The sequence below is a fragment of the Trachypithecus francoisi genome, unplaced genomic scaffold (assembly GCF_009764315.1).
Source record: "Trachypithecus francoisi isolate TF-2019V2 unplaced genomic scaffold, Tfra_2.0 Lachesis_group6, whole genome shotgun sequence".
Taxonomy (NCBI): Eukaryota; Metazoa; Chordata; class Mammalia; order Primates; family Cercopithecidae; genus Trachypithecus; species Trachypithecus francoisi.
Genome location: NW_022681471.1, coordinates 86,940,607 through 87,012,695, shown reverse-complemented (window position 1 = coordinate 87,012,695; position 72,089 = coordinate 86,940,607). Strand labels below are relative to the sequence as shown.

The window sequence follows — 72,089 nt, the reverse complement described above, 5'->3', positions numbered from 1 at the left end:
AACTTTTGAGGAAAGGGAATAGCCCATTATTAAGCTTTTTTATATTCTTTGTCAAATTGCTGCTACACTGTTGTACGCTGCTATAAGCAGTGCCCATTAGCCCACACTCTGACCAACCCTAGATGTTATTATGTTTTACATTTCTTAATTTGATCCGTGATAGATAGTATCCCATTTTTATTTAATTTCCATTACTTTAAAAATGAAATATACCTTTAAAGCTTTTAAACTGTTCATTTTTTTAAATTTATTTTCCTTTCCCTTGATGATCTGTTTTTTTATTGATTGACTTTGCTTATCTTTTTTTTGTTTTGTTTTGTTGTGTGTTTTTTTGTTTTTTGTTTTGAGACGGAGTCTCACTCTGTCACCAGGCCTTGAGTGCAGTGGCGCTAACTTGGCTCACTGCAACCTCCACCACCCAGGTTCAAGCGATTCTCCTGCCTCAGCCTCCCGAGTAGCTGGGACTACAGGTGCGTGCCACCACACCGAGCTAATTTTTTGTATTTTTAGTAGAGACGGGTTTCACCATGTTGGCCAGGATGGTCTCTATCTCTTGACCTCATGATCTGCCTGCCTCGGCCTCCGAAAGTGCTGGAATTACAGGCTTGAGCCACCATGCCCGGCCAGTTTAACTATTTTTAAAGAGCTTTGTATATATTAAGGATAACAACCTTACTAAGATTGATAATAGTTTCTCTTATATATAAATTTCTGACTATTTCTTGCTTCTTTATCATTTGGATTTTTTTTTTTTTTTTTAGTCTCACTCTGTTACCCAGGCTGGAATGCAGTGGCATGATCTGGGCTCTCTGCAACCTCTGCCTCCCAGGTTCAAGCAATTCTCCTGCCTCAGCCTCCTGAGTAGCTGGGATTACAGGCACACACCACCATGCCTGGCTAATTTTTTGTGTCTTTAGTAGAGACAGGGTTTCACCATATTGGCCAGGCTGGTCTTGAACTCCTAACCTCAAGTGATCCACCCACCTCGGCCTCCCAAAGTGGTGAAATTACAGAAGTGAGCCACCATGCCCAGCCATCATTTGCATTTTAATTAAGGTAGATTTTTGAGAAAATTCTAGACTTATCAAAATTATATGTGCATATCATAAAAATAATCAAGTACTTTTACAAGAATTGTTACAAAAAATAGTTGTCTCCTGCTCTGCCCCACCTCTCATCCCATTCCCTTATCGCAGAGGCAACCACCTTTTACCCTTTTCATGGATTCTATTGGTATTTACCTTCATAACTGTCAGAAACATAATTAGATTGCTCCTTCTTGACTTTTCAATATTAAGTATTCTTTACTGACTGAATTCCTACTGGAAGAAGATGTAGTTCTCTATCTCATCCCTTATGCACATCACTTGCATACATAATTCTACTGCCTCCATCCTCCTAATAGAGATGCATCATAATTGTGGTCAGACTTAGGGTCAGTGATAATTATCATTATGGCTTTGTAAACAGTAGTCACAATTGAGTTTAATAATATAGATACTGTGATTACTATTCCTTTACTGTTTCTCTCTTTGTCTTCCCTGGAGTTGACAACTGTCTGGCTTAGTTGTCTATTTAATTTTCTATACGTTTATTATTAGTCCATCTCCAAATTTCCCCTCTGATAGGTTGAAATATATGGCTGCATTATGTTGCAATTCCTTCCATCAAGAGATGGAATCAATTTCCCATCCCTTGTATCTGGGCTTCCTTGTGACTTATTTTGACTAGTAGAATACAGTGGAAATACTGTGTCAGTTCCAGAGCCTGAGCTTCAAGTGGCCTTGCAGCTTTTGTTCTCATCTTTTTGCTGCCTTGAGACTACTATGAAAGGAAACCTGGGCAAGACTGTTGAATGAGGCAAGATCAAGTGGAGAGAAGTACCAGCCTTCCAGGTATCCCCACCAAGACCCCAGACCTGTGAGTGAGCCCATCTTAACATTTAATCCCAATCAAGCTGCCAGATGACTGCAGCCCCACTAATGACATTAGACAAGACTAGCAGAACCACTCTGCCCTCCAAACGAGCCAAGTTAAAGCTGCTATCCTGTAATATCATGAACAAATAAAATGATTGTCGTTTTTAGCCACTAAGTTTTGGGGTAATTTATTTTGAAGCAACAAATAACTGAGATACTTTCCAAGTGTGTAAACCTCGTCTCTATAATCTCAAATGTATTCGGTAATACCGTCAGCAATTATACTTGCAAATGTTCATATAATATTCATGTTCCAGGCATGTCTAAGTGCTCTACATGGATTAACTCATTTCATCCTCATTGAGGAACATAGAACAACTAACCAGTCTAATGTCATATAGCTAATAAATTCTGGGGATGCGATTAAAATTTGAGTTGCCATATTAATATAATTCACTATTTTTAATGAGCCTAAAGAGAAAACTTGTATGATTATTTACATAGATACCGAAAAGATCTTTATAAAATTCAACATCCATTCATGATAGATGACATACTATATGATCTCATTTATATAACATTGTGGAAATGACAAAACTATAGGGATGAGGACAGATCAGTCATTATCAGGAACTAGTGGGGAGGAAGAATTTGGCTACAAAGAGGTAGTATGAGGGATCTTTTAGAGGTTATGAAACTGTCCTGTATCCTTACTGTGATGCAGACCCAAAAAAGGTCAATTTTACTGTATGAACATTTAAAACCCTTCAAGAAAAGTGGAAATTATGGATACTTTCTTAACATTTAAAAATTTATATATCTCAATCCAAAAGCCAGGATGTGTGTGTGGTGTGTGTGTGTGTGTGTGTGTGTATGATACTTTTTCTTTCTTCCATTATTTTATTTTGTAGTATCTTTATGGGTCGGGAACAATTATTATTATCATCATAATTATTATTAATCTTTAAATGAAGAGATTTCTTCCTAGGCAAATTGATGGCAGAAAATGTAAAGCTGTGTTCCAGATTAATATTGCAGCTTCCTCATTCAAAGCGAAAGCCCTGATGACATAATATTGTGTATGTGTGTGTGTAATTTAAATGTGTGAGTGTGTCAAAGGGAGAAAAGTGGAATTATATATCTGTACTAGTGATGCCTAGTGTGGCCACCAGAGAAGTCTGCTTCCAGTGGTTACCTGAAGTCCCAGAACTATCATACAGAACAGCTGCACAGTAATCAAACATATTATATGTATTACAGTGGCTTATCAGAGTTGAATCATTGTTAGATGCACATGACAATATGACATAATTTGTAATAGTACCGATATGGCTTGAATATTTGTGTCCTCCAAATCTCATGTTGAAATGTGACCTCCAATATTGGAGGTGGGACCTGGTGGGAGGAGTTTGGGTCACAGAGGTGGATTCCTCATAAACAGTTTGGTGCTCTCCTCATTGGTAGAGTGAGTTCTCACTCTGAGTTCACGCGAGACCTGGTTGTAAAAGAGTATAGCATTTCCATCCTCCCCCTTTCCTGCTCCTGCTCTCATCATGTGATGCGCTTGCTTCCCCTTTGCCTTCTGCTATAATTGGAAGCTTCCTGAGGCCCTCACCAGGAGCAAATGCTGACGCCATGCTTCCTGTACAGCCTGCAGAACTGTGAGCCAATTAAATCTCTTTCCTTTATAAATTACCCAGCCTGAGGTATCCTTTATAACAATGCAAATGGACTAACACAAGTATACACGCACTTGTTAGTTGATAAAAACCTAGCCAGGGCTTTAAGAAATGTTCTCCTCCAGTGAAACTTCTGCTTGGGACACTTAGGGAAATTAATTTATGGACACTTGGGGAAATAAATAAATAATTTATTAATTAATTAATTTAGGGAAATTAATTTGAAGATAAGAGCAGCTCTTCATGGAGATCCTCACTCAGTATCACTGGAATTCTGATCCTCGTCAATGTTTTTCCATAATTTTCTGTTGAATAAACCACATATTACAGAACATTTTCAAATTATGTTAATGTCTTGCAACACTTTGATGCAGAATTTCCAATTGATCTTGCAGCATGGCTTGCTACATGGAAGAGATGGGATGACCGGGGTAAGGGTAAAGCTTTCTGGGATTGCCTGAAAGGGAAAGAATGTGCCCCCTAACCAGGGGCCTTATTGGTACAGTACAGGAAGTCCATATGATGGGACAGAGATTTATTAACAGTGTTCCCAGGGCAGTTAGTTAAATGGATATACTGGGAAGAAGAAGTGGAGGTGGAGAGTCTAAAGTTCTACTCACAGTGTCTTACATAGTATTTACCCTCTTAGGTACTTTCTGGAGTCAAGTCCAGGAGAGAGAATTAATAAAATGTCAGGGATGTGGGCTATTTCAGGACAAGTTAAGGAGTGAGTTCGGATTGATGAAGAGAAAGTGGATGCTATAGAGGAAAGAATGGTTGCTCACCTGCAGTCCCTTTTCCAGTGAAGGGAATAGCAGATTAGTTTGCAAATGACTCAGCCTCAGAGAGTAATCTACCTTACCTGTCTTTGTTGTTCATAGTGTTCCTAAGGATAAGAGGGAGGTACACATTGCCGAGTACTAAGCCCATTTCCCCCTCATATCTACCTCTTGACAGAGACCAATTAATTCTGAAGTAATTCACAACAGTCTCCCCTCCCGCAGGCTCAATACAACTCTGAGAATCTTCCCATCTTATAGGCACAACCAGCTGTTTCTCACTGGTTCAACCTATTGTTTCTCATCCATGTAGTCTGACTTTCCAAGTTTCTTGAGGGGAATATGCCAGACTACCTACTTTGCTTCTTGCAATATGATTAAATCCCAGATGAGAAAACCAATGGAAAATTCAGGAAAAGCAAGAATTTTTAACCAAAGAGTTACAAGATATCAATGCCCTCCAGTCAAAGATCACCAAGAACACAGCTTTACTTGAGTAAGTTGGTTATTACTCATTGTGGCAGGGGAGGGTGCACATCATGGGGAACCATGGAGCATCTCAACAAGAGGATATTAAAAGGACATATTATAGGACTTGAGCTTTGGTTGGGCAATTTTCTGGAGGGTTCAAGGAGGTGGAGACCAGCTCTAATTGGGAGTTTACAGAAAGTAGAACAATTCTATGACTGAGTAGCTCAACAAATCTTATCTATAGAGAAGGCGAACTAGATAGAGTGAAGATAAGGCTGAAATTGATAAAGAAGCAGGAGTCATTCATTTTAGCCAAGAAAAGGGGGATATTTAGTATTTTGGGGGTTGTGCACTGACTTTGTCTTTACTTTGTCTTTGTACTTAAAGAGATAGCTTCTTTAAAAAAAAAATCCCAGTCCAGTCCTCAGCAGGGATATTTCACTGTCACTCTACTCTGTGGAGATGTGGATTTTGGTAGCAGAAGCCATCATCTAATCAGGAGTCTAACTATGACTGAATGAGTACATAACCCTATGGTAGAAGAGACAATGCAAGCCCTGTATGGGGTCTGGTGGTATTTTAAATGGCACCACCAAACCCCAGTGTCAGGCAGCCAAACCAAAACTGAACACATGTTATGCAGTGAAGTAGTTCCATTCCTGTGACAAATTAGAAAAGAGTCCTTGTTGGGCTCTGGCCTGTAATCCCAGCACTTTGAGAGGCCTGGCAGGAGGATCACTTGAGCCCGGGAGTTCAAGACCAACCTGGGCAACATAGTGAGACCTCGTCTCTACAAAAAATAAAAATAAAAATATTAACTTGGCATGATGTTGCATACCTGTAGTCCCAGATACTTGAGAGACTGAGGTGGGAGGATCGCTGGTGCCCAGTAGATTGAGGCTGCAGTGAGCTGTGATTGTGCCACTGCACTCCAGCCTGGGTGACAGAGTGAGACCTGTCTAAAAAAAAGAAAAAAGAAAAAAATGTCCTGGCCCTGATGTTGCCATTGCCGGCAAGAGCAGCTATTTGGGTTGAGGCCTTAATGAGATCATAACATAGTCAGAAAAATTCAAACGAGTCCAAAGGCAAAGGAGTAAAGACAGGTGAGAGAACAAACCTAAACAGAAAACAGATTTATGTGGTTACTATACAAGGAGTGAAAAAGGAAAAACAGAAAAACTTTTTTGGCAGTACCCATCCTATTCCAGCCAAACACCAATAGAAAAACCTGACCCCACCCATTTCAGCGAGATGAGTGGAGACCTGATCCCCACCCCACCACCTTGCAGAAAGCACAGGGCAGTGCTCTCATCCCCTGCTGGGGTAGTGTCAGTGGGACAGAGCAGGGAGTTAGTATTTCATCCTGTGCCCAATGGAAGCATGTGGCACTCTGACTCTCCTGCCAGGTTAGTGTCACCAAGGTGGGGTGCACATCTGATCTTACATACATTCCCCTGCCTGGAAAAAGCAGGCGGTCCTCCAATTCTTCCACAATGGTAGTATCAGGGAGGTCCAGTGTGAGCTGGGCCTCCACTCTACCTGGTGTCAAAAAGACTGAACAATGCAGCAAAAGTCAGGGCCAGTCAGAACTCCACTTGCCTCCCACACCTTGGGTCAGTGGGGCCCAGTGGGGCCCATCTAGAAGGAATGAGACTGAACAAGGCCACCACTTGGGTGTCAGTGGATCCCAGTTAGAACCTGAGAATCAAGCCACACATGGCATCAGTGAGGCAGAATGAAGTGTTGGGAAACAGCTAGAGGACACCCTGTTTTCCTCCACCCTTGCCATCAGCAGGGCCCAATAGGGAGCTGAGCTTCTGCTCCCACCCTGCAGCAACAGGCAGTGTGTCAGACCCTGCTTTTCCTTTCCCTCGCATCAGCAAGGCTCAGTGGAGATGACCTTATACGTTGACATATACTCAATGAGGCGGTGCAGATGTCCCCAGAGTCAAGGTGAAGTTGTATTTCTGTGCATTGGCACATCTCTTTGCTAGGGTGGTGAAAGCAGGAGCCAGCGGGAGGCTAAGAGTACATACCCAACTTATCCTTGTGCTACATCTCAACAAGGTGTTACTCATACGAGTGGGTTTGACTGCTTAGCAGTGACAGTCCAATGACCACAACCAAGGAGGATTTAACAAGAGGATTTTATTACTTGCAACAAGGAGGACACTGGGGATAATTCCTCAAAGCAGCACCTCCTGAAACGAAGATGAAAACAAGGGCTTTGGCGGGGCTGGTTAGCTGAGTCATTGTATGTAGAGGTGGAGTTAAGGGCAGCACAGGTGCAGTCATGAACATGCTTCCACATAGAAGGTGGCAAATAAGCTCCTCCCTGAGCAGTGTTTTAAGTATGCCAATGAGGAGAGTTGCCAAAGTCATCTCTAACTCAGACATCTCCGGATCCATCTGTTTTTGTTTGTTTGTTTGTTTTGCTGGGGCTGATCTTCCTGGAACTTTCTGAAATAAGAACCCAAGGTGCAACAGTTAAAAATGGATACTTTTTCACAGTTCTGACTCCATGTTAGACAAAAGTTTATTTGTTTGAATATAATTATTACTTTGCTTGAGTTTGTAGATTACTCAGGAAAAACAGCCTCAGGAAACATGGCCTTCAACAGAGATAAAAGTAAAGATGCTGACTAACAACTCTGGGACAGGCTGACCAGCCTGATAAGAATATACGCTCATAGCACCTGCAGAAGGCCACAAAACATTGACCGAGAAAGCAATGATTAACTGCCCACCTGAGACTGCACATGTGCAAATGTTTTCATCATCATTTCCCCTAATTTCCCTTAAATCTCCCTGATCCAGAGACACAACCTAGTGAGGTGGTCTTTGAATGCTAGTTCACTGCCTCCCCTAGGTTGCTGGCTCTCTCAAGTAAAGCTAACTTTCCTTTTACCAAAGCTTGTCTTTTGAGCATTTAGCTTTCAAATAACTAGTGGCCTAGGCCTGAGTTCAGTTACATACTCCAAAACCCAGGGACCCTCGGTTACAAAGAGAGTGCCTGCTGACAAAGAAGATTAAAACTCAAAGTGGAACAGCTGTGACTGAGCTGTGGCCTAGTTAAGTCATTGGACACTGTGATTCAGGCTATTTGGATGTCAGAAGACTCTGATCAGGGTCAGGTAGAGTAGAAAATGCTGTTCTAGGGGATGCTGATGGAGTCGGAAGACGTTGCCCTGGGTGTTGTTGCTGATTCACAGATACTGTGCTGGGGTCCAGTAGGGAGTCACAGAATAATAGTGTGATGGAGGCTAATGATGATAGTGACGAGGCAGCCAAACGCCTAGGAAGATGGGGTGGGTCCCTGGTGAAACCCCACCTGCAAGCTGAGGACAGTCCCAGGTAAAACCTCAGACCAGAGTGAAAACTTCTGTTCCTGTTTGCCTGCCCCTCCCCTATTCTGAGCCCAGGAATGCCCCAGACTCAGATACATTGTAGCAGAGGATGGGGGGTTGGGGACTTTCCTGCCTTCAGGTAGGGGGACCACCCACGCGTCCCCTCTCCACAGAAATCTGTTTCATCACTCATCCCTCAGTAAAACCCTCCGCCTTGCTCACTCTTTGATAGCACATCCTCATTCTTCTTGGATGCTGAACAAGAGCTCAGGACCCACCTAGTGCAGGTACCCATAAAGGTTGTTGCACTAGCCCTTTGCCCTCGCCAGCAGAGGGCAGCCACCCCACACGACGGGGCCAGGAGCCACCTGAGCTGCTAACACGCCGCTGTTCATCCGGCTGTGGACAGCAGAACTAAAACAGCTTATCCCACACTCACTTGCTCATGTGCTCCCTCCCACAAGGGGTTGAGTGGCACGGGCTGAGAGGGTGCCCTTGCTGTGAGTCTGGCTAAGGGGCTGAGAGAAAATTCCTGTGTCAATGAGTTCATCATTAGCCCCCATCACACTATTGTTCTGTAACCACAAGGCTAGTAACAATAAGGCTAAAAGTATTGGGTACATCTGCTGAGCGCAATTGACAATCTAGAAAATAATAATAAAAGGCAGAGAGTTGTTAACGGGCAATGAAACCAAAGTGCTTCAGGGGTTATGTTGGGGGAAAATTGAAAGGGCGCAGAGGGTTTTGGGAGATCGTATAGTGTCCTCAGATCCCTATTGTCCCCTGAACAGCACCTATTGTTTCCCCATTTTCTCCCAGCAGTCTGCTCTCCCGCCATTTCCTTCAGCACACTATTTGCTGAACTTCCTATTTTCCTTCATCACGGTGTTTGTGGAAAACCTCATGAGGTCCTTTAACTGGGTCTCACTGTTATTAGAAAAGAGGGTCCCGATCCAGATTTCAATAGCAGGTTCTTGGATCTTGCACGGGAAAGAATTAGAGACAATTCACAGAGAACAGTGAAAAAAGCAAGTTTAGTAGGAACTATTCTGTTACAGAGTAGGGTGTCCTCAGAGAGCAAGAGGAGGAAAGCACTGTCCTTTGATAGTGTCCCTACTTATAAGAAACTATAAGGAGCTAGAATTAAACTTGGAAAGTGCAGATGTGTTCACTACAGGTAGGAGCAATTGGTGTTATTAATGACCATTAATCCTTCAACCTAAGCTTGCTCATTAATGTTATCTTTAAGAAAAGTGGGCTGCATGCTTAGGACATCTGGACATTCTGCAGGCTTGGTGGGAGATGCTCTGTAAATATTCTGTATTTATAATTGATGGTCAACTTAGAAAGTGGCTATTTTCAGATCATAAGTATTAACCCTACAGGTGCCTTGTGAGTGCCTAGTTACTCCAAAATGGACTCACTCTGGTCATATTTCATTAAACCAGAGGCCCAGTAAGCAGGGATTCCTGTAACATCAAGATACCCCATTTGCTTTCAGCCCAATGTCTGTTGAACAACTCCCATGGTCACTGTGACATACCACCAGATCTCCAAGGAAAGATGGTTTCCCAGTTATCAGCTGACAGTATTCAGGACTGTAAATCCCTTCAGGAATTGCCTGAGATGCATGGAGCTACCATGCCCAAGATCATGCCCTTTCCTGGGGCAGTCCCCATCCAATGTCTGATCAAGTCTAGGGAATAAAAGATCAGCACAGCAAACAGCCATTCTAGCTCCAAAGCTCCCTGCGGGATTGGCTAAGGCTGTCATTTAGTCTGCAGCACAGCTCAGCTTCTGTTCACTCCAGCTTCCTTCCACTCTTTCCCACAGGTGTTTCTCCCAAGGGCCCTCCCTGATAAACATCCTGTACTCTAAACTCTTTCTCAGAGTCTGCTTCCTAGGGAACTCAATACATAACAATTAGTATCAGAAGTGCTCTGAGAAAGCAAGCTGTGGATGAAATGGAGTTTTGGAACTACATCACCCACTGCCCATCTAAGAAAGAAGTCATCATTATTAGTAGCAGGTGGAGTCCAAACAGCTCCTGGAATAAACAATTCAATTGTTAAAACTCTCACAGGTGGTGAACTGGGCTGGCTACTGGTGGAGGGAGATGCACATGGGGGAAATAGTAACAATCAGGCTATACGTTTTTGGTGCCTTTGCTAAGTTCAATTGACAATGTAGAAAACAACAATAAAAGGCAGAGAGCAGTTCACAGGCAATGAAACAAAGTGTAAAAGCCTCAAGGGGCTTCCTTGGCAGCAGCATATGAAGAAGCTTTCATGTCCTGAAGTGGAAGGGCAAAGGACACTAAGGACAAGGCTCAGGACTGGGTCAGAGCAGTAGAGTACAAAGAAAGCTAAACTCCCAACTAAGGCAAATCTATGCCGAGGTCAGGGCTCTGACTGGGAAAGAAAGCAACCTTGACACAGCGTACATCTGGGTGGATGATCTCCAAAATCCTGAATATCCAGATTCCTTTTATTCCAGTTATTATGGCTACGTTGCAGATTTCTCCAAAACTTAGTTATGTAAAACAACCATTTATTATGCCTACAGATTCTGTGGGTCAGAAATCCAAGGACTTGCCTCGGCAGTTCTTGCTTAGGGTTTCTCTTGTGGTTGCATTAGATATTGGCTGAGGCTAAAGTCATCTGTAAGGCCATCTGGTCCTGGAGTGTCCACTTCCAAGTTAGCTCACTCACATGGCTAGCAATTTCATACTGGCTGTTTCTTGGCCAGGAGCCTCAGTTCTTCCCCACAAGGCTCTGTCCACAGGGCTGTTCTCCCAGCGTGGCAGCTGGCTTACCCCAGAGTGAGTGATCGGAGAGGTCAAGGAAACAGCTGCAGTGGTTTCTATGACGTAGACTCAAGTCACATGCATCGCTTCCAATGTACTGAATTGGTCATACAGGACCAAGTCCTTAACCAGTGTGAGAATGGACTATACTAGGGCATGAATACCAGAAGGCAAGGGTTTTTAGGGTCCATCTTGGATGCTGGCTACCATATCTCTGAACACTGTAAGCTGCAGAAGTGGCTCATCCCTCCCTGTTAAGGACTATCACACACCCCTATGCTGAACTACAGTGCAGCCCCTCCACTGTGCCCCCATCAGGATCTACCCTCAAAACTTCCCCTATTTTCCACTGTACCTATAAATAAGATTAAGTTACAACATAACCCAGCCAGATATGTGCTGGGCATGAAAAGGTAGGAAAGAGACTATACTGCAAAGGCGATGCAAGGCCTGGGCTGCATGTACCAACAAAAGCTGGAGGAGTACATATGGGGCAAAATTTTGAGGGTGCTGGACCAAGAGGGATTCTGAGGGCATTGGATCAAGAGGTGGTGGATGGGAAGAGCACAAGAATGGGTAAAAGAGAAACACGGGATTTAACATCTCGGCAAGGACTTCAGGAAATGATGTAATTCACCACTGAGATGGTTCCTAGCAATATGGGGAAAGCAATAGTCTGTGCTAAGTGATGTTGAAATGCCAGATTTGCCATGGCAGTTAGTGGAAGAAGGGATGCAAAGTCTCAGGGAAGTGGATCTGCTGGATACACTACCAGAAACTGGATAGTTACTCTCCATGAGAAGTCCTATTTACAAAGGCCATTAAGAATTTTCAGGTGAGAGGGACACCGACATCACTAAGTTCAGTGGTGTCTCTCCTTTCTAGGCCAGGGCTAGCAATAGGAAAAGCTGTTACAGACTTTTGCTAACTGATTGCTTTGAGGATGATAGGACTGCAATGCAATAGAGGTGAGTTTCCAGACCTGAGCCACTTTGAGACCCAGAGCGCATTAATTGAAGAGGAGGTTGGTCCAGAGGAGAAAGGACGCTATAGTACCACAGCAAGTATACATGATCCCTAGGGCAACACATGATTATATCAATGGATATACAGTAGACATTGGGCACAAACTGGCAGTTATTCTCAATCAAAATTCGAACCAAAGCAGGAATATTAAAACCTTAAATACAATAGAGATCATGTACTAAAAGTCATCAAGAAACATAACACTGAATTGAAAAATACTGAAGACATCCCACCGAAGAAACCAACAAGATAGGCTCCACAATCACCATGACTTAGTATTGTTTGGACAGCTTTCACTACTGCAATAGAAATGAAAAGGTGTCTGCAGTGCTGTGGGGAAGGGAATATGGCTGTGGCCACTTGGCCCTTCACTGTGGGCATCATTATCTGGGAAAGGTGTCCATTCCATACAGAAGACAAAGGCCCCTCCTGCCTCACAGAGCAGAGTTGTGAACTTATACCAGAGCAGCAGCAGCAAGGGTAGGGTCCTCCTCTGGACAGTTTTCTGGAGGGAAGTGTCTTTGGAGCTGGTGCCTAGAGCTTGCTGCAATATTTAGAGAAGCTGAGGTGCCCCTCAGTGCATAGCATGGTGTCAAAGGACCATTTGCTAAGAAGAGGATGGGAAAGAGTCAGGAATGAGAGCCTAGGCGATAACACTGGGGGAATTGTCAGGATGCTACATGCTGTTCTGGGATGAGAATACTGGGGAAAAGGAGGAGAAGATATTATGACAGCACAGCCCACTCCAACTGTATTGGTGGCAAGTGGAGGCAGGGTTCTAAAAGCCCCTCTTAATAGCCATCAGAACGCACCCCAACCTCCACAGGAAAATAGAAGCAATTATCATTAATATCTAATACGGACAACTGATGTTTTCTTAGTCTTTATTTTTCTTTGGATTCTGCTCTTGCAGATACTGGAAATGAATCAGCACGCAAAAATGACAACACAAGACAACAAAAATAAACAAAACAGGCAAGGCATGGTGGCTCACACCTGTAATTCCCACGCTTTATGAGGCCAATGCAGGAGGATCACTTGAGCCCAGGAGTTCGAGATCAGCCTGGGCAACATAGTGAGCCCCCATCTCTACAAAAAATAAAAATAAAAATAAATTAGCTGGATGTGCCAGTACGCACCTGTGGTCCCAGCTCCTCAGGAGACTGAGGCAAGAAGATTGCTTGAGCCCTGGAGGTCAAGATCACAGTAAATCATGATCATGTCACTGGACTCCAGCCTGGGTGACAGAGCAAGACCCTGTCTCAAAAAACAAACAAACAGGCCGGGCGCGGTGGCTCAAGCCTGTAATCCCAGCACTTTGGGAGGCCGAGACGGGCGGATCACGAGGTCAGGAGATCGAGACCATCCTGGCTAACACGGTGAAACCCCGTCTCTACTAAAAAAATACAAAAAATTAGCCGGGCGAGATGGCGGGCGCCTGTAGTCCCAGCTACTCGGGAGGCTGAGGCGAGAGAATGGCGTAAACCCGGGAGGCGGAGCTTGCAGTGAGCTGAGATCCGGCCACTGCACTCCAGCCTGGGCGACAGAGCGAGACTCCGTCTCAAAAAAAAAACAAACAAACAAACAAACAAACAAAACAAAAATTCTGGCATGAGGGATCAGGTGTACTATTCATGGAGCACTTACTAACTCCACTTCCAAGTACTTTATGTGTACTAATTCAGCTTTTTTCTCACATCGAATCTATGAGGTATCTGGACTTGGGTCATTTAGAAGGCCTTTCTGCACAGCTGTTAGAAAGGAATTCACGTATATTATCTTCTAGTACCTGTATGATTTCATTATTTTTACATTTAGATCTCTCATCCATTTACAGCTTATTCTAGCTAAAAACTTTCAAATCTGAGACTGAGCTGAAAAGTGTAAGAAATGCTTTATTCAGACTGCTCCACAGCAGGGAGCCCCTGATCTAAATCAGTGACTTGCTGAGCAAAAGGTAACATTGTGCCAGATACTTCCTAAGTTGTAGAGAAACGAGAGACTTGGAGTTAGCACATCTGGAGTTCTTTTTTTGTTTTGTCTGTGGTCCACCATGCTGACAGGGTGGTCCTGTTTTTATCTCTTGTACTGGGAAATTGTTTATGTTCAACAGCAGAACATCAAAGCCTAGCTGTCAGGAGAAGGCCAGTTCCCAGCTGAAAGAAATCAGAGGCTGTTTTATCTTCTAAGTCCCACTCCTTCCCCGACCACACACTTTTCAGTTTTAGTTTAAGACAAAGGTTAGGATCTACCTGGGGTCTATTATTGGGCTCTTACAATTCTCATGTATGGTGTGAGGTATAGATCCAATTTAATCCTTTTTTCTAAATGGCTATCTAGTTATTTAAAATTACATCTTTGCCCCAGTGTCTTTTTCTAAATTAAATTTAAAAAAATAGAGAAGGGGTTTTGCTATGTCGGCCAGGCTGGTCTCAAACTCCTGGCCTCAAGTGATCCGCCCTCCTCAGTCTCCCAAAGTGCTGGGATTACAGGTGTGAGCCACTGTGCCCGACCTGCCCCAGTGTCTTGAACTCTTTTCTCATATACAGTACTATAATTTCTAGATATACTTAAGTCTATGCCTGGAATTTTTATTTCTATTCTACTGGTCTGTCTGTCCATTCCTGTGTCTGTATCCCACTACTTTAATTATAGGGGGGTTATAGTAGAATCTAAAGTTGGGCAGGGCTAGCCTCTCTCATTTCTCCTCCTTTACTAGCATGTGTGTTTTTACCATATGGATTTTAGAAAGTCTGTCTCCTGAGCTGATACACCTACTTATGTTCTACTCCCTCTCTCTATGATATTTATTGAAAACATTCTTCTGGGTGGAAAATAAAAAAGTAGAGAAATTGTTAAAAAAAAAAAAAACACGTTGTTTTGTGATAGATGAAGTCATTGACCCCAACCTTTCAGCCCTTCCTGCATCTACATCCTTGTCTTGCCCTCACATGAGCAGAGTATACTTCCCTGCCTCTTCAGCTTGGACTTGCACATGTGACTTACTTTGGTCAAGGGCATGTGAGAGTGAGTGTGTCAGCTCTATTCTAGGTCTAGGCTTTAAGAGGTACAGAATCCCACTACATAGATTCTCAATTATTAACTCCACAGATTTCCTCATCACTGACCACACAGAATCCCTCCATAACCCGTACCACAGACCCTCATTAGTCACCCCATAGTTTTCCCATGTCCCCTTATGTTTCTGCCATAGCTGTGAGAAGAATATTCCCATGGGGAACCTCTTCCCATAAAGCTTGAGCCCCAGACTGAGAAAGTTGAAGAGTAGAGATGCCACAGCTACCACAACCTTAAATAGAGCCACCCAACCAAGCCTAGCTTGGATGAACAGAACCCCAGCTGAATTGTAAATCTGTGAGAATGAACACTTACAAATACATGCCTATGAGCTCTTGTGTTGATTACCCAGTAACTAACTGACACATGAGTAATGGTGGGGAAAATTCAATACCATTGAAGAGGTGTGAAGCAAAAAACGAAGATGCAGGGATGTGGGAATAACAATGCTACTTTTCTAAAACAGAGAAGAATGAATTCCTATACAAGTATAAGTATGTAGAGATAATTATGTGTGTGTATAATTATAAGCACAGGGACAAAAATAAAACAGATCACACTAGATGGATATCTCTAGGGGTTGCTGATGTGGGTGAAGATGCAATGAAATGGGAAAGAGGGGGTAGAAAAGTAACAAGGAGGATAAAAGACATATTACATAAGCCAGTATCCATGATTAGATCATGTTCATGCATTTACTAAAAACTATACATACACTATTGTGTGCGTGAATACACACACACACAGAGTGATATCTCTATAGATGAATAAATTAGTGTCATGATTTTTACTTTAGAATATGTTGTTAGAGAATGTGAAATGCACAGTTACTTTAGATTTTAAAAATAGCAATACATTTATACTTCCTGTTACTCCTTTTACTTTGCAACATAATCTTTATGGGTTTAAGAGCATGTTTCCCTCAGAGCTATATTGTGATTCTATCATTCATTTTTTTCACACTTTAAAATGCATAACTTTCCACGGTATATAGCATTATTATTTACATAATTTCCCACAAACTTTTCTACTAAAAATCTGTTTTGAAAAATTTTACAGGAAAGCTTTCCTAAAGCATTAAATTGTCAACATGAAGATTGTGATAATCAATAAGGCTGGTGCAAATAAGAAATTTCCTGGCCAGGCATGGTGGCTCATACCTATAATCCCAGTGCTTGGGAGGCCGAGGCAGAAGGATTGCTTGAGCCCGGGAGTTCAAGACCAGCCTGGGCAATGTAGGGAGACCCCTTCTCTACCAAAAAATAAATAAAAAATATTTTTAAAAGGAAATTCCCCCCTTTCTGCCATGCATTCGTAAATGTTCCCTTGGGAATTATTTCCCACATGTACAGTAAGGAACAACTTCTCACTTAAGGCTTTTCCACATAAATCAATCAGATCTGATTCCTGAGAAAGCTTTATCGTTTTTCAAAAACAAACAGGTTTTCTCCAAAGTATAAATAGTTCCACACATAATGAGAACAGATTTCTCAATGGAGCCTTAGCACACTCACTACACTTGTAGGGTTTATCTTAAATGCAAGTTTTGTAGCATTTCTCCATTGTGGAACTGTTGGTGAAGGCTTCCCACATTCAGAACATATATAGGGTTTCTCTCCTGTATGAATTTGCTGACGCAGTTGGAGGCATGATTTCCTAGCAAAAGATTTCCTACAGACGCTACATTAATAAGGCTTTTCTGCAGAATGAATTTTCTGATATATAATCAACTCTGGCCTCTGTCTAAAGGTCCTCACAATCAATACAGAGTTTCTCTCCAGTATGAGTTTTCTGGTGTGTGAGAAAGCTTAATTTTTTTGGTGAAAGCACTTCTACATTCGGTTCATAAATATAGTTTGGCTTCATTGTAAACTTGCTGACTGCCGTAAGAGTTGTGGCTTGGAAGTTAAGAATTTCCCACAAGATTGCATCCTAAGGTTCTCTCCAGCATGAATCATCTGATGGGTAAAATGAAGTTTGACTTCCAGTTGAAGGCCTTGCCACATTCATTACATACATAAAGTTTCTCTCCTTGTGAGTTTTTTGATACATTTTAGTATTGATTTCTGATTGAATGTTGTACCACATTCACAATATTCTTTTTTTAGGATACGGGGTCTCACTATGTGGCCCAGGCTGGAGTGCAGTGGCTGTTCACAGGCATGATCATATCATGGCACACTGTAGTCTTGAACTCCTGACTCAAGCGATCCTCCTGCCTCAGCTTCCCAAGTGGGTAGGATTATAGGTGCACACCACTGCACTTGACTATCGTATTCACATTGTCTCTCTCAGAATAAATCGTCTGGTGTTTCCTGAAATGTGAAATCCCAGTGAAGGCTTTTCTACAGCCACTGCACTTGTCAGGTTTCTGTCCAGTGTGAATTCTCTGTTGGACCTTGAGTGTTGCCTTCTGGATGGAGCCTTTGTGTATTCACCACACTCATAGAGTGCTTTGTAGCACCGTAGAGCACTCTATGAGTTTTGTGAATACACACTCTACATGGATTTCCTTTCCATGGATCGCATTTTAAAATTTCTCTCCTGCACAAATATTTTCATGTTTATTACAGAATGAACTATGCATGAGAACAGTCAGTAGTTAATCTTGTCAAGGTTCTTTGTGGTACTGCTTCTATTATCAGTATGTGAGTCTACATTTTGTTTCCAATTCTTTACAAGTGAATCAAATTAATAGGGTCTCCTTTGTCAGAGGACGATGTTTGGAACCACTTGAAGTACTTTTACAACATTGTAATAATCATAATCTCTCTTGTTTTAATGTTTTCTTTTTGATGAAAGAAATATGACTTCAAGGTTTGTTTGGATGTTCCTGATATTTCTCCATCTGGTCATCATAATTTTTTCTAACAGGAAGCATCTCACTGTGAAGTCAAGTTTTTTTCAGAATTTACTGCTGTGCGACTTCAAGCCCAAATTCCCCTTCTGAAATGTAAAAGAGAGAGTAATTATAACTGAAAGAATAGTTAGACGATGGAAGAAAAAGCATATATTGTTCACCCAATTGAACACAGGGAAATATGAGTCATATGACAATGATGGTGATCATGGTGATCATTTTTATTATCAATATTTATGTGGCAATTACTATTTGCCATGTATTTATCCAGGACTTATAATCTACCAGGTACTGTTATTTAATGCTCTCTGGGCATGGTGGCTCATGCCTGTAATCCCAGCATTTTGGTAAGCTGACGCAGGAGGATCACTCTAGCCCAGGAGTTCAAGGTTGCCCTCAGCAGCAGTTAATCCACTGCACACCAGCCTGGGTAACAGAGAAAAATCCTGTCTCTAATTTTGTAAAGACTTTTTAAAGAAAGACTTAGTGCTTGCTTTGCTGGGTTTTGAACTGACATGGAGCCTGTTACCCATTTCTCCCTTTTGGAATGGGAATGTTTACCCAATGCCTGTACCAGCATTGTACATTGGAAGTAAATAACTTGTTTTTTATTTTTATTTTATTATTATTTTTTTTGAGATGGAGCCTTGCTCTGTTACTCAGGCTGGAGTACAGTGGCCCAATCTTGGCTCACTGCAACCTCTGCCTCGTAGGTTCAAGCGATTCTCCTGCCTCAGCCTCTCAAGTAGCTGGGATTACAGGTGTGCACCACCAGGCCTGGCTAATTTTTGTATTTTTAGTAGAGATGGGGTTTCACCATGTTGGCCAGGCTGGTCTCGAACTCCTGACCTCAAGTGATCCTCCTGCCTCGGCCTCCCAAAGTGCTGGGATTACAGGCGTGAGCCACCATGCCTGGCCTTTCATTTTACAGGCTCACTGTAATTAACTTGCCTTAAGTCTCAGATGAGATTTTGGACTTTGAGTTTTTGAGTTGATGGTAGAACGAGTTAAGATTCTTGGGAACTGTTGGGAAGGGATGATCACATTTTGCAACATGAGAAGAACGTGAGGTTTGTGGGGCGAGGGGCAGAATGCTATAGTTTGGATATTTGACCCATCCAAATCTCATGTTGAAGTTTGATCCCTAGTGTTAAAGGTGGGGCCTAGTGGGAGGTGTTTGGGTCATGAGGATGGATCTCTCATGAATGGCTTGGTGCTGTCCTGGCAGCAATAAGTGAGTTCTCACTCTGTTAGTTGCCACCAGAGCTGGTCGTTTAAAAGAGTCTGACACTTCCTCCCCTCTCTCTCACTTTCTCTCCCACTATGTGATCTCTGCACAGACTTGCTTTCATTCACTTTCTGCCATGAGTGGAACAGTGAGGGAGGTCCTCACCAGAAGCAGATGCTGGCACCATGCTTCCAGTACAGCCTGCAGAAAACATGGGCAAAATTAAATCTCTTTTCTGTATAAATTAAAAACTAAAATTTTAAATGCCTAGCATTAAACTAGAAAAACTAAGCTATCCATCAGCTGACGAATGGACAAACAAAATGTGGTATATTCATAAAATGGAGTATTATTCAGCCACAAAAAAGAACCTTGAAAACATTATGTTAAGTGAAAGAATCCAGACACAAAAGGCCACATAGTGCACGATTCCGTGTTTATGAAATGTCCGGAGGCAAATCCATAGAGACAGAAAGTAGATTACTGGTTGTCAAGGGTGGAGGCAGGGAAAATTGAGACTTCTTTTTCTTTGTCAACAAACAATTTATTAAATTTTCAGATTTCCTGTAATTTTCCATTACTATCCATCATGCATTTCTCTACATGGTCACACTAAAGATATAAATTCATCACATCCATTCAACAAATCAAGAAACTCAAAACTCACAAGTACAATCTTCAACTCTGTAGAATGCTACCAAGAAGTAAAATAAGATGAAGGTAGAAAGATTCACTTTTGAAATGCTGCATGCAATGATATAGCAACACATTGGAAAATCTAGAGAAAATGGATAATTTTCTGGAAAAACATAAATGACCAAAACTATCCCAAGAAGAAATTTAGAATGTTAATAGACCAGTTACAAAGAAGAGAGTGTAAAGTGATTTTTTAAATCCATAATTTAAAAAGTACTAGGGTTGCAAGAAGGATAATTCCAAAGTTATGCAAAGTATCCCAAATTAAAAAAACAAAAAACTCACCAATTCATTTCATATAGCCAGTGCAGCATTAATATGAAAACCTGATAAACACAAGACAAAACAAAACTATAGGCCAGGCACAGTAGCTCACACCTGTAATCCCAGCACTTTGGGAGGCCAAGGCGAGTAGATCACTTGAGGTCAGAAGTTCGAGACCAGCCTGGACAACATGGCGAAATCCCATCTCTACTAAAAATACAAAAATTAACCCAGGCCAGGTGCGGTGGCTCACACCTGTAATCCCAGTACTTTGGGAGGCCGAGGCAGGCGGATCACAAGGTCAGGAGATCAAGACCATCCTGGCTAACACGGTGAAACCCCGTCTCTACTAAAAATACAAAAAACTAGCTGGGCATGGTGGCAGGCGCCTGTAGTTCCAGCTACTCGGGAGGCTGAGGCAGGAGAATGGCATGAACCCGGGAGGCGGAGCTTGCAGTAAGCTGAGATCGCGCCACTGCACTCCAGCCTGGGTGACAGAGTGAGACTCCGTCTCAAAAAAAAAAAAAAAATTTACCCAGCGTGGTGGTGCATGCCTGTAATCCCAGCTTGAACCCAGGAGGCGGAGTTGCAGTGAGCCAAGATCACACCACTGCACTCCAGCCTGGGCGACAGAGCAAGGCTCCGTCTCAAAACAAAAAAACAGGCCGGGAGCGGTGGCTCAAGCCTGTAATCCCAGCACTTTGGGAGGCCGAGACGGGCGGATCACGAGGTCAGGAGATCGAGACCATCCTGGCTAACACAGTGAAACCCCGTCTCTACTAAAAAATACAAAAAACTAGCCGGGCGAGGTGGCGGGCGCCTGTAGTCCCAGCTACTCGGGAGGCTGAGGCAGGAGAATGGCGTAAACCCGGGAGGCGGAGCTTGCAGTGAGCTGATATCCGGCCACTGCACTCCAGCCTGGGCGACAGAGCAAGACTCCGTCTCAAAAAAAAAAAAAAAAAAAAAACCATAGGCCAATCTTACTTATACATATGAATGAATATTCTAAATAAAAACCCAGCACTGTTATTAATAATTGCAACAACAAAAAAGGGTAATACACTATGGCAAAGAGCATTGTATTTCAGGAATCAAGGGTATTTCAATATCAGTTAAATATACATATTTTTTAAAATTTTTTTATTTCTTTTTTTTTTTAATTTTTTTTTTTTTTGAGATGGAGTCTTGCTATGTCGCCCAGGCTGGAGTGCAGTGGCGCCATCTTGGCTCACTACAAGCTCCGCCTCCCGGGTTTACACCATTCTCCTGCCTCAGCCTCCCGAGTAGCTGGGACTACAGGCGCCCGCCACCACACCCGGCTAATTTTTTGTATTTTTTTTTCAGTAGAGACGGGGTTTCACTGTGTTAGCCAGGATGGTCTCGATCTCCTGACCTCCTGATCCGCCCGCCTCAGCCTCCCAAAGTGCTGGGATTACAGGCGTGAGCCACCACGCCCGGCCTAATTTTTATTTCTTTAATATTTCTTTTTTTTTATTATACTTTAAGTTCTGGGATACATGTGCAGAACGTGCAGGTTTGTTACATAGGTATACACGTGCCATGTTGGTTTGCTGCACCCGTCAATCTGTCATCTACATTAGGTATTTGTCCTAATGCTATCCCTCCCCTAGCACCCCAACCCCCAATAGGCCCCAGTATGTGATATTCCCCTCCCTGTGTCCATGTGTTCTCATTGTTCAATTCTCACTTATAAGTGAGAACATGCGATGTTTGGTTTTCTGTTCCTGTGTTAGTTTGCTGAGAATGATGGTTTCCAGCTTTATCCATGTCCCTGCAAAGGACATGAACTCATCCTTTTTTATGGCTGCATAGCATTCCATGGTGTATATGTGCCACATTTTCTTTATCCAGTCTATCATTGATGGGCATCTAGGTTGGTTCCAAGTCTTTGCTATTGTGAACAGTGCTGCAATAAACATACGTGTACATGTGAGACTAACTTCTAATAGGTTTGGGGTTTCCCTTTGAGATGATGGATATTTTCTGGAATTAGATAGTGGTGATAGTTGCACACATAGTGAAGTGTATACTTGAAAATGGTGAATTTATGCGATAAGTAAAAACATGCTATAAAGGGAAAAAAGAATGGAGGGCTGATATCTTGGAAGAAATTTGGGTCCCTGAAAGAACACAAGAAGCAAGTTTTATTAAAAGAAGTACATAAAAGAGCAACACAATTCTACATTATTTAAGTGTTTATCTTGGAGTCTCTGGTATAGCAGCTTAGAATTGCCATAATTAATATATCATCCTTGCCCAAAATGGGAAACAGTGACGTTCTGATAGAATATGTGACATAGTAAGTTTCAACAAAATATTTATAGAATGAGTAAATTATGGCATTTTCATATTCCATCATGAATTTTAGATATTGAGCATAATCTAATTAAATGCAGTTTATTTTCCCTTTTTTGGTGAGCCTAATATACTAGATGTTAGCTCTGTCCTGTGTAAAAGCCTCTCTTCTTTCACCTTCATATTTTTCCTCCTACATGTTATGATTTTTAATTATTCTAGAGAACATAAGCATTGGATTCCTAAAAATTGATTTGGTATTTTTTCCACTTTCAATTTTCCATTTAACCTGTGTTGCACCTTTCATCATTGAGATTATTGCCACAATGTCCATTGCAAAGAATTTACTCTTAGGTTGAAAAACTCATCTGTAAGTCCCTTGTCCTACAGACTCAGTAACATACATAAATGAAGAGATCAAGAGTCATCAGTCTTTAAAATGACTGTGTAGGTGATTTTGCATTCCACAAATTACTCATGAAATTGCCTTTAAAATCCAGTTATTTGCAATTCCAATCTTAACTTCATGTTCTTCTCCGAAAGCTTAATTTTCATGCCTATTTCCACAAATACAAACTTTATATGGGCTCAAGAATAAATTAAGTGTCCGCTGTGCTGAAAATTACTCTCAATCTTCCATGTCTGAATTCAGGGAACATATTTTTTTTAATTTTTTTTGCACTCCAAAAGCAAATACACTGTGCCACTTGTTTTTAAACAATTGTTTTTACTAGATTTCCATTATATTGGAGGGGATTATTGTAGAAAGCCTAATAATTTTGGCTTTAAAGCCATTGTTTTCTCTTTTCAGTTATAATTTATGTTCCTTGAGTTTCTCTCACCAGACATTTTAAAAATAAAACAAAATATTCTCCTCTGACTACCTCCATATATTTAATACCTTCAATATTCTAAATAGGTTCTATGTCCTTAGCGCTGGAGTAATGAAAAGTAAATATAATCCCTTATTATCAAGGATTACTAAAATAAAGACAAAAGCATCAAATACCATATGGTTTAAAACTCTCTAGTTTGAAGAATTTGCAGACTAGGGAATCAAAAAAGTGAAAAAGTACACTAGAGTAGTTAAGAACTATTTCATGGAACAGAAGCAACTGAATGAAAAATGAAAATATGCATATTGTCCACATATGCAGTACACAAAATAATCAGAAGCCCAGATACAAAATGGAGCTTTATATGATAGACATTGAGGAAAATGTGAAACAATGAAATAGAGCATGAGATATCCTATTAGTTTTCCATTGCTGCGTAACAAATTCCCACGAACTTAGTAGCTTAAGACAACACACTTTTATTATTTCACAGTTTCTATGTGTCAAAAGTTCACACATAGCTTAACTAAGTCCTCTGTTCAAGATCTCACAAGGTGTCAGCCAGGCTATATTTTCATCTGGGAGCTTGACTGGGAAGACTCCACTTCCAAGATCATTCACATCATTGGCAGATTTTATTTTCTTGCAGCTACATGACTTAGGGCCCTGGCTTCTTACTGGTTGTCAGCTGGAGGCTACCTTCAAATCGAAGAGGCCACCCATGGTTTCTAGAGGCTGCCTGCAGTTTCTTGCCATGTGGGTTTCCTCAATATAGATGCTTACCTCATTAAGCCAGTAAGGAGAATCTCTTGTGCCAGTCTACTAAAGCCAAGTGTTAGATACTGTAACGAAATCATGGGAGTTACATCATATCATCTTTGAATGTAATATAATCTGATTGAGGGAGTGATATCCCATCACCTTTGCCATATTCTATTTGCTAGAAACAAGTCACAGAGATTCTACTTGCACCCAAGGAGAGGAAATTATACAAGATTGTGTGACTCACTATGGAACACCTTCCTGTGTGTCCACCAGAGTCTTCCCTCTTACCACCAATGCTTTATATCCCTCTCACATGCAAAATACATTCACCCCATTCCAAGGTCCCAAAAGGCTCACCTCATTACAGTATCAGCTCCAAGCCTAAAATTTTATCACCATATTAGGTCCAGGTGCAGATGAGGCTCCTGGGTGTCATCCATTAAGTACAGCTTCTGAGGCACAATTCTCTTTCTGTATGTGCACCTGTGAAAACAGAAGAGACGGGTTATCTTCCCCCAAAACACTGAACATACAGTGGTTGGGCAGACATATAATAACAGTTGTAGACATTCCAATTCAAGATAGAGAAAAATTGAAGTTATAAACCTTCTTTTAGAGAAGAAGTGTGTTAAGGGAGTTTAGAACTTTCGAGATGAGTTACCTTCTGTGACGGTTCATTTTGTATCAACTCAACTGGGCTAAGATGCCCAGATAGCTGGTAAAACATTATTGCTAGGTGTGACTGCGAGGGTGTTTCCAGAAAACATTAACATTTGAATCAGCAGACTGTGTAAAGATTTGTCCTCACCAATGTGGGCAGGCATCATCTAATCCACTGAGGGACTGAATAGAACAAAAACATGGAGGAAGGGCAGATTTACCCTCTCTGCTCGAGCTGCGAACATCCATCTTTTCCTGCCCTCAGACATTGAGGCTATTGGTTCTTGGGCCTTCAGACACCAGGGCTTACACCAACACCATCCCCTCACCCCCTACCCCATTTTTCAAGCCTTTGGCCTGGGACTGGTAGTTATACCATCAACTCCCCTGGTTCTCAGGCCTTCAGACTCAAACTGAATTACATGATCAGTTTCAGCTTTTCTAGTTCTCTAGCTTGCAGAAAGAAGATGGAGGGGACTTCTTGGCTTCCATAATGGTGTGAGCAAATTCCCATAATAAATTCCCTCTTATATATGTCTGTATACCCTATTAGCTCTGACTAATACACCTTCAGGGCATTTCAAGGCATCGAGCTCTCCCAGAAAACGTGAGATTGACTTCCTAAATGGAAGTCAATGGTGGCTCACACCTGTAATCCCAGCTCTTTGGGAGGCCAAGACAGGCGGATCACTTGAGGCCAGGAGTTCGAGACCAGCCTGGCCAACATGGCAAAATCCCATCTCTACTAAAAATACAAAAATTAGCCAGCCATGGTGGCGGGCACCTGTAATCCCAACTACTTGGGAGGCTGAGGCTGGAGAATCCTTGAGCCCAGGAGGCGGAGTTTGCAGTGAGCTGAGATGGCGCCATTGCACTACAGCCTGGGTGACAGAGCGAGACTCTGTCTCTAATAAATAAATAAATAAATACAAAAATTAGCCAGGCATGGTGGCACGTGCCTGTAATCCCAGCTACTCAGGAGGCTGAGGCTGGAGAATCGCTTGAGCCCGGGAGGCGGAGTTTGCAGTGAGCTGAGACCGAGCCACTGCACTCCAGCCTGGACAACAGAGCAGGACCCCGTCTCAAAAATAAAGGGGGTAGGAGATGGTTTACATTCAATTATGAGGAAATCTTTCCCCTGGAAAAATTTTTCTTTACCCTTGTAGTCATTTTTCTCCCTGTGGCCAAGGTATATCCTACAAATAATTGCATTTTCTTTCCAGCTATGTCTGATAGGAAGCTCAGAAGGAAACTTGCAGCTTAATTTTAGTTACTCTGCAGAACCCTAGGGCCCAAATGCCTACAGCCCAAATCGATTCTGGTCCTGACTTCGTCCATTCTTTCTATATTTTCTCTGATCTGATTTTTATGGAGCTATACTTATGCATTTTACTACAGGGATTCTTAAAAGCCCACAAAAGCTGCTCAACTACAACAGGTGCAACCAACAAATACATGAATTAATGATGACTCATGAGAAACGTGGTTATTTCCTGACTTTCTTGGGAAGGGACATAGGTCTGTGAAGTCAAGGTTGTATTGCTCAGATTAAGCAGCCTGGAAATCTCCACACTTCAGCTGGACAAGGGGCTGCACCCCATGGAGAGCCAGAGAACTCCATGCCTTTGTGATCACAAGCTGCGTATGTGTGACTGATTTGATCATGTAGCACTTGGAGAAAGGCAGATTTCTCATTGGGACTAAGTATGCAATTGTCCCCTCCCAATTCATTTATTATTATTATTATTTGAGACACAGTTTCTTTCTGTCGCCCAGGCTGGAGTGCAGTGGCGCAGCTTACTGCAACCTCCACCTCCTGGGTTCCAGCGATTCTCATGCCTCAGCCTCTGGAGTAGCTGGGATTACAGGTGTGTGCCACCATGCCTGGCTATTTTTGTATTTTTATTTATTTATTTTTGAGACAGAGTCTCGTTCTGTGAAGGGGACCAGCCCCTCCACACCTGTGGGTGTTTCTCGCCAGGTGGAATGAGAGACTTGAGAAAAGAAAGAGACACAGAGACAAAGTATAGAAAAAGAAAAGTGGGCCGGGGGACCAGCACTCAGCATACAGAGGACCGGTGCCGGCACTGGTCTCTGAGTTCCCTAAGTATTTATTGATCATTATTTTTACCATCTCGGAGAGAGGGCTGTGGTAGGACAATAGCGTAATAGGGGGGAGAGGGTCAGCAGGAAAACATGTGAACAAATGTCTCTGTGTCATAAACAAGGTTAAGAAAACATGATGTGCACATACATAAACAACTTTGGTGCATTAAATAGCAGTACTGCCACCAGCATGTCTCACCTCCAGCCCTAAGGCAGTTTTCCTGTATCTCAGTAAATAGAACATACAATCGGGTTTTACACCAAGACATTCCATTGCCCAGGGACAAGCAGGAGACAGATGCCTTCCTCTTATCTCAACTGCAAAGAGGCCTTCCTATTTTACTAATCCTCCTCAGCACAGACCCTTTACGTGTGTCACACTGGGGGACTGTCAGGTCTTTCCCTTTCCAGGAGGCCATATCTCAGACTACCACATGGGGAGAAACCTTGGACAACACCTGGCTTTCCTAGGCAGAGGTCCCTGCGGCCTTCTGCAGTGTATTGTGTCCCTGGGTACTTGAGATTAGAGAGTGATGATGACTCTTAACAAGCATACTGCCTTCAAGCACTTGCTTAACAAAGCATATCCTGCATATCCCTAAATCCATTAAGCCTTGAGTAAACACAGCACATGTCTCTGCAAGCACAGGGTTGGGGGTAGGGTTACAGATTAACAGCATATCAAAGCAGAAGAATTTTTCTTAGTACAGAACAAAATGGAGTCTCTTATGTCTACTTCTTTCTACATAGACACAGTAACAGTCTGATCTCTCTTTCTTTTCCTCACAGTTCTGTCGCCCAGGCTGGAGTGCAGTGGCACGATCTCAGCTCACTGCAACCTCTGCCTCCCTGGTGCCAGTGATTCTAGTGTCTCAGCCTCCGAAGTAGCTGGGATTATAGGTGCGTGCCACCATGCCTGGCTAATTTTTATTTATTTATTGAGACAAGAATCTTGCTGTGTTGCCCAGGCTGGAGTGCAGTGGCGTGATCTGGGCTCACTGCACCCTTTGCCTCCCGGGTTCCAGAGATTCTCCAGTGTCAGCCTCTCAAGTAGCTGGGATTATAGGTGTGTGCTGCCATGCCCAGCTAATTTTTGTATTTTTAGTAGAGACACGGTTTCACCATGTTGACCAGGCCGGTCTGCAACCCCTGACCTCAACTGATCCACCCACCTCTGCCTCCCAAAGTGCTGAGATTACAGGTGTGAGCCACAGCACCCAGCCCATTTATTATTATCACCTGTCCTTACACCCCAACCCAAGGGTACAATTTCTATGGGTTAGAAATTGTAGAAAATAATCATGTATGCGCACAAAGATTTAAATGTAGGAATTTTACCACGGTGATGTTCATAACAGTTAAAACCAAAACCAACTTTCATAAATATTTATTAACAGCATATTGGTTATATAAATTATGATATGTTCAAAGATACGCTATTTGCAGCTGTTAAAATTGTTTAGAAAAATATATGCTGCCATGGAAAAATATTAAGTTAAAATACAACGTAAAAAAACAAGGTAACCCAATAACATGATTCTAGTTTTCATTTAAACTAAAAGTGCACATATGAATATACTGATCACTTGCAAACATAAGCACCAAAGCACATACCCAAAAAAAAAAAATGGAAGCAAATAAATCAAATCATTGATAGAATTTATATTTAGGAGATGTCAGAGTTAGAGGTCATTTTTACTTTCTTCTTTGTATTTATTCATAATGCATAACTTAATATTAGGAATATAATTATATAATAAACAAAACCAAAACAACAGCGTTTCAGAATATATTCGGGCTTATTGACTGCATGACCCTGAGCCCCTGAGACGATGAACCCTTCCAAAGCCGACAGGATCCACAGGCAGGTCTGAAAGAAGGGAGCTGTCGGCCAGGGCCTGGCTCGCTCATCGTCCTCCTCAGTTTACAGAATCTCAGCGTGAACTTTGAGTGGGAAAATTGATCTCAGCTGTGGTGGGCAAGGGTGGAAGACACAGTCAGGAGACCTGGCTCCAGTCTAGTCCTCTCACTGCCAACCTGAGAGGCCTGGACGAGTCACTTGCCTTCTGGGGCCATTTTATTAATCTTTGAAGGGAGGAGGGAGAGCCAGAAGGACCCCGGAGACTGTGGTGGCCCTACTACCCCGCCAGTCTCTAAGTTCCAAGGGAAAAAGGGTTTTTCTGTACCTAAATCAGGATAGAGGAGAAATCGGCACATCCCCAGAGGACAGGGGGAAAAGGAGTGCTGTTGAGAATCAGCTGACATCTGTAAAGAATCAATGGTGAGGGAAGGATCCCTGCTGGGGTGGGGGATAGCATCTCCCTGGCTAAGGCTGGTGGCTGCCCGCACCGGATCTCCCCCAAGACACCCTGCAGGGAGCTGCCTCCCCCTCTCCCCTAGGCCATGGGGATGAACCCTTCACATCCCCCCCTCTTCCATCTCAACTTCACAGAAGATTCTGATGTACAGTAAAAGGTGATCACTAAATCACTGATCCTCCCCCGCAAAGCTGCTAAAAATAATTAATCACCACAGGAACCCTTGCAATGACCAAATTTGGTTACAGCCTTTTTAAAAATCTCTCTCTGTTTTGCAGACAAAGGTTACAGTCTTACAGTCCAAAGACGAGGAGAAATTCTTAAACACTTCCATGCAGAAACAAGTTTTATGCAAGGGAGAGGAATAAGACCAGCAGCAGACAGCTCATTGACAAAAATTGAATTCAGATGTCATTTAACATCTACAGACCATGTATTAGTTATCTATTGCTGTATTATAAATTACCATTAAAAAAACTTGATGGCCTTAAAAACACACACTCTCATGGTTTCTGTGGGTTAGGAATCTGGGTATGGCTTAGCTGGGTCCTCTGTTTCAGAGTCTCTTGTAGGGCTACAATCAAAGTGTCAGCCAGGAGTTGTGGCCTCATCTGAAGGCTGAACTGGGGAAAGACTTAATTCCAAGCTCACTTATGTGGTTGTTCACAGGGTTCTATCCCTTTTGGGATGTTGGAATGTACTGAAAGCCTCAGTTTCTGATAGTTGGAGGCTATCCTTAGTCTCTTGCTACATGGGCCTTCCCAACATGGCATGTTGCTTTGCCAAAACCAACAAGGGAAAGAGCCTGTCACCAAGACAAAAACTATGATCTCTTGTAATCTAACCCCAAGGTGGTATCCTCTCAATGTTAAGGTATTGTATTGGTTAGAAGCAAGTTACTCAATGGAGAGAAGGTGATGAATTCCAGGAGGCAGGGATCACTGAGGGTTATCATAGAAGCTACTTCCCATAGCCCAAGCTTGTCCAACCTGCGGCCCATGGGCCACATGTAGCCCAGGACAGCTTTGAATGCAGCCCAACACAAATTTGTAAACTTTCTTAAAGTATTTTGAGATTTTTTTTTTTTGCTATTTTTTTTTTTTAGCTCATCAGCTATTGTTACTATTATTATATTTTATGTGTGGCCCAAGACAATTCTTCTTCTTCCAGTGTGACCCAGGAAGCCAAAAGATTGGACACCCCTACCATAGGCCATGGAGAGATAAGAATTCCAATCCTGTACCCCATCCCAAGAAACCATTCCTTGGTCAGGGCAAAAGAATGACAGTTTCAGACATGAAATAATTTGAATAGTGTTTCACCAATTTATTCTGCTTAAAGAAAACACTCAGGGATATATTCTAAATAAATAAATATGAAATCCAAAGAGAGATCTCAAAATAAGAGAGCAAAACAATGGTCCACAATTAATGTTGAGGTAAAATACACACCCCTGAGCACACACTCATACAGTAAAGTTAAATTATAATAGATGAAGTCACTGGGGAGTTTGAATAAAAATGTTAGGTGAGGCCCGGCGCGGTGGCTCAAGCCTGTAATCCCAGCACTTTGGGAGGCCGAGATGGGCGGATCACGAGGTCAGGAGATCGAGACCATCCTGGCTAACACGGTGAAACCCCGTCTCTACTAAAAAATACAAAAAACGAGCTGGGCGAGGTGGCGGGCACCTGTAGTCCCAGCTACTCGGGAGGCTGAGGCCGGTGAATGGCGTAAACCCGGGGGACGGAGCTTGCAGTGAGCTGAGATCCGGCCACTGCACTCCAGCCCGGGCGACAGAGCTAGACTCCATCTCAAAAAAAAAAAAAAATGTTAGGTGAGATTTCTTGAAGCAGGATTAACTCAACCTATAAGAAAAATATAGTCTTTAAATTAATTTTTCTAGAAAAATAAGAAAGCAATACTATTCATCTTTTTCTATAAAATAAGGTCCAGTTATATTCGGATAAAATAGTAAAGGAAATAAATCATGCCTGTTGGAAATGGGAAAAGTATATAATGGGACAATTAATAAAAATAAAACTTTCCAAACTAATGAGGAAAACAGGAGGGACAAAAATGAACAGAAATTGACCAGGCACAGTGACTCACACCTGTAATCCCAGCACTTTGGAAGGCCGAGGCGGGCAGATCACTAGAGGTCAGGAGTTCGAGACCAGCCTGGTCAATTTGGAGAAACCACATCTCTACTAAAAATACAAAAACTAGCCGGGCGTGGTGGCACATGCCTGTAATCCCAGCTACTCAGGAGACTGAGGCAGGAGAATTGCTTGAACCTGGGAGGCAGAGGTTGCAGTGAGCCAAGATCGGGTCACTGCACTCCAGCCTGAGTGACAGAGCGGGACTCCATCTCAAAAGAAAAAAAAAATACGTAATGTCACTGTGTGAAATGGTCTAAGATATATACTTTAGGATTCATCTCCCCCCAAAAAACACAGAACCACAGGAGAAATTTGTTTTAAAATGTTACAATAGATTTATTCTACCTTTTTATAATATAACAGCTGAAGTAGCCAGAAAGAAAAAAATAAATCATCCAACTAGATTGAAAAGTCCCCACCAAGTCCTAATATTTAACAGAGAATATAGTTTCTTCTCTTATATCCATGAAAGTTTTACAAAATTGGGTCACGTACCCAGGCCACAGAGAAAATATTGAATAACATTTACAAATTCATATTCTACAGGCTACATTCTCTGATGATAATAAAAAGCATAATTACATAAAAATTAAAAAAGACAACTAAACTACCTTAACCAGTAAGAACCTAAGAAGCTTTCTTCAATACCTAGGATCAAAATGAGAAATCAATTCTGTGGTTTCACCTTCCATACCAGAGTGTTTGAAACATAGCCACACGTAGAGGAAAGTGTTTAGTCTCAAATACTTTACTATTAAAAAAAAAAAAAAGACTGGAAGCCCCAAAATAATCGAGTTGGGAACATGACTTAGGAAATTAGGAGAACAGCAAAATTAAATAAAAAACATAAAAATAAAAACACAAAACAAAGAGTCAAGAAGTGACAAGTAATACAAATAGAAGTTTATATAAATAAAATAAATATAAAATTAGGAAGTATAAATAAATAAAAAGCTGCTCTGGGAAATCTGATCAAATTGAAAAAAAAGAGAGAAACACAATATTAGTAATGAGAAAGGAGATATTGTACCAGACAAGTAGTAATGTAAAGTAGTTGTACTGGAATATGAGGTATAAAGTCTAGAGCAACACACTTAAACATTTAGAACTATATGAGTTCCTGGGAGGAGAGTAATTATAAAAACAGATTTTAAAAAATCATAAGGGCTGGGTGTGGTGGCTCACGCCTGTAATCCCAGCACTTTGGGAGGCCAAGGCAGGCGGATCAACTGAGGTCAGGAGTTCGAGACCAGCCTGGCCAACATGGTAAAACCCCATCTCTACTAAAAATACAAAAGAATGCCAGGGCATGGTGGTGTGCACCTGTAATCCCAGCTACTCAGGAGGCTGAGGCAGGAGAATCACTTGAACCCTGGAGGCAGAGGTTGCAGTGAGCTGAGATTGGGCCACTGCACTCCAGCCTGGGTGACAGGGCAAGAAACTCCATCTCAAAAAAAAATTAAAAAAAAATCATAAGGTATCAGTGAGCATAGGAAAAAAATTAGGAAATGTCGTTCAGGTCTGTCATTGGAGACATACCAGCACCCACAAGCAACACTACTGGATGAACCTCCAACGGCACAGAAGGCCTGGATGGGGGCTGGCAAAGGCAGATGTGGCAGAAGCCACCTTCTGGCAAACCTACAGGTGTGAAATAGGTGTGACAGGACAGGCTGGAAAGGACAGGGCACAGTCAGAGCAGGGTGGTGGGAAGAGGGGGCCCGGAAGTGAAAGGCAGGACAGACTGGGGTTGGACTGAGATGGGACAAGACTGACAGGACAAGGACCTTGAGGGAAGGTCAGGAACGGGACAAGATGGGTGCGTGTAGGGGCATGATGGCTATGAGGGTGGGGCCTGTCACCCACCAACTATTGGAGGTTTGGAATTGGGTTTGCAGCCAGAGAGACAGGTTTAGGGAACATCATGAGCTATCAAAATCCTTGTTCTTCCAAAGTTGATGAAGAAAATTCTAGATAGTGGATGTAACAGCAGGGCAGATCCCTTGGCCTCACCCAGGTTCAGGGAAAAAAGGCACAGGGATGGAGGAATGGATGGGAATGGGGAATTTTTGGACAATCCCCCCGACCACCACCAAGGAAGGGTAGACAGAGAGACAGGAGACCAAGTGGTGGACAGAGAAGCACAGAGAGAAACTCCAAGATGCCCTAAGAAAAAGGTGGATGGAGCAGCAGTTGTGGGAGGAGGGATTTGTGAGGTGTCACCTTTACACAGAGTGTGGTATATGGGACCTAGGTCCAGCAAGGGTTAGTCCACCCTGGAGCACAGGTCACTGGTGAATGGGTCATGCTGGATCGTCTTGTGCAGCACCAGAGCCAGCAGCCCCACCCGGTTCATCAAAGACGTGTGCACCTTCTGCTCCTGCTCAAACAGCTGTTCCAGCTTGTGCAACTGTGGGACCTGAATACTCGAGAGGGAGTCCAGGATCCTACCCCATCCCCCAGCCCCCTCGGCATGGCACCTACCGCCTGCATGCGCTCCAGGTCTACCTCGGCACGCCTCAGCTTCTCCCAGCTATAGTAGCAGTTGCACAGGCATTTGGGGAGGCAACAGAAATTACCCGTGAACTCAAAGACATTATGCACTAGTGGACAATCGCCCACCTCATCCTTTGGCACCTATGGTGAAGAATAAAGGAGGATGAGCTATGAAGGAGGGTAGCCCTGGGGAATGATCAGGCACAGGGAAACAATAGGGGGCGGAGGACAGAGAGGAGAGGGATAGGGAGTGATCAGGCAGGGGGAAGAGAGGAATTCAGAGAAAAGAGGATAAATAGCGGGTGATCAGGCATAGAGGATAGAGGAATGAGGTTGACTAAGCAGGGATGGAAGAATGCAGGTGACGCAGGTAAGAACAGAAGCACAGAAAGAGATCCAACAGGAGGGACGCTGGAGGGCAGGTGGGCCAGGGAGAGCTGGAGAGCTGGAGGGCTGGAAAGCAGTCTGGCAGGAGGAGGGAAGGGTTGAGGGTGGTCCGAGGAGGAGAAGTAGATGAGTGGGGTTTGTTGATGCAGAGGGGAGGTGAGGGCTGAGGTGAAGGAGAGGAGGGTGGAGGGAGAGAATGGGGAGCGGTCAAACAGGGAGGAAGAAAGGATGTAGGTGACAGGCAGAAAATAGAATCAGGGGTCAGTGAGGCAGGGAAAACGATCAGAATGGAGGAAAGTCAGAAAGTGAGGAAGAGAAGTTGAGGGTGCCACACAAGGAGGAGGGTACAGCGGGTTGGCCAGGCAGGCGGTGGGGCAGGAAGGGAGGATGGTTGAGCAAGAAGAGGATCAGAATTGGGGGGGTGCTTCTGCAGTGAGGAAGGGCAGGACCATCCGGAAGGTGGTCGGGCAAGGAGGGCATGAATACAGACAGCCGGTTAGAGAGAAAAGGAAGAAGAGAGGGTGAGAGGCAGCAAGGAGCATGGAACGTGGGGTGGTCGGGAAGGGAAGGGGGACACACAGGGGTTGCTGAGGAGATGCAGAGGGCAGTCAGGCAGGGAGGATTGGAGGAATGGAAGGTGATGAGGTAAGGAAGGGTCTCACCTTGGGATCCCAAGAGTGCTCAGAACACAGCACCTTGAGGCGCTTACAGTACCTCTTACTCTTCAGACTGTAGGCATCACGGAAGAGCCATGTGGTCCTGGAGGGGGGTGGAAAAGTGAGGTGCTGAGAGTCAGGAGGAGGGAGGTCCCACCCCAGAACCCTACCTGCACCTAGTCCCAGACCCCGCCCATACCATGCCTCTAACTACACCCGCCTCTGCCTCTGAGCCCACCACATCCTGCCCTGACCTTGCTCAACCTTGCTTCTGACCCTGTCCACATAATGCCTTCAACCCTTACTAGCCCCACACTCACCCTTCAATGCAGTAGGGTACAGGGACCCAACGGACAATTGGCACTCACACTGGGGAAGAAAGAGCACAAATGGTAGGAACTGTGGACATATGCTGCGTGTCCTCCTACAATAAAGCTCCAAACACCAGGTCTGTTGTCCCCTGCAGACCCTATGCTCCTGTCTGCACAGCCAGTGTCCCCCTCACCACTGGTTAATGCCCTGACCTTGGCTCTCATACTGGGTGTGGGGGAACAGCACACAGGGGAAGCCGTGGATGTGTGTTGCATTCCTCGTATAACAAATATCCAGGCGCCAAACCTGCCCCCACCACATGGACCCTACCCATGTGCCACCCCACCCAACCAAAAACACCCTTGTCCCATCTGACTCCCAGCCAATGTTCCAACCTTGGCAAAGCAGCATTCCATGTGGCGCAAGGCGACACACTTAGAGATGGGCTGCCCGCAGGAGACACAAAAGATCTGCAGGTCTTTGCTGCCCTTTTCACCTTTGTTGTTCTGCACAGGACAATGGAGGGGCCAGGGAAGCAGTACAGGATGGGGAGGGACAGGACAAGAGGCCAGGTACCTTTAAGCTCTACCTCACCAATGCCCTCTCGCCTAGTAATCCGTGCACACAGCCTACTGTTTGCCATGCAGAATGATGGCCTCAAGTTCATGGAAATGGCACTCCGTGTCCTTCAGGCGAGTATAGGTGTCCTGCTGCTCATGGTGGATGTGCTCGAGCATTTTCTTGCCATGCTCATTGGCAATGCAGGGGCTCCTTTGCCACTGCTGGATGCACTGGGGAAGGATGTTATTGATGCAGCTGGAAGAAGAGAAAGCAAGAAATGAAATGGGTAGATGGGGACATCAGAGGAATGAGAAAAATGAGCTACTGAATGGTGACTCTATAGGGTACCGAGTGGTGGATGAGGGCATGTTAGTGAATGGGAGGTTGAACAGTGGATGGGTGGGTGGATGGGTGGATGGGTTAGTGGCTATAAGGATGGATGAGCAGGTGGGTGAGTGGCTATAAGGGTGGATGTGCATCCTGGTGGATGTAATGTGGATGGGTGGTTCAGTGAGTGGGTGACTATGACGGTGGATGGGTGGGTGGCTGAGTGGAATTACAGATGGCATGGATCACACCTTACTTCGCCTTTGTCCCTTAACCTCGAGGTGCACTCACTTACCTGCCAGCCTCATGCTACAGTCATCCAAACAGTACTTAGAGCCCGGCCAAGTGGGATACACACAGCGGGTGTCCCAGGCACTGCAGTGGTGAGGCTGGGTCCTTGACATGCTCCGGATGCTTCCACTTGCCTGTGTGCTTCCTTTCTTTCTTTCTTTTTTTTTTTTGAGACGGAGTCTCACTCTGTCACCCAGGCTGGAGTGCAGTGGCACGATCTCGGCTCACTGCAAGCTCCACCTCCCGGGTTCATGCCATTCTCCTGTCTCAGCCTCCCGAGTAGCTGGGACTACAGGTGCCCACCACCACGCCTGGCTAATTTTTTGTATTTTTAGTAGAGACGGGGTTTCATCGTGTTAGCCAGGATGGTCTCGATATCCTGACCTTGTGATCCGCCCGCCTCGGCCTCCCAAAGTGCTGGGATTACAGGCGTGAGGCCACCACGCCCAGCCGTGTGCTTCCTTTTCTGCGTCTGCTGCTTCTCCTTCTTTAGGACATGAGTGGTCATGGCAGGGTCAGGAGGGTCGATGTCAACTCCAACTCCTGCACCCCTGCCCTGCATTCCACCCCCGACCTGCCTTCATGCTCCCCATTCAATTCGTCACCTTCTGCTCTACCTTTTTCTTCAAACTCTTCTTGTGCTTCACATTCACTGCCTGCTTCTGCCTGCGGGATCCATGAGCTGGAGCTTCTTGATGTCACTCACCCAGGGCTGCAGATCAGGAAATACTGACACAGTCCACACAACTGGTTTCTCAAAGTGGTCTTCGGATACTCCCTGCCTCCTGTCACCTCACTGTTGAACCTCACTGCCCTCACTGTCCCCATCCTTCTACCCCAGGGTCCTCCCTCACACTTGCCAGGCTTTGATTGCCAAAAATCCCCTCTGCAAGTGTCCTGGTACAGGTCACTGCCAAAAATCCCCTCTGCAAGTGTCCTGGTACAGGTCACAGTGCCAAGGCAGGTCCTCTTCAGACAACAGCTGGGGTGTGGCTGTTGCCCAGGTGCCTCCCTTACTGCCAGTGGCACCACTGCTGTCTGGTACTTCTGGGCTAGCCTGCACTTCTGCGTTTGAGGCAGCTGTCAAGTGGCCAGTGGGACCACAGCAAGGTCTCTGGGGGTGTTACAGGCAAGATCTGAGGGGCAGACCCTCAGCATCAGCCCAACTCCCTGTCCACCCTGTACCCTAGACTCGCCGGGGACCAGAGATTACTAGTAGGATTCCCATGCTCGTGGAAAGAGGGCTGTTGGTCAGCCATAAGTGGGTAGGGACAGACAACCCTGCCCCAACACTCCTGGCCTCACCCTCAGGCCAACCTACCCTGGGGCAACCACACCTGCTGGATGCACTAGGCCCTGCCTGCCTAGGAATGACTGATACCACCTGGTCCTGCCTCTGCCCACCATATCCAGACACACCTGGCTGGTCCACCTGGACACATCTGCCCCCAACTTGCCCACCTCCATGCATAAGGCCTGCCTATCCGCCCAGAAAATCTGGGTGCCACCCTTCAGATTTGCTCTGCTCAGCCTGATCCACCCCTCCCTCCAAGACACACAAACTACCCTGCTTACCCAACACGATGGACCCAGACAAGTCCACCTCTGCCTGCCCAAACACACTTGGCCCTGCCCCTCAGGCAAGTTCAGTCTGCCTCACTGCCTGGACTACTCAGCTAGTCTCCCCAGGTTCCGCCTACCCACTTCTGCGCGCCTGGGGCAAGAGTGAATGGGTTGATCAAATGGTGGATGCATGGGCGGATGGATTGAGGGACGACCAAACGGTGGATGGATGGGCGGACGGGTTGAGGGATGCTCAGACTCACCTCACCCTTCGCGCCCTGTGGACCTCACACATGGCGTCCGGTCATACCCAGCCCCGCCCCTTGCCACGCTCCGCCCCCTGCCCAGACTCTCGCAGCACCACAAGCCCCTTCGCATTCCCGGACAGAGAGGACGCGGCTTCACCTCACAGCCCGCTGAAACATGTTAAGACGCCAAGCCCTGCTCCTCCTCCCCACTTGCACAGGCCACATCGGGCCTATGGGCCCTGACCCACCCACCTAGCGAAAATTTCACAATCTTTATTCTGAAAAGTACTCCTACCTGTGCCCAATATCGCCACATAAAATGCACAAATACACAAATATACGTTTGCGACCCAGGAGATCGAGACCAGCCTGAGGCAACATCGCGAGACTTCATCTCTAGAAAAAAAAATTTTTTTAATATTAGCCGGGTGTGACGGCGTGCGCCTGGGGTCCTAGCTACTCAGGAAGCCAAGGCAGGAGAATCGCTTGAGCCCGGAAGGTAGAGGCTGCAGTGAGCCAACATCGTGCCACTGCACTCCAGGTGAGATCCCACCACCGCACTCCAGCCTGGGCGACAGAGCGAGATTCCATCTCAAAAAATATATATACATATGTACACATTTCTGTGTGCATCATATATATGCACACATGCAAACAAGTCACTACTCTCGGCAATTAAGGGAGCAAGAACACACACAGGACCAATACACATCTTGAACAAAACAGTATCAGTTGGAGAACTCATACTATCTTCAAGCTAGAGATACAATATTAATAAAAATGGGCCTTGGACTTAGTCTTAAAGGGACTCTAAACACATTCCAATTAATAAGCACCACACAGCACACAGATAAGGTGCATCAGAAATCAATAAAAGGCTTAGCTTTTGTTAATTGGAAACACACATCTAAATAACTCTTGGTAAAAAGAAATTAGAAAACACTTAACTATTATGAAAACAATAATTCTCAACTTGTTCTCTTAGATGGAACTTTAAGCCATCCTAAAGTTCTTTTCTCATCTTAATATGAGAAAAGAAGAAAAATGGAAATAAATTACCCATCGGAGGATCTGACTGGGAGCATTCAACTCAACTTACAGCAAGTCCCTATTGTGACTCCAAAACCTCCATTATCAACTCCCAAATTCCCTTCGATGACCCTACATCCACCCTCCAATCACAAAATTCACAGTCTCTCGTCAAAGCTCTTGCAAAATACCTCAGCATCTAGTAGATGCTGAACCACGGAGCCTCGTGTGAGGTGCAACCAAAAAGCTGCGAAAGAGAAGCTTCGGGAAGCACCCTTGTCCCGCCCCTTTCTAAATGTGTCCAGTTCAGGCTTGCTCAACACCTGGACGGAGGTGCTGTACCACCCAAGTTCAAGAGCATAGTTACAGAGAAACAATACAGCCGTGTGTGCACAGTTCCCACATTTTGTTTTGGCTTATTTTTTTTTTCTTCCAACCTTTGTTTTAGGTTCAGGGGTCCATGTGCAGGTTTGTTATATGGGTAAATGGGGAGTTGCTGGGGTTTGGAGTACAAAAGATTTCATCACCCAGGTAGTGAATATAGTACCCTACAGGGAGTTTTTCAATCCCCTCCCTCCTCCCACCCTCCACAGCCAAGTAGACCCCAATGTCTATTGTTCCCCTCTTTGTGTCCTGGTAGACTCGTGCATTACATTTTGTAGGTGATTGATCATTGCAATATCATATATAACAAGAAAATTGCTCCTCTTATCATTTTCAATTATTTTGAATAATTTCATATTATTACTATTTTACTATCTATTATTATTACTATTTTTAGAGACGGAATCTCACTCTGTCATCCAGGCTGGAGTGCAGTGGTGTGATCATAGCTCACTGCAGCCTTGAACTCCTGGGCTCAAGCGATTCTTTCACCGCAACCTCCCAAGTAGCTGGGATTACAGACTATCTGCTATTATTTTATTATAAGGTAGGCAATGAGAAAAGCAAACAAAAATCACATCATTTTTTAAAGTCAGGAAACTAGGAAAAGATTTATAAAAAAGTGCAGGAAAATAGAAAGCGAAATGTAAGAAGTTAGAAATAAATTCATATTTGAAGTTCATCCTTTATTACATGATCAGTAACTTTTTTTAAAAAGTTGTTAAAAGGGTAGAAGCCTGACACACCACGCGGCCCCCCAGTCTCCCGCGGCCGCCTCCCCCAGGCATGGCTCAGGGTCTCACCTCACTATGGGAGCGGCATGGCACAGCACACTCGACCTCATGCTCAACACCAAAGCTGATGGCGAGACCATTCTAAAAGGGCTCCAGTCCATTTTCCAGGAGCAGGGGATGGCAGAGCCGGTGGACACCTAGCAAGACCACACCACTATTTAGCAACCTATACAAACAAAACCGGCAGCCTTACCAATGTGAGCATTTATTCACATGGATTGGAGTTACTGGACCTTCAGAGTTATGATGGTGATGCACAAGGCAAAGAAGAGATCAACAGTCTTTTGAACAAAGGAGAAGAAAGAATGAAAGAATTGAGTCAAGACAGTACTTGGTGATGAGGCGATTACCACCTATAGTTCCAGGAGGAACCATCGACAGATATTGGCCCACAGCAGATGGACTCCTGGTTGAATACCACGTAGATGAAGTGGTATGTGGTGAAGATTCACCTTATCAGAACATTAAAATTCTACACTTGAAGCAATTTGGAAATATTCCCATCCTTAGTGGGAATGTCAATTTGGCAGAGAGTGATTTGACATATACCTGGGCCGTCGTGGGCAGTGGCAAAGATACACTGGCAAAGATGTACTCATTCTGGGAGGCTGAGCTGGGGGCATATTGTGTGAAATAGTCGAGCTAAAACTAAAGATGGTCACTATGATAGAGATTGATGAAGTGGGATTGCTGGATGTAAGAAATATATGCGGACTTGTGGTGATGTCTTAGATAATCTTAAAGGAGACTGCTATACGAGGTGCAGTACTGCATTCCAGTACTGAAAAGGTATGCCAAAGAAGGGAGATAATTTGATTATGTGATTAATGATGTGATAGCTGTTCCAATCTCCATGTCTCCAGAAGATTCCCCATGGGAGTTTCTCAGACTGATTCCTGACCTCTCATGAAAGCATTGAAACAGGTTGAAATATTTTACACAAGGGAACTCTGTCAATCTGACGGAAGCCCTGTCTCTCTATGAAGACAGCTGGAGTGCCTGTATTGTCCTTTGGAATTCTCAAAGGAAATCGTCTGTGCCTCTTCATACTTGGAATTGTGGGTATTTTACACCATTTGGAAGAAACCTAAACCTCAAAGATGAATATCCTCTAACCATGTATGCTGCAAATAACCTTCCTGACCTCCATATGCTGTACATGACGTCAAAATGAGTCACGCAATTGATTGTGACTTCCTTAAAGTTTTCTTTTTTAAATTATTATTTTTAATTTTAAAACAGTAAACGGAAAATGTATATTTTGATGAGTTTAGGGTGTTGTTTTTTTGAAAGTCAGTTGAGGGATGGTTAGACAGCACAGCTAAGACTGCTAAATGCGCTAACCCCCTGGAATGTGATTCGTGTTCCTTTTTATTTCTCTGTGGACTTTTTTTGTTTTCATTTTGGCACACCTTCAATTTGGATGTTTGAAGGAATGAACATCATTGTTTTGTTTCAGAAGTAAGTTCTTGATGATGTTTCCTTCCCCCAAAATTGACTTAGATATTACAATTTGGTGCTTATCGTCACGATAAATAGTTAATGCTCATGAGGCTTAATACCTAGGTGATGGGTTGATAGGTGCAGCAAACCACCATGGCACACGTTTACCTATGTAACAAACCTGCACATACTTCATGTGTATCCTGGAACTTAAAATAAGATAAAATTAAAAAATGTAAAAACTTTTTTTAAACAAATAATAAGAGCCCCAGCTCACCCCTGGGTGGTGAGCTCACCACCTGTAATCCCAGCACTTTGGGAGGCCAAGGTGGGTGGATCACCTGAGGTCAGGAGTTTGAGAGCAGCCTGGCCAACATGGTGAAACCCCATCTCTGCTAAAAATACAAAAAAAAAAACTTACCCAGGCATGATGGTGGGCGCCTGTAATCCCAGCTACTGGGGGTGGGAAGCTGAGGCAGGAGAATCACTTGAACCCGGAAGGCAGAGGTTGCAGTGAAGTCGAGATCACACCATTGCACTCCAGCCTGGGTGGCAGAGGGAGACTTCATCTCAAAAAAATAAAAATAAAAATAAATAAATAAATAAAATTTGGTGCTTATAAGAGAGTTTAAAAAATGAATAGCAATTGCTTCAATTCAAATTACAAAAGAGACCCCAAAAAAGTTGTTAATGGAGTAAGTGCTCCAGTTAATGGTTGTCATTTTGTATAAAAATGGACAAATCCAGTCATACACTGTTTATGCCAAACCTAGCAAATCATAAAAATATAGAAAGTTGAAATAAAGGGATGGAAGAAAATTTGCCAGGCCCATGCTAATCAAAATAAAGCAAGGTCAGTGATATTACTAGCAAACTGAAAAGACTAAGACAAAAAAGTATTCATTGGAATTGAGAGGGCCCTTCCATAATGATTCAATTCACAATGAATATAAACATTCTAACCTTATATACGCTTAAGAAAATGGTGTAAAATAAACACAAAGAAAATATATTAGAACAAACAGTAAAATAACAAAAAAAAAATTATCATTGTGGAAGATTATAACCATACTGCTCCACTAATTCCCACTGACCCTTCAAGCCTCTGCCTTGGCATCTCTGCCTGGGAAGCTCTCTTTGCTTCTTTTCCATCTGAGTGGCAGGCCTCTCTTCTGAATAAACTTATGGACATAATTATAATATAGTGAGGGATCTTCATTTTATTTTAATCGTTAAATTAAGAAGAAAAGATGGGTGTTGTCTGAACCTCTCACAACTGTTTTGTGTCTGTTTTCCCCATTAGAAATGAGAGCAGGGACAATGTCGGTCTTCATCACTGTTAGACGCCTAGTGCCCAGTTTACTGCCATGGGAGGTGTCCAGTAGCAATTGGTGATTAAAGAAATATATCAGGGACTCTGACCCTCTGGTGTTTTTGCAAAATGGCAAATTACTGTAATCTATGTGGCTCCATATTATTTCTTAGAGATAAAAGCAAGTAAATGCTATAATTTACACTAAAGTTACATTTAACTAACCATGGACAAAGTCAACATTCAAAAAATGTTAAGATCTTTGTTAAGAAGCTATTTTCCCTCATTCAAGCCTAGTGTCTAATGACAGTGTCCCCAGCTAAATCTAAATCTTCACAGCTTGTATCAAATTCAGTTTAGGGACTGGAACATGAAGTGAGAAATCCAAGCTGAACTCAGAAGTATACTGTGAGCTCTATGTAAGAATTAAAGAAAGAGGAAAGAAACATGAAAATTGGCTCAGCAGTTAAAGACAGGTTTACTTTGGAAAATAAACCTGAGAGGGGCTTCTGGCCTAGTTAGGACAGAGGCACTCTCTCTTACAGACTAAGAGGTTTTTTATTTTTATTTTTTCATTTTGCTTTATTTTTGTTCAGGAACTAAGACTACAAGGCCATACATAGGACAATTTTCTTTCAATGCTTTTGATAAAAGTCTACATGCTTACAAAGAAAGGTCATCATGGCCTTTACAAAAAACAAACAGAAAAGAATTGCTTTTTTAAAATTTTACTTTAAGTTCTGGGGTACATGTGCAGAATGTACAGGTTTGTTACATAGGTATACTTGTGCCATGGTGGTTTACTGCACCTATCAACCCGTCATCTAGGTTTTAAGCCCCACATGCATTAGGTATTTGTCCTAATGCTCTCCCTCCCCTTACCTCCCACCCCCCAATAGGCCCCAGTGTGTGATGTTCCCCTCCCTGTGTCCATGTGTTCTCGTTGTTCTACTCCCACTTATGAGTGAGAACATGCAGTGTTTGGTTTTCTGTTCTTGTGTTAGTTTGCTGAGAATGATGGTTCCAGCTTCATCCATGTCCCTGCAAAGGACATGAACTCATTCTCTTTTATGGCTGCACAGTATGGTGTATATGTGTCACATTTTCTTTATCTAGTCTATCACTGATGGGCATTTGGGTTGGTTCCAAGTCTTTGCTGTTGTAAATAGTGCTGCAATAAACATAGGTGTGCATGTGTCTTTATAGTAGAATGATTTATAATCCTTTGGGTATATACCCAGTAATGGGATTGCTGGGTCAAGTGGTATTTCTGGTTCTAGATCCTTGAGGAATCACTAAACTGTCTTCCACAATGGTTGAACTAATTTACACTCCCACCAACATGTAAAAGCATTCCTATTTCTCCACATCCTCGCCAGCATCTGTTGTTTCCTGACTTTTTAATGATCGCCATTCTAACTGGCGTGAGATGGTATCTCACTGTGGTTTTGATTTGCGTTTCTCTAATGACCAGTGGTGATGAGCTTTTTTTCATGTTTGTTGGTCATATAAATGTATTCTTTTGAGAAGTGTCTGTTCATATCCTTCACCCACTTTTTGATGGGGTTTTTCTTTCTTGTAAATTTGTTTAAGTTCCTTGTAGATTCTGGATATTAGACCTTTGTCAGATGGATAGATTGCAAAATTTTCCCCATTCTGTAGGTTGCCTGTTCACTCTGATGATAGCTTCTTTTGCTGTGCAGAAGCTCTTTAGTTTAATTAGATCCCATTTGTCAATTTTAGCATTTTTTGCATTTGCTTTTGGTGTTTCGGTCATGAAGTCTTTGCTCTTGCCTATGTCCTGAATGGACATTGCCTAGGTTTTCTTCTAGGGTTTTTATGGTTTTAGGTCTTAATTTAAGTCTTTAATCCTCCTTGAGTTAATTTTTGTATAACGTGTAAGGAAGGAGTCCAGTTTCTGTTTTCTGCATATGGCTAGCCAGTTTTTCCAGTGGCATTTATTAAATGGGGAATCCTTTCCCCATTGCTTGTGTTTGTCAGGTTTGTCAAAGATCAGATGGTTGTAGATGTGTGGTGTTATTTCTGAGGCCTCTGTTTTGTTCCATTTGTGTATATATCTGTTTCGATGCCAGTACCATGCTGTTTTGGTTACTGTAACCTTGTAGTATAGTTTGAAGTCAGTGAGCATGATGCCTCCAGCTTTGCTCTTTTTGCTTAGGATTGTCTTGGCTATACGGGCTCTTTTTTGGTTCCATATGAAAGTTAAACTAGTTTTTTCTAGTTCTGTGAAGAAAGTCAATGGTAGCTTGATGGGAATAGCATTGGATCTATAAATTACTTTGGGCAGTATGGCCATTTCCATGATATTGATTCTTCCTATCTATGAGCATGGAATTTTTTTCCATTTGTTTGTGTCCTCTCTTATTTCCTTGAGCAGTGGCTTGTAGTTCTCCTTGAAGAGGTCCTTCGTGTCCCTTGTTAGCTGTATTCCTAGGTATTTTATTCTCTTTGTGGCAATTGTGAATGGGGCTCACTCATGGTTTGGCTCTCTGCTTGTCTATTGTTGGTGTATAGGAACGCTTGTGATTTTTGCACATTGATTTTGTATCCTGAGACTTTGCTGAAGTTGCTTATCAGCTTAAGGAGTTTTTAAGCTGAGATGATGGGGTTTTCTAAATATACAATCATGTCATCTGCAAACAGAGACAATTTGACTTTCTTTCATCCTATTTGAATACGTTTTATTTCTTTCTCTTGCCTGATTGCCCTGGCCAGAATGTCCAATACTATGTCGAATAGGAGCAGAGAGAGAGGGCATTCTTGTCTTGTGCCGGTTTTCAAAGGGAATGCTTCCAGCTTTTGCCCATTCAGTATGATATTGGCTATGGGTTTGTCATAAATAGCTCTTATTATTTTGAGATATATTCCATCAATACCTAGTTTATTGAGAGTTTTTGGCATGAAGAGGTGTTGAATTCTATCATTAAAGGCCTTTTCTGCATCATGAGATAATCATGTGGTTCTTGTCATTGGTTCAGTTTATGTGATGGATTATGTTTATTGATTTGCGTATGTTGAACCAGATTTGTATCCCAGGGATGAAGCTGACTTGATCGTGGTGGATAAGCATTTTGATGTGCCGCTGGATTTGGTTTGCCAGTATTTTATTGAGGATTTTCGCATTGACGTTCATCAGGGATACTGGCCTGAAATTTTCTCTTTTTGTTGTTGTCAGACAAAGTGTTTTTAAGGATTCAGGGTGGGAGAGTTTAACAGAGGCTTGGATTGTCTGTGTCTCTTTTTTGTGCTTATCTGGGAGGGAGAGTTTTGTGTCTGTTCCCGTACATCTTCCTGCAGCCACAGGCATAAACCACCCACCCACCCCCGACCCCCCCCCCCCTGCCCCCGCTATGCTTTTAGCTTCCTTATCTTAGTGCACCTGAAGGGAAAGGAATGTGCTTATTAAGGCCCACTGTTTTACTGGGGCCCATTGTATAAGGGTGAAGTTTGGCAGTTACTCAAGAGACTTCCCCCGCTCCTCCCTCTGTGCCCAAGCTGTCTTATCTGTGTTTTACTGTCTGCTCTTTCTGGCTGTTTGTTGTTAGAAGAGAAATTATTTCCTTGAAATGCATGAAGCTGGAAAGGCAGCTGGAACTTAAAATGGTAGTGTTTGTCCAAGATGACGGTGCTCCTACTGTGTCACTCTAAAGAAAGTGTTACCACTCTGTGGCTGTGAAAGTTGATAAATAGTACTTGCAGTATCCCAGCTAAGGTGTATTTTAACTTTCCTTTGAATTATTTTCCTTTGAATTGTTCCTGTATCAGGGATCTGTGCTATTATCACTGATCACTGCTTCTGATCACGAAGTTGCAGAAAATGAAGCAGCAGCCATTGTTGTGGCCCTCTCAGATGCATCATCAATAGCTTTTTGATCCTCTTCACTTCTGACTTCAAACCTACTTCTCTAATGTCTCCTGTCTCTTTACTGCTGTTTTTCTTTTTTTTTTTTTTTTTTTTTTTTGAGGCGGAGTGTCGCTCTGTCGCCCGGACTGGAGTGCAGTGGCCAGATCTCAGCTCACTGCAAGCTCCGCCTCCGGGTTTACGCCATTCTCCTGCCTCAGCCTCCCGAGTAGCTGGGACTACAGGCGCCCGCCACCTCGCCCGGCTCGTTTTTGTATTTTTAGTAGAGACGGGGTTTCACCGTGTTAGCCAGGATGGTCTCGATCTCCTGACCTCGTGATCCGCCCGTCTCGGCCTCCCAAAGTGCTGGGATTACAGTACTGCTGTTTTTCTTTCACTCCCAATCCATAGCCCTAGTTCAGATTTCTCATATTTTACATCATGATGAACTCCTGTCTCTGAGATGTAGATGGCTAATCCAGTTGCCTCCAAGGTCGTCTTCCCAAAGGGCCATGGATTGATAAATATCACCATCAGCCAGGTGCAGTGGCTCACACCTTTAATCCCAGCACTGTGGGAGGCTGAGATGGGTGGATTGCTTGAGCCCAGGAGTTCAAGATCAGCCTGAGCAACATAGTGAGTTCCCGTCTCTACAAAAAATACAAAAAATTAGTGGGCATGGTGGTGTACACCTGTGGTCCCAGCTACTCGGGAGTCTGAGGCAGGAGAATGGCTTGAGCCTGAGAGACTAAGGCAGCAGTGAGCCATGATCATGCTACTGCACTCCAGCCCAGGCAACAGAGAAAGACCCTGTTGAAGAAAGAAAGAAAAAAATGTCACCATCCTCCTTAGGATCTTTCCTGGATCTCCAAGATGTTCAAGATCAGGGCTCCACTCTACAGCGTATCTTTCCAAGTTCTCTATGATAGGGCCTTACTTGCCTGTACCAAACAAGTCCTGTTCCCAGGCTCTCTAAACGTCAAACAATCAGGGAGTATTCGCTATCTTGTTGATCCAGCATGGGCTTCCAAGTTCAGGGTCTTTACTGAGGCTTGCCTTTCCTTTTCTTTTGCTAATTCATGCTCACCCTGCAAGACTAAGCTTTGGCATCACCATCTGGAAAACTGTCTATTTCCTTTCCAACTGGGTGGACTGCCCCTCTTCTGAATGCACTTGTGAGCATAATTGTAACAGTGATGGGTATTCCTTTTATTTTCTTGGATTATAATGGGTGGGGCAGTGTTGCCTGAACCTCTCGCATCTGTTTGTGTTTGTCTATTTTTGCCTATCAACATTCAGCTTATCTTTCAAGAATCACCTCAGATGCCTGCCTCACTGGGAAGCCTTTTTCAGACCCTTTGCTCCTCCTTCCTCACAGCATTTCTGCCATTCTGCTCAGTGTTGTTGTGTATTTTACAGGTTTCTCTCCTCCTAGCACAGTGCTCCTACAACAGTTGCTGGTGATTACTGACTTACAGCTTTGGTCTCTTCTGACTTCCCAGATACACTAGATGTTAAGTGCTTTGTTGGCATACTGGCACGTCCTTAGAGGCAAACACTAGATTGGCCATCCAGATTGGATGGAACAAGAACATGAACCATTCCAGGAGCAGATACTCTGAATTTAACCTTTTCTGCAGACTGTGTTTGTAATTGATTTTTGTAATGTCCAATGTATCAGTATTTTCTGTTATGGATCATGCTTTGGGTATCATGTCTAAAACTCTTTGCCTAACCTAGGGTCACAAAGATTTCCTCCTATGTTTTCTTCTAGAAGTTTTATAATTTTATATTTTACCAATAGGTCTATGATCTGTTTGAATTGATTTTCATGTAAAGTGTTAGGTTAAGTTGAAGTTTGCCTTGTTTTTGTGTTTTGTTTTTGTATATGGATAGTCCATTGTTCAAGCATCATTTATTTTTATTTTATTTTATTTTAAGTTCTGGGATACACGTGCAGGCTGTGCAGGTTTATTACATAGGTAACGTGTGCCATGGTAGTTTGCTGCACCTATCAACCCATCACCTAGGTATTTTTTTTTTTTTTTTTTTGAGACGGAGTCTCGCTCTGTCGCCCAGGCTGGAGTACAGTGGCCGGATCTCAGCTCACTGCAAGCTCCGCCTCCCGGGTTCACGCCATTCTCCTGCCTCAGCCTCCCAAGTAGCTGGACTACAGGTGCCCGCCACCTCACCCGGCTAGTTTTTTGTATTTTTTAGTAGAGACGGGGTTTCACCGTGTTAGCCAGGATGGTCTCGATCTCCTGACCTCGTGATCCGCCCGTCTCGGCCTCCCAAAGTGCTGGGATTACAGGCTTGAGCCACCGCGCCCGGCCACCTAGGTATTAAGCCCAGCATGCATTAGCTATTTTTCCTGATGCTCTCCCTCTCCCCGCACCCCCCACCACAGGCTCCAGTGTATGTTGTTTCCCTCCCCATGTCCATGTGTCCTCATTGTTCAGCTCCTGCTTACAAGTGAGAACATCCAGCATCCTTTATTAAAAAGACAATACTTTCTCCATTGAAATGGCTTTGTACTTCATAAAAAATTAGTTGACTAAGGCCAGGCATGGTGACTCCCACTTGTAATCTCAGTGCTTTTCAAGGCCAAGGCAGGAGGATCACTTGACACCAACCTGGGCAACATAGTGAGACCCTGTCTCTACAAAAAAATAAAAAATTTGCCAGGTGTGGTGGTATTTGCCTGTAGTCCTAGCTACTTAGGAAGCTGAGGTGAGAGGATCACTTGAGCCCAGGAGTTGCAGGCTGCAATGAGCTATAATTGAACCACTGCACTCCGTCTTGGGCAACAGAGTGAAACTCTGTGAAAAACAAAAATGTCGACTAGAGGAGGATTCTGGGAAGGTGGTGGAGTAGGAAGCACCAGGAATCCACCTCCCCACAGAATAACAGTTACACTGACATAATCTGTCTGACATAACTATTTTGGAACTCTGGAGTCTGTCGACGGCTTGCAATTTCCAGGGGAAGCCTAAATGGTGAGTTGCAGTTAATTTCAGTCAATTTAAGCTCTTAGCACAGTAGCAGCTCCCCACCCCTGACTTTTCAGCTCTATGGCAAACAGCTGTGCACATGTTCCTGGAGCAGCTTGCACACAACTTGCAGGAGCAGAGTAGGCAAAAAGAACTCTATCTTCCAATATTGGGGATCTGTGCTTGGATCGCTAATCACTGCTTCTGATCACAGAATTGCAGAAAATGAATTAGCAGCCATTATTGTTACATCTCCCACTACTGTTGAAAACCTCACCTTCTGGAGGTTGCAGTGAGCCAAGATCATGCCACTGCACTCCAGCCTGGGTGATAGAGCAAGACTCTGTCTCAAAAAAAAAAAAAAAAAAACTCACCTCCATCCACCCACCCCCACTGATGTGATTTCCAGGAGATTAAAGGGTCAGTGCCTTTCTCACTCATTTTTCTCTTTTTCCCCCTTTTGGGAGCCAGCCATAGTACACTCAAAAGCAACATACATATGGGAGAAATTAGAAAGTCACCACGCATGCCCAGGGGAAGGGACTCAGGCTTAGTAAAGACCTGAGAAGACTGAGTTTACACCTTGGGCTGATCCTCAGCACAGAGACAGCCTACAACAATTAAATAAACAAGTAAATAAATAACAGAAAGCCTTGGGGAAAGGGGAGTATCTGATATACAGAGTTATCACATTATTACATTTGAATGTCCAGTTTTCAACAAGAAATCAGAAGGCATACAAAGAAACAGGAAAGTATGGCCCATTCAAGGGAAAAAATAAACTAACAGAAACCATCCCTGAAAAAGACCTGTCAGCCATGTTCTGGGAGCAGTCATGCCCATACAGGAACCCAGCAGGAGGCACACCTATGCATATTTCCAGAGGCAGAACTGCAGATGTCAGTCCCAGCTGTGGACCCTGAAGCAGCCCTGTGACTTGGTTCTAGCCTCTCTCAGCCACATTTCAGAGCCAATACTGCCTGTCTAGTGACCTGCCAGTAACCCAGCAGGAGACAGCCCAGGGAACTGGTGGGAGTCACGTGCATCCACACACCTGGTAACAGGGCTGCTGTCTGTGTACCCAGCTGCAGACCTTGAAGTGGATCCTTGTCCCAACACCAGTCCCACTGACCAAGGTCCTGGAAGCAATCCTGTTGGCCCAGACACCATGCAGGATCCACACCTGCCTAGGACTCTGGTACTAGACCCACGAACTGCAGGACCCACTGCATACTCAGCTAGCAGCCACTTGGCCCAGCTAAATCCCTACTTGACTGCGATCCCAGGAGCAATCCCATCAGCCCAGAGACCCTTAACCCCCTGTAGCCACAAAATTCTTTGTTTTCTTTTTATTTTTTAAAAACTTATTAAAAGTTTATTTATTTTGTAGTCATTTTCCTCCTTTGAGACAAGGTCTCACTCTGTAGTCCAGGCTGGAGAGTGGAGGCACGATCACAGCTTACTGCAGCCTCAACTTCCCAGGCTCAAGTGATCCTCCTCCACCTCAGCCTCTCAAGTACCTGAGACTACAAGCGTACCACCACATCTGGCTAATTTTTAAAAATTTTATAGAGATGGGGATCTCACTATGTTGCCCAGGCTGTCCTCAAACTCCTAGGCTCAAACAATCCTCTGGCCTTGGCCTCCCAAAATGCTGGGATTATAGGCATGAGCCACCACACCAGCCAAGGTCTTTGCTTTCTTAATCTATCTCTGAGAATGAATTTTTGAATCATGGGGGCTGCATCTTCTGCACCCACTCCAGGAACACTCCTTGCATCCCTGGTAAAGATTTCTCCTAAGCCTGGAAAGTTACCTCGTGGTCTCTCCATAAAAGGCTTATTGAATTAAGTCACAATTGGAATCTATACACCAATGAAAATCCTAATTGTCAATGACCAGAAGATGGATCCTTTGAATTAGAAATAAAAATTTTATTCGAAATGTATTTGAAAACAATTTTAGAGAACTCTTATTCTAAACTATTTGCTTATTGTATTTATGGGAAGATCAGACAGAACAAAGAACTCAGAAAAGTATTATGACTAGCCCAAAAAATTTCCTTAACAAAATGAAGAACAAAAGCAGACCTAGAATAAAAGTTGAAATCTGCTCCCACTATAAATCCCCCTTCTCCACTCACACCCTACTTAATCCCCAACTCCATGTCGCTGACCCACCAGAGTATCTAATCACTCTCTGGGCCCCTGATTTGAAGCCCCCCTCCTCAGCCTCTCCCTCCTCCTCTATCTCCTCAACAAATTCCCTCCGTTCCTCCAAACCCCAGAAAAACTCCTTAGACATCCAGCTGCTTTCTTTTATCTCTCTTTCCCTGGATGATTTACGAAAACCCTCCTGATCTTAAAAGCCCTAATCAGGCCTGGTCTTAAAACCTGAAGCTTAGAGGTCATTTATGTAAGAACTGACTGCCATGAAATAAATCTGGCACAGGCTCCAAGGACACTCAACAAGGCTTGTTTTTCTGTGCCTTGAAACCTCTCCTATTTCCCAGGGCTTTGTAATCAGACTCCATCAGCTCCAGACCTCTCTATGTAATGCCCTCTGTAAATGTCTCCTGGACTCCCTTCTCAAAGAATTCATGTCTCCTGGACAGCAACAGATATTTTAAATTATAAAGCTATTTTGCCCCCACTTTCAGAAGGACCTACCAAGTTCAGAAAATAGTTGGAGAGATCAGTGGCCATCTGTAACCCTACACATAGAGACCTTGACTGGCTGCTAAGGGGTGTATTCCCTCTCATGATCATACTGCAGTTATTAGACAGGCCAGACGGCCTCCCGGGGAAGACTCCCTCCACAGAGGGAACAGATGGCTGAAGCCCTTCCTGGCCCTCCTGCAAATGAGGAGATCACCCAGCTAGTCGCTGATATTCAGGGCCTGACAGGGACAATATCAGAGGCTCTCCTCCCAAGGTAAATTTGCCTAATGTTGAATTATGTATTCAGAACGAGGGAGAGCACCCCAAGGCATTTGTCAAGAGACATATACAAGGTTTTCAAAGGCATATGGCATTAGATCCTGAAGCTCCAGAGTATAGAAATATTCCAGTTTCTGCTCTAGTCGGAAATCTTCTTGATATAAAAAAGCAAATCCAAAATAGTATAGTGGTTGGGCTGGTCAGTCTGTAAGCATTACAATAGAAGCAGGCACTCAATTATTTGAAAATAACTTGCAAGAAAATAAAGGGTAAAAAGAACTAAAATCAAGTCATCTTGAAGCTTGAATTGTTACAGAAACAAAGGCATGCCTCTAAGAATGACTCAAAGTTCTTTCATATCTTTGGTCAGCCACAAGGTTTTTCTAGTTTGCCTTCTGAAATTTGCAGATATTGCAAAGAGCAGAGGCATTGGAAAAATCGCTGTCCTGTACCAAAAGAAAAAAAAGCAAGAAAGAAACTCTCCTTAGAATCCAACACCTTTAGAAGGTTCATTATTCCCCTCCTTGGGACAATACCACATTGATTGATGAGGTCAGCTCATCAATCAGCTGATCCTCGGTTGCACCTCAAAGCCCACCATTGAACTTAAAGTAGAGGATTAAGAACTGGATTTAATCGACACTGATAGGACTTCCTCTACTATTCACTCAGAAGAATTATCTCTACTTGTTACCTCTGCCTCTATTCAAGCTATTGGAATCTCTGGGCAACCTATTTCATCACCCATATCTCAGCACACCCCAACGTCCTTTGCCTCTCAACACCTGCCATGCCTTTCTAGTTTCTGACTCCTCACTTAGCAAACCTTTTAGGTAGTGATTTATTATGTAGGTTAATGCTGCCATACAATGTGATAAGGAAGGCGTCTTTATGTCTCTGCCTTCAGACCAAACTTCAAACTTTCTATTAACCTTAGTATTAAAGTTAATATGCTCTCTCATGGAAACCCCTCTTGATTTAAATTTCTCTAAAGAGGATGCAATCTTAAAAGATGTCCCAGCTTGTCTCTGGGCTTAATGTGCAAATGAGATTGGACTACTACTGAGTACAGAACCAGTACACATTGCATGAAAAAGGAACAAACATTTCCCATCAGCAGTAGCTCAGTACCCCTTCTCACAAGATGCAGAGAGAGAAACTGAACCTATCATAGACTCCCTTTTGCAGCAAGGTGTACTTATTTTCACCACTTCACCCTGTAACACCCCGATCTTACCAGTAAAGAAAGAAGGAAAATTTGCTTCCGATGGAAATAAAATCTATTTGTACAAGATTTGCAAGTTGTACAAGATTTGTAATTCCCTGCCACCCTGTTATCCACAGCACAGCTACTATCCCTATCTCAATTCCTGGTGATGTAGTTGACCTCTGCTCAGCTTTCTTTTCCTTTCCATTGCACCCTGACTCAGTTTCTCTTTGTATTTACATTTAGAGGGAGGCAATTAACATGGACTTGCATGCTTCAGCGATATTGTGAGTCCCTCTCAAAATTCTCTCTAATCCTTAAAGCCTACTTGGATTCTGTAGCCTTCACCCAAGACTCCATTCTTGTGCAATATACTGATGACCTTGCCCTTTTGCTTTGTAACCAAACTAAATAGGATACCCTTAAAGACACTCCCTCACTCTCCTAAAGGCACTAGCTGACTGAGGCCATAAAGTCTCTAGATCTAAACTTCAGTTAGTGCAAACAACTGTTACTTACTTAGGACATGAAATAGCTCAGGGCACTCAGAAGTTCACCCCGAAATGCCTCGAGTCAGTTTTATCCATTCCTCTCCCTAAAAGGAAAAACAGCTATGTAAATTTCTAGGGGCAGCTGACTATTGACCACCATGGAGTCCTAATTTTGAGGCTATTGCCAACCCACTATATGCCCTCCTTCCAGAGGCCATTCTCTGGCCTTCACAGGCATTAACTTCTTTTGAAGCCTCAAAATTAGCATTGTCCTACCCCCCACTCTTGGCTTATGTAATTTTGATAAACCTTTTCATCTCTATTGTCATGAAAATAGTGGATTGTTGCAGGTATTCTAGGGCAACCCTTTGCCTCTCAGATACAACCTGTAGCATATTTCTCACGCCAGTGGAATACTGTGGCAGCAGGCACGCCCCCATGCCTGCATGCAGTAGCAGCAGCTGCCGCCCTAATTACTAAAGTCAGCACCCATACATTAGGCTCCCCCATCTGCCTCGATGTTTCCCATGCTGTGTCCACTGTCTTCCAAGTTCTTAAGATGCAGCACCTCTCCACACATGGACAGAGCACCTAGCAGCAAGCCCTGTGAACCAATCCCTCCATCATCTTACACCTTTGTGACACTAAATCCTGCTACACCTCGACCCCTCCCTGATGATGAAGAGCCTCATTCCATTCCACTTGATTGCCTAGCAGCTATAGAAATGGGTTCAAAGCCATGAGGGGATCGCTCAGACTCTCCTTTAGACAACCTAGTCTTGCTGCTATTTTGTAATGGCTCTTGCAAATTTAATTTCAAGGGAAACATAATAACTGGCTATGCCATAGTTTCCCCACATGAAACGCTTGACACATACTCTTTGTTGACGATAAAGTCAGCCCAGGCTGCTGAACTTATAGCTCTTATTAGAGCTTGCACATTGGCAAAAGGAAAAACTGCCACTATTTACACTGACTCCGATATGCTTTTGGAGTCTGCCATGCTGTTGGCACAATCTGGAAATCCCATGGATTCTGAACCTCTGCTGGTACTCCTATTGCTAATGGACATATAATTGCTGCCTTATCACAGACTGTTCACCTCATACTAAAATTGCTATTGTTCATTGTCCAGCCCACACTAAGGAGACTGATACTATATCTCTAGGGAATGATAGGGCAGAAAAGGCTTCTAAGTACACAGCCAAATATTGACCCCCTTTTCATTTTTCCACCCAATTTATGAATTTGCCTTTATCTCTGACTGATATTATTGATTTTCAGGTAAATGCCCCAAAATATGAAAAAGATAAATGGATACAAAAGGGTGCCAAACAATTATCAGATGGATTAGGTATATTGGGCCAAATGGACTTCCTGTGGCCCATTTTCTTTTAACCTTTTGGCTTGTACTTATGTCTTATTAGATGGGACATATGTGCACATGGGGGATAGCTGAGGAATTAAAGAATAATTGGTTTTGTCCTGGGATCTACAACATTTCTGTCCAAATTATTTCCCAATGCATTACTTGTAAATCTCACCACATTTTTGGGGGAAACCAACACCCCTCAGGCAGTTTTCCAAGGCCCACGCTTCTCCTTGCAGCACTCCAGATACATTTCATAGATTTACTTCCAGCTTTGGCTTTTCCTGCTCTTTGGCTATAGTCTGCAGGTTTCATGGATGGATTAGAGATTCTAATGGCACAACATTGGTGAAGAAATTGATAACTGAAATTATACCTCACTTTGGCATCCCTTTATGGATCGAGTCAGACAAAGAAACTCATTTTACATCAGAGATAAACCTCTTGCTTGCAAAATCTCTGGAGTACTCATTAAAATTTCATGCCCCATACCATCTCCAATCCTCAGGGCAAGTGGAACATAAAAATCTAGACATTAAATCGACTTGGGAAAAATCTGTCAAGAAACAGAAGTATTACTCCTGGCCCTTATAAAAATTCTGAATACGGCCAGGCACGGTGGCTCACACCTGTAATCCTAGCACTTTGGGAGGCCGAGGTGGGCAGATCACGAGGTCAGGAGTTCAAGATCAGCCTGGCCAAGATGGTGAAACCCCGTCTCTACTAAAAATAAAAATTAAATTAAAAAATTAGCCGGGCGTGGCAGTGGGCACCTGTAATCCCAGCTATTCGGGAGGCTGAGGCAGAGAATTGCTTAAACCTGGGAGGCGGTGGATGCAGTGAGCCGAGATCGCACCACTATACTCCAGCCTGGGCAACAGAGCGAAACACTGTCTCAAAAAAAAAAAAAAAAAAAAATTCTGGACACTCTAAATAGAAGACTTGGATTGGATTGACCCCTTTTGAAATAATGTTCAGCCACCCGTTAACTGTTGGCACCTCTAAACCTTCCATTCCTGGGTTAAATGGACACTATGTAGATTTAAGTGAACAGTTTGATACTATGTCGACTATATATAGGCACTAGCTAATCTACTTGGAGCATATCATCAACAGGTAAAAAGGGCATGGCTTCTGCCACTGACAAGCCTTGCCATGTTTTTCAACCAGGAGATCATGTGTACATCAAGGTTTTTATAAGAAAGCGCACACTGTCACCTCGCTAGGAAGCTAGGAAGGCTGACATGAAGTACTACTGGCTACCTAGACTGCCATCAAAATAAAGAAAATCCCTCTAGGTCCATACAAGTCATGCCAATCTAGTGGTTTATCTCTAATGTAAAGCTAGATCCTGATCAGCACTCCCAAGACAATTGGAAAATTACCTCTACAGGCAACCTTAAAGTAAGGATTTCCAGGGCCAGTTCCCAGGCCCCAGAAGCAGATGGTACTTCTTTGAAGTAGACAGCTTTTCCAAAGACTGTGGATCAAGAAGTTCTACTTCCACCTATTTTCTCCCCCTTTTAGGTGTCCCTGCTACTCTTCTTTAGGAAACAAACAAAAAAATTTATATCCCACAACCTCTTCTAGCATTGTTGACAAAAGCCTTTCTTCTACTGTTGACAGCCTTTTTTTTTTTTTTTTGAGATAGAGTCTGGCTCCATTGCCCAGGCTAGAGTGCAGTGGCACAATCATAGCTCACTGCAGCCTCAACCTTCCAGGTGCAAGCAATCCTCCCGCCTTAGCCTCCCAAGTAGATGGGACAACGGGTGCACACAACCACACTCAGCTAAGTGTTTTTTGCTTGTTTGTTTGTTTTTAATTTTTAGTATAATTATTATAAAAATAATAATTTTTAGTATAAATGACATCTCACTATGTTGCCCAGGCTGGTCTCAAACTCCTGAGCTCAAGTGATCCTCCCACCTCGACCTCTCGAAAGCTGGGATTACAGGCATGAACCACCACACCTGGCCTGACTATTAAAAAGCTGACTAGAGGGCCGGGCGCGGTGGCTCAAGCCTGTAATCCCAGCACTTTGGGAGGCCGAGACGGGCGGATCACAAGGTCAGGAGATCAAGACCATCCTGGCTAACACGGTGAAACCCCGTCTCTGCTAAAAAATACAAAAAACTAGCCGGGCGAGGTGGGGGGGCCTGTAGTCCCAGCTACTCGGGAGGCTGAGGCAGGAGAATGGCGTAAACCCGGAGGCGGAGTTTGTAGTGAGCTGAGATCCGGCCACTGCACTCAAGCCTGGGCCACAGAGCGAGACTCCGTCTCAAAAAAAAAAAAAAAAAAAGCTGACTGGAGACAGTCTCAATCTATCCTGTTCTCCATCTGATCCTCCACTATGGACCTTTTCTTCAAACTGTGTCTGACTCTTATTAACCCTTACTGCTTTTCCAATAGAACGAGCATAGATCTGGCACTCCTTTGTACCAGTCTTCCAATTCTGGCTACTATAATCGATCTGACTGTTAGTTATGTCAACAACTAGATTATTCAAAAGAACCTGAACTTATTTTAGTTCTTGTCAATGCAAATGTCTGGTTAATAAAGCTCAGAGAATGGATGTATGCAAAGAGAAAACAATGTCATGCTAGTTCTCCTTTGATGAGTCAACTGAAAACAGCGCGTTCCTTATAAGAACTCAAGGCCCATCCTTTGTTCTTCTTAAAGTCATTAGAAAGGAATTTCCCCAATTCAACAGCCCTTCATGCTAAAAACGCTCAATAAATTCGGTACTGATGGAACGTACCTCAAAATAATAGAGCTATTTATGACAAACCCACAGCTAATATCATACTGAATGGGCAAAAACTGGAAAAATTCCCTTTGAAAACTGGCACAAGACAGGGATGCCCTCTCTCACCACTCCTATTCAACATAGTGTTGGAAGTTCTGGCTAGGGCAATCAGGCAAGAGAAAGAAATCAAGGTATTCAGTTAGGAAAAGAAGAAGTCAAATTGTCCCTGTTTGCAGATGACATGATTGTATATTTAGAAAACCCCATTGTCTCAGCCCAAAATCTCCTTAAGCTGATAAGCAACTTCAGCAAAGTCTCAGGATACACAATAATGTGCAAAAATCACACGCATTCTTATACACCAGTAACAGACAAACAGAGAGCCAAATCAGGAATGAACTTCCATTCACAATTGCTTCAAAGAGAATAAAATACCTAGGAATCCAACTTACAAGGGATGTAAAGGACCTCTTCAAGGAGAACTACAAACCACTGCTCAGTGAAATAAAAGAGGACACAAACAAATGGAAGAACATACCATGCTCATGGATAGGAAGAATCAATATCGTGAAAATGGCCATACTGCCCAAGGTTATTTATAGATTCAATGCCATCCCCATCAAGCTACCAATGAGTTTCTTCACAGAATTGGAAAAAACTGCTTTAAAGTTCATATGGAACCAAAAAAGAGCCCGCATTGCCAAGACAATCCTAAGTCAAAAGGACAAAGCTGGAGGCGTCACGCTACCTGACTTCAAACTATACTACAAGGCTACAGTAACCAAAACAGCATGGTACTGGTACCAAAACAGAGATATAGACCAATGGAACAGAACAGAGTCCTCAGAAATAATACCACACATCTACAGCCATCTGATCTTTGACAAACCTGAGAGAAACAAGAAATGGGGAAAGGATTCCCTATTTAATAAATGGTGCTGGGAAAATTGGCTAGCCATAAGTAGAAAGCTGAAACTGGATCCTTTCCTTACTCCTTATACGAAGATTAATTCAAGATGGATTAGAGACTTAGATGTTAGACCTAATACCATAAAAACCCTAGAAGAAAACCTAGGTAATACCATTCAGGACATAGGCATGGGCAAGGACTTCATGTCTAAAACACCAAAAGCAACGGCAGCAAAAGCCAAAATTGACAAATGGGATCTAATTAAACTAAGAGCTTCTGCACAGCAAAAGAAACTACCATCAGAGTGAACAGGCAACCTACAGAATGGGAGAAAATTTTTGCAATCTACTCATCTGACAAAGGGCTAATATCCAGAATCTACAAAGAACTCAAACAAATATACAAGAAAAAAACAAACAACCCCATCGAAAAGTGGGCAAAGGATATGAACAGACATTTCTCAAAAGAAGACATTCATACAGCCAACAGACACATGAAAAAATGCTCATCATCACTCGCCATCAGAGAAATGCAAATCAAAACCACAATGAGATACCATCTCACACCAGTTAGAATGGCAATCATTAAGAAGTCAGGAAACAACAGGTGTTGGAGAGGATGTGGAGAAACAGGAACACTTTTACACTGTTGGTGGGATTGTAAACTAGTTCAACCATGATGGAAAACAGTATGGCAATTCCTCAAGGATCTAGAACTAGATGTACCATATGACCCAGCCATCCCACTACTGGGTATATACCCAAAGGATTATAAATTACTCTACTACAAAGACACATGCACACGTATGTTTATTGCGGCACTATTCACAATAGCAAAGACTTGGAATCAACCCAATGTCCATCTGTGACAGACTGGATTAAGAAAATGTGGCACATATACACCATGGAATACTATGCAGCCATCAAAAAGGATGAGTTTGCATCCTTGTAGGGACATGGATGCAGCTGGAAACCATCATTCTTAGCAAACTATCACAAGAAGAGAAAACCAAACACCGCATGTTCTCACTCATAGGTGGGAACTGAACAATGAGATCACTTGGACTCGGGAAGGGGAACATCACACACCGGGGCCTATCATGGGGAGGGGGGAGGGCGGAGGGATTGCATTGGGAGTTATACCTGATATAAAAGATGAATTGATGGGTGCTGACGAGATGATGGGTGCAGCACACCAACATGGCACAAGTATACATATGTGACAAACCTGCACGTTATGCACATGTACCCTAGAACTTAAAGTATAATAAAAAAAAAAAAAAAAAGGAATTTCCCCTCTGCATTGAAAGCAGGGATGATGTTGGACTTTTTCTTAGGTAACATACCTATGAGGTATTAAATTACATCCTACTGAATAACCAATTGGTCAAAAAAGAAATCAAAAGCGGGCCGGGCACACTGGCTCACACCTGTAATCCCAGCACTTTGGGAGGCCAAGGCGGGTGGATCACCTGAGGTCAGGAGTTACAGACCATCCTGGCCAACATGGTAAAACCCTGTCTTACTAAAAATACAAAAATTAGCCAGGCATGGTGTCGCATGCCTGTAATCCCAGCTACTTTGGAGGCTGAGGCAGGAGAATCACTTGAATCTGGGAGGTGGAGGTTGCAGTGAGTTGATATCGTGTCATTGCACTCCAGCCTGGGCAACGGAGTGAGACTCCGACTCAAAAAAAAAAAAAAAAAAAGAAAAAGAAAAAAGAAAAAAGAAATTAAAAGTGAAACTGAAAAGTATCTTGAGACAAATGAAAATGTACATACAACATACCAAAGCCTATGGGATGCAGCAAAATCAATGCTAACAGGGAAGTCTATAGCGATGAATGCCTATATTAAGAAAGAAGAGCCGGCGCGGTGGCTCAATCCTGTAATCCCAGCACTTTGGAGGCCGAGATGGGCGGATCACGAGGTCAGGAGATCGAGACCAGCCTGGCTAACATGGTGAAACCCCGTCTCTACTAAAAAAAAATACAAAAAACTAGCTGGGCAAGGTAGCGGGCACCTGTAGTCCCAGCTACTCAGGAGGCTGAGGCAGGAGAATGGCGTAAACCCGGGAGGCGGAGCTTGCAGTGAGCTGAGATCTGGCCACTGCACTCCAGCCTGGGCGACAGAGCGAAACTCCGTCTCAAAAAAAAAAAAAACAAAAACAAAAAAAAAAAAAAAAAAAAAAAAAGAAAGAAAGAAAGAAGAAAGGCTGGGCTGTAATCCCAGTGCTTTGGAAGGCCAGTGGAATGGATCACTTGAGGTCTGGAGTTCAAGAGCAGCCTGGCCAACATGGTAAAACCCTGTCTCTACTAAAAATACAAAAATTAGCCAGGCGTGGAGGAGCACACCTGTAATCCCAGCTACTCGGGAGGCTGAGGCACGAGAATTGCTTGAACCCAGGAGGCTGAGGTTGCAGTGAGCTGAGATCGCACCATTGCGCTCCAGCCTGGGCGACAGAGCAAGACTCCGTCTCAAAACAAAAACAAACAAACAATAAAACAACAGAGATCTCAGTGGCTGACAACCAGGAAAGGTCAATATCAGAGACATTCTGAGGTCTTGATACTGACTGGGGTAAGTAATAAATTAACAGTTCAGTAATAAATTTAACAGGGAGATCCAGGGAATGAGACAGACAAAAAAGGCCTTGATAAGATCCTACTTATCCCAAGTGGTCTGGAAGACTGCACATGAACAAATCTGTATGCATGTTCAGGAGAAAATGGAGAGGGCCTGCTATGGTCTGAATGTGTCTCCCAGCATTCGTAGGTTGGAACTTAATCCCTAAAGTAGCAGTATTAAGAGGTGTGATCTTTAGAAGGAGATTAGTTCATGAGGCCTCTGCAATCATAAAATTTCCAAATGAAAATTTTAGAACTGAAAAATATTGTCAACTAAAGAAAAAAATCAGGCTTTTAAAGAATTAAAGTTATTTATTTATTTATTTATTTTGAGACAGGGTCTCTGTCGCCCAGGCTGGAGTGCAGTGGCGCAATCTTGGCTCACTGCAGACTCCATCTCCTGGGCTCAAGTGATCCTCCCACCTCAGCCTTCCAGGTAGCTCAGACTGTATGTACTTATTTTCTGTATACTTGTTCTGTTGATTATTAAGATAGGAATGTTGAAATATTTGACTGCCATCATAAATTTATGTATTTCTCCTTGCAGTTCTATCAGGTTTTGACATATTTTGAAGCTCTGTTTGTTATTAGGTCCCTAAACATTCAAGATTGTTATATCCTTTTGATTAATTGACCCCTTAATTACCACAACATGCCCCTATCAAGAGGAAAAAATATAATGTCATTCAAATAGTGTTTAAATACTTTATTCAACTGATGCGCATCAGTGAAAAACTTAAGAACAAGAAGCCTCCTGTACTGAAGCAGAATTAGTTTATGTTAGGCAAGAAGAACAGAGAGGTATATGACTGCAGTCTGGTCTCAGTTACAATTTTTTTATCTGTACCTGCTGAAAACTTCTGGTTGGAACTACTGAGAAATTGATCCAGTTTTTCATGCCTTTTGCTCAGGATTATTGGTGCAATCCCATGCCTGCAACTTTCAGAACAGTTCTTTGAGAGTTGTTTTTTAAATCCTCACAGCTTTTTAAGGTTCAAGGGGGAAGGAGATAGTTTTTAAAAAGTGGGTGTGGAGTGGAGAATAAGAAAATAAGGGGCCGGGCGCGGTGGCTCAAGCCTGTAATCCCAGCACTTTGGGAGGCCGAGACGGGCGGATCACAAGGTCAGGAGATCGAGACCATCCTGGCTAACACGGTGAAACCCCGTCTCTACTAAAAAAAAATACAAAAAATTAGCCGGGCGAGATGGCGGGCGCCTGTAGTCCCAGCTACTCGGGAGGCTGAGGCGAGAGAATGGCGTAAACCCGGGAGGCGGAGCTTGCAGTGAGCTGAGATCCGGCCACTGCACTCCAGCCTGGGCGACAGAGCGAGACTCCGTCTCAAAAAAAAAAAAAAAAAAAAAAGAAAATAAGGGAAAGGAGGCAAAGGTTGAAACAAGAAAAACTGAGGTTTGTTTTCATTCTTTTATAACTCTTCCTCTTGGTCAAAATAAACTCCTTTCTTCATTGGCCAAATCTATAGAGAGATAAAAAAAGTACAGGAATGTATAAAATTCAAGAATTAAGTAAAGAAGGCTCCCACGATGAGCAGTGGAGGAGCAGTTTGATCTTTGATCTTTTGTTCCTTAATTGTAGTTTGGATCATCTGCTTGGATGGGACAGTACTGGTGGTCTTAATTAAACATGATAGAATGCATTTGATTGGAGATACTCCTGTCAGGAAAAATAGTAAAAGCTCCCGAGCCTTTGGAGAAAAGTATATCCTCAGAACGATGTCCCTGTTCAGAATATCCAGGGAAACATGTCCCATCCCTAGCTACCTGATGACAACCCATAGGTCCCAGGAATCAGAACTCTGTCGCTTAACTGATAAATGTCTTAGTTGGCTTCACAGATGTGTTGATTCACCAAAAAGACATCAGAAAGATTTTTGGAATCTGTGTATGTCAATCATCCTCAACAGCGGTACGTATACCTCCCGTAGGTGCCAGGATGATCTATAATGCCAGTCGATGATGAACACCAGCCTTCCGGAGTTCCTGAAATTGAGTGTGTCAGTATTTTTGGTAACATGGTTAGTGGCTTGGGTAGCTTCACAAATGAAAGCATGGAAAACTAGGCATTGTGTAGAACTTCAGTAGTCCACAGGACTAATCTCTTAAGGGATGGATGCAACAACATAAAGCATTTCCCTGAGTGTGGAGATCTCACTTCGATTGATTCCAAGTCTTTCAGCTTCTTCACACAGTCCCTTTCATCACCTACTAAGAATGGGCATTTTTTCAGAGGGTGGATTGTTCTTTTGGCTTGGGAACTAGGATTTAACTTCTGAACTAAAAATGTGATAAACTGTTCAAACTCAGTCCAATTGTACAGTCAGAAAGAGGAAAGAAATGGGAAAGACAGCATGACCCTGTCCAATTTGCTGGCAAAAATCAGTAATCCTGAGACCTCAAAACAAAATATGAATCACTTGGGGTCTCTACAGCATTTACAAAACACTCATACTTTTATCACTGTGGTCTGCCTGGGTGAAGATAGTGTTGAGGCCAGATCAACAACATCCACCTGCTTCAACCTTTCCAGAAAAACAAGTTCTACCTCTTCAGAATATAATTTGTTAATCTTGGAGATTTGTCAGAGACCCAGACTGGGGAGCATGCCCCAAACAACAACAATAATGGTGGGGAGATTTCTCTCAGGGTCAACAACAAGTCAGAAACGAGTAGTATTTGTGAAGGTACAATGGAACTGAGAGAAAAAAAAGTGAGCAAAAGCAAAAATCACAGGTGACATTAGCTTCATAATCATACATCTTAAAAAAGAAATCCAAGAACTTTGGGCACTAAGGAAAGGAGAGAAGAGAAATGAAATGTGGCAGAGAAATAAGGAGAGGGTGCAGTGGCTCATGCCTGCAACCCTAGCCCTTTGGGATGCCCAGGCAGGAGGATTGCTTGAGGCCAGGAATTCGAGACCAGCCTGGGCAACATAGTGAGAACCCATCTCTATAAAAAGAGTTAAAAATTAGCAGGGCATGATGTTGTGCCTATAGTCCCAGCTACTTGGGAGGCTGAGGCAGAAGGATTGCTTGAGCCTGAGAAATCGAGGCTGCAGTGAGCTATAATTGTGCCACTGCACTCCAGTCTGGGTGACAGAGTAAGACCCTATCTCTCTTAAAAAAAAAAAAAAAAAAAAAAAAAAGGAAAGGGCATTTTTATGCCCAGCACTTAGAGATACAATAGTCTCCCTTTATCTGCAATTGTATTTTTCATGGTTTTAGTTACCCGTAATCAACTGTGGTCTGAAAATAGATGAGTACAGTACAATAAGATATTTAGGGAGAGAAAAGACAGACCACATTCACATAACTTTTATTATAGTATATTGTTATAATTGTTCTACTTTATTACTGTTGCTATTAGTCTCTTATTGTGCCTAGTGTATAAATTAAACTTCATCATAGATATGTATGTATAGGGAAGAACATAGTATATACAGGGTTTGGTACTATCTGTGGTTTCAGGCATCCACTTGGGATCTTGAAATGCATCTCTCATGGGTTAGGGAGAACTACTGTAATTCTACAGAGATGCACAAATTCAGAAATTAAAAGGTAAATGATAAGAAACAAGGCTAGGAAGAAAAGGAAAATAATAAAATCAAAAAGATATTTTGTTCCATCATCTTGAGCAGAAGCTGTGCACTATTCAAGGTCATCTGCTTGTTCCTATATTCTTGGGGGAAAAATGTCTCCTTCATGCCATTGTCTGCCTCAGACGTGTTTCAGGGATCTCTCAGTTTCCAGTTAAAGTAGAAGTCCAGTCTATCAAGGTCAATACCACTTTATCTAGGAGACATGGACCCAATTATCTATTCGTTATAACTTAGCTGTGGTAAGGAGGACCTGGTAGAGGCCCTTCCAGTGGAGCTCCAGAGCAGTTTTTTATTCGTGTCTCTTCCATTAGAATAAGTCTTCTAGTTGTAAGTCATGCAGAGGCTCAGAAGGTGGCTCCTTTGAAAAGGCAATTTGAACCTGTTGATGATAAATCTAAGTATATCCCATTAGTCCTTTATAGTATTGAGCTATATCTGCTTGCAACAAAGTAGAGTCTCAAATAAAGGATGTAATGTTCAATTTAATTGGTCTGGCTGTAACAAGTTCATAAGACAACAATCTACATTTGCCAGAAGAACACCAGATGGCCAATTGGGCCAACTGGAGAAACTTAGGCCAAGGTAATTATAAGTCTTCAGAGAGTTTACCAAATTTTAATTTTAAAGTACCTCTTTCAGTTTTTTCTGAGGATTAAGGATGGTAGGGAAAGTGTAATTTTTGGCTAATAGGCAACACCTTACAAAGTTCCTTAATTATGGTATCCATAAATTTAGTACCTCGGCCAGTAAGAGAAGTAAGTAGGAAATTCCCAAGTAGGAAAGACAAAACCTACTGTTTTTAGCCACAGAGCCACTGCTTTTCAACCAGGGGAAGCTTTTGGCCAACCAAAGAAAAGGCAGAAAACAGTAAATGTATATTCAGATCCACATGATGTAGTGATGCAGGAATCCTCTCGACTCCTTCACTGAACTTGTGATGGGGGTGCCTCACTTACTCAGCCCACCATACTCACCCCTTATGAGAGGGAGAATGCTAGCGAGTGAGTGTGGGATCTGGCCGGCTGCTTTGGGCACCAGCAGGAGCAAGCTCCATGTGGGCCCCGTGGCAGCACCCAGGTGGGGGTGCCTGCAACCCTTGAAGCCCCAGAGGGCATATTATAATGCTGTCTTAGCCCCATCATCCATGGACAGCAGTGTGTTATCAGCTCAGTGGTACCTTTGCCTCATCATGTGGGGTGGCTGCCCTCTGCCAGCAAGAGCAAAGGACCATTGTGACAGCCTTTTTTTGGGTACCTGCACTCAATGAGTCCCAAGATCTTGTCCAGTGCCAAGAAGAATGAGGTCACACGGAGAAATTGAAGACACTGAATCAGAGAATTGTATTGAGTGATGAAAGTGGCTCTCAGGGGAGCTGAAAAGGGGACGAGACAGACATAGTCTGGCTGTCTCTGGCCAGCTCTTCTCCGAAGTCCAGCCATTCCTCTGACATCAGGTTGCCTCTCTCTGAAGTCAAGTTGCCTCTCTCTCTTCTATCAAATGAGTCTGGGGTCTTTACAGGCACAGGACTGGGGGAGTGGGGCGGGCCACGGGTAATCTTGGAAAAAGTAACATTTGATTGGTAAAAAGGCATTATTCAAAAAGAACTGGGAGAGAGTGTAACAGGGATAGAAGTTTTCACTTTAGGCCATGGGTTTCAGGTTTTTCAGCTCAAAGGTGAGGTTTTTGGCAGGGATCTTACCTTGCCTGCCTCTATCAGTAGAAGTTATATAAAGTCCATTTGTCAATGTTCAAAAAGTCCTCAAGACTGTAGTTCCTATGTCCCATTTTTATAGTTTTTCCAGGGTTGTGAGTCTGGCAGGTGGATGTTCACTGGAGACCTTGTCTACCACCTGATTAAAATGTCCCCACCAATGTTGTCCCAGAATAGTTTTACATTTTCTTGACTATGATGGGCCAAAGTGTGCAAATTTTTACCAATGCCCATCCCAGAGAATGGATAATTTCTGGAGAAATCAAGCAACTGTCTTGCTGTCTCCATAAAGAGCACATCCAGTTCTCTCCCAATCTTTTTTCCCAATCTTTTTTTCTGAATCTGTTACTTATTTGTGGCTGCAATTTGCTGAAGATTTCGTAGAAGTAATCTGGAGTTACCAAGTAATCTTTAATTTGGTGAACTAACTGAATTCAGGTGAAATGAATTCCATGGGGAGGAGAAAGACATCTAGAAATGCTCAAATTTGTTCACTATGCTTAATGAGAGTACCAGCAGCAGTTAGGAAATCCTGTTGTTGCCATATCATGTGGCAATCATAAACCACACCACACGTATACCTGCAATCTGTGTATGTGTTAGCTCTTTTATTCCTTGCTCACTTTCAGGCTGAAGTCCAGCCTGTAAGTTCACTTCCTTTTGCTGACTTGACTTCAGGAAGGGGATTGAATTTAATAGGATCTTAGGGAGTGGTTACAGCATATCCAGCTTGAAATTATCCTCGTTCAGTCTTAGATATGACCCATCTACAAAAAATTCTAAGTCTGAGTTCTGTAGAGTAGTCTCAAGGGGGTCAGAGTGAGGCATGAAAAGTTATTTGGTTAAAGTCATAATGTTCTCCTGACTTTGGTGGAGGGAGTAAGGTAGCTATACCTATATATGGTAAAATAAGCTGGGAATAGAGCCACCAATTCTTAGGAAATGAGGCCAAATTAAAATATAGAGAAAATATTTGAATACACATTTCACCAAAGAAAATACATAGATGGCAAATAAGTACATGAAAAGGTGCTCACTATCATTAGTCACTAGGAAAATGCAAATTAAAACCACAATGAGATAACACTATACCTGTTTGAATGGCTAAAATTACAAAGACCAACCACACTGAGTTTTGGCAAGGATGCAGAGGAGGTGGAAATCTCCTACACTGCTGGTGGGAATGTAAAATAGTACAACTTTGGAAAACAGTTTGGCAATTTCTTTAAAGGTTTAACATATTCCTACCACATCACTGAGCCATTCCACTCCTAAGTATTTACCCAAGAAGAAGGAAATACGTATGCATACAAAAGCATGTATGCAAATGTTCATAGTTTTATTTAGAACCGCAAAAACTGGAAACAACCCAAATGCCCATCAACAGGTAAACGGATAAACAAATTCTGGTATCCATAAGATGGAATACTACCCAGCAATAAAGGAATGACTCTTGATGTACACAAGTTTGATGAATTTTAAAATAATTATGCTAAGTGAAAGAAGTCAGACTCAAAAGACTACCTATTGTATAACTCCCTTCATACACACATCTAGAAAATGCAAACTAATCCATGGTGACAGAAAGCAGGGCAGTGGTTGCCTAAATATGGGGAGATAGGAAGAATCTCAAAGGCATATGAGAAAACTTTTTGGGTTGATGGATATGCTCTTATTTTTACTGTTATCATGGTTCCACAGATATACATATGAAAAATATATCAAACGTACTTTACATATGTGAAGTTTATTATATGCCAATTATATCTTTAAAAGATACAGAGGTAGAGATCTATTCATTCCAAGAGGATGATAGGCCCCTAAAGAAAACTACAGCAAGGACCACCCTAATTAAAGTGTAGAAACAAGTGATTGAAAATAGGAAATATTTAAGGAAATCAAAGCAAAAAGATACACTATCTACAGAGAAACATAGATAAGAAAAACAATAGGCTATTTATCAGAAATAAAGCAAGCCAAAGGACATCTTGAAAGTATTAAAAACTCTCAACCTAGAATTCTATGCCCCATAAAAATATCTGTCATAAATTAAGATGACCAGCATTACAAGAAATATTAAGTGAAATCAGAAGGCAGAAGGAAAATGTTAAATGGATATGTTAAATAGGCGGGTGTCTTCACCTGGGCTGCTATAACAAAATACCATAGACTGGGTGGATTAAAAAACAAACATTTAATTCCCAATTTCTGGAGGCTGGGAAGTCCAAGATGAAGGCACCAGCAGATTCAGTGTCTGGTGAGGACTCTGATGGCTGCCTTCTTGCTATATTTGTGGTAGAGAAGGAGGAGAGGAGGAGAGGAAGAGGACCTCTCTTCTTATAAGGGTGTTAATTTCAACATGAGAGCTCTACCCTCATGACCTAATTACCTCCCAAAGGCCCCATCTCCAAGTACCAACATACTTGAGGTTAGGGCTTCAACATGACTTTTAGGGGGACACAGTTCATTCCATAGCAGTGGGTAAACATAAAAGACATCTTTATCATGCTTAAATCCTTTTAAAATAATTGTTTAAAGCAAAAATAGTAACAACGTTTTATGCAAAAATTACACTCCTCAGTTAAAAAAAATGTATCTATGTCTCCTGTCTCAGATTCAATAAGCAATACATAAATGTAGAAATGAAGAGTCATCAACCTGTAAAAACAATTGTGTATATGAGCTTGAAGCCACAAGTTACTGAAAAAATTGTCTTTCAAAATCTTGTTTTGACCAGGTGCGATGGCTCAGGCCTGTAATACCAACACTTTGGGAGGTTGAGGCAGGGGGATCACTTGAGGTCAGAAGTTCAAGACCAGTCTGGCCAACATGGTAAAACCCCATCTCTACTAAAAATACAAAAATTAGCCAGGCGTGGTGGCACATGCCTGTAGTCCCAGCTACTTGGGAGACTGAGGCAGAAGAATTGCTTGAATCCAGGAGGCAGAGGTTGCAGTGAGCCGAGATCATGCCACTGCACACTCCAACCTGGGTGACAGAGCCGATTCTGTCTCAAAAAAAAAAAAAAAACTAGTTCATTACCAAATTCAGTACAGATGGTCCCCGGCTACAATGGTTCAATGTATGATTTTTTTTTTTTTTTTTTTTTACTTTACAATAGTGCAAAAGTGATATGCATTCAATAGAATCATACTTTGAATACCTGTACACCATTCTGTTTTTCACTTTTAGTACAGCATTCAACGAATTACATGAGCTATTCAACACTTTATTAAAAATAGGCTTTATGTTAGATGATTTTGCCCAACTGCAGGCTGATGTAAGTGTTCTGAGCACATGTAAGGGAGGTTAAGCTAAGCTACAATGTTCAGTAGGTTAAATGCATTTTCAACTAGTGATATTTTCAACTTATGATGGGTTTATAGGGATCTAACCCCCATCATAAATGGAGAAACTCTGTATTAAGTACACATCCTCTTTCCTCATGAAACTTGCATTTTTCCTATTATGTGTTAATACAACATTTATATGTGCTTCACGGAGCACAGAAGTGTCCATTGCTCTAAAAACTAATTCCAAACTCACTACCTGTCTAGGGAGATATAATTTGTACATTAATTTCAAGTTTATGGAAAAGCAACAAATAGTATACAAAACTTACAATATATTATTTACCAAACTTACCAATAATTACATTTTGCCCCATTTGCTTATATGTATAATTTTTCTGAACCATGAAAAGGGAACATTGTTCCCTTTTATTCATAAAATTTGAGTGTGTATCTCCTAATAACAACAATATTCTCTTAAGGCAAATGCAGTAAAATTATCAAAAGCAGGAAATTTAACATTGATACAACACTATAACCAAATCCATACTCCATAATGAAATTTTGCAATTGTCCCAAATTGTCCTTTATACCTACTTTTTTCATACCATTAAATTAGGCCTATTGTTAAATACCCAATGCCATAAAAGGAGGCAAGAGAAGGCCGGGGTGTGGTGGCTCACACCTGTAATCCAGCACTTTGGGAGGCCAAGGCAGGTGGATGACGAGGTCAGGAGATTGAGACCATCCTGGCTAACATGGTGAAACCCCGGTCTCTACTAAAAAAAAAATATATATATATATATAAAATCAGCCGGGTGTGGTGGTGGGCGCCTGTAGTCCTAGCTACTTGGGAGGCTGAGGCAGAAGAATGGTGTGAACCTGGGAGGCAGAGGTTGCAGGAGCTGAGATTGCGCCACTGCACTCCAGCTGGGCAACAGAGCGAGACTCTGTCTCAAAAAAAAAAAAAGGCAAGAGAAAAGTCCAGTCCGCAGAGAGCTGTTGCAGAAAATCAGGAAATGAATTTCACACATAACTAAGGAAAGTTCTTCCCAACAATCATTAAGCAGAAGGAAATTCTAAATCAACATCCCAAGCAGAATGAAACCCATGGCTTTCAAGTGAATGAAACATGGCTTTCAAGTCATCATGAGAAAGTATCTAACTATGACTCAAAATCCACAGGCAATGAAAGATGAATATATTTGACTACATTAAAAT

General features: G+C 42.9%; 1 long non-coding RNA gene and 1 pseudogene across 1 annotated transcript; one reads left to right on the top strand and one right to left on the bottom strand.

Moving 5' to 3' along the window:
* Nucleotides 1-16,532: 16,532 nt before the first annotated feature.
* LOC117077933 lies at nucleotides 16,533-36,522 on the bottom strand. Its single transcript, XR_004434871.1, has 4 exons — nucleotides 35,173-36,522; nucleotides 33,798-34,955; nucleotides 24,428-24,553; nucleotides 16,533-18,051 (listed from the first exon to the last, which is right to left on the bottom strand). It is a non-coding gene; the product is annotated as an uncharacterized LOC117077933 (long non-coding RNA).
* A 3,854-nt stretch (nucleotides 36,523-40,376) lies between these two features.
* LOC117077776 lies at nucleotides 40,377-41,465 on the top strand (annotated as a pseudogene).
* Nucleotides 41,466-72,089: the final 30,624 nt, after the last annotated feature.